Genomic DNA, 61,923 nt, shown 5'->3' on the forward strand with positions numbered 1-61,923 from the left:
TAGCTGCCCTTTTGACTCTGCTAGTCTCACATAGTACGTAGACTACTGTACAACGCAGAGCCACAGCATTCACCCAGAAAGTAATATTCCTATAGAGCAATCTTAGCAAAAAACATTCCAGCTTGAATTTTAAATTGTCTGTGATGGAGATCCACACCACCCTTGTAAATGTTCCATGCGTTAAATTACGCCTCTCTGTAAACATGTACGCCTTATTCCAGGATGAACTTGTCAGCTTTCGCTTCCACCACAGATCGGGTTAGACTTTCTCTGCAAGACTGAAGAGCCCAGTCTGAGAATATTGTTCCCCAGGTAGGTACTGATAGACTGTATCAAGGCTCACCCCTTAGCCTTCACTTTGTTAAGTAACAAGACAGAGCTCGTTGAGTCGTGCCATTGTCAGCCAGTTTCTAATGCGCTTTGAATCATATTTCCCGTGGTCTTTCTGTCATAAACTGATAGCTAAGGGTTAATGTTTCTTTTACCGGTAAAGGGTTAACAAGGGGAAACAAACACCTGACGAGACCAAATCAGGAACCGGATTGTTCAAAGTTGACGGGAGGAACTTACTGGTGTTGGTTTTGCTCTCGCTGTTTATTTCTCAGTCGGCTATGAGGAGAGAGTGCGGTGCGTGTCGTACGGCGAGGCTTCTTTCTACCCTTCTGTTCCCAAGTTGTGAATACAAAAGGAAAAACAATAGGGTTTATTGTATTTTGTATTTACTGTGGTAGCTGCTGGATGTTTCAAATTGATATCTTTTTTGAATCAGACTGTTTATTCATATTATTCTTATAAGCATAGCCCTGTGTTACGTCAGTCTTGATGCAGATGTTTATCTGTTTAATGTTCTTTGTTCTTTCTTCTTTTATATAAGCTTTCTTTTTAAAAACCTGTTGAGGTTTTCTCTTGGTTACGGCTAAGAATGAAAGGAGGGGGAAAATCTCTTTGTTTACCTTGACTAGGTTATTGATGCCATAGCCGGCAGGAGAAGGAGGGGGAAGGTAAATTGCCACTCTGTTTGCATTCAGGTGTTTAAAGTACAGTATCGCCCAGTGTAACGCCGGGAGGTGAGAGCTGGGGATGAGATAAAGAGGAGGCAAGGAGGAGGTTCCTTTCCCCTTTGTTGTCGAGACTCAGAGTCTCTGAGTCCTTGGGGGTCTCTCCAGAGAAGTTTGGGGGACTAGAAGGGGCCAAACCCTGGAATTTTGGATGGTGCCAGCGGAGATTACAGATCCAGCTGGTAATTACGCTTGGGGAGTTTCATGCTAAGCAGCCAGATTGGACGCTAAGGTTCATCAGATTTTGGGACAGAGGCTTATGTACTCGCTCAGGGGGGTGTTTTTTTCACACCCCTGAGCGCGAAAGTTGCAGTGCTGTAAAGTGCCAATGTAGCCAAGCCCTCAGTCTTCACTGCAAAGGTTGTGAGGGAGATTCCCAAACCTGAGCCATTCTTCTTAGGTGATAAATCTGAGGAACTGTCCCAGATTGAGATGTCAGTAGAGGAGGTTTTGGAACAAATTAATAAACTAAACAGCAATAAGTCACCAGGACCAGATGAAGGAACTCAAATATGAAATTGCAGAACAACTAACTGTGGTGTGTAACCTGTCACTGAAATTAGCGTCTGACCAAGTGACTGCACGAAAGCCAATGTGATGCTGATTTTTAAGAAAGGCTCCAGAGGTGATCGCAGCAATTACCGGCCGGTGAGCCTAGCTTCAATACCAGTCAAATTGGTTGAAACTGTACTAATGAACGGAATTATCAGACCCGGAGATGAACACAATATAGTGGGGAAGACTCAACATGTTTTTTGTAAATGGAAATTGCGCCTCACCGATCTACTAGAGTTCTTTGACGGGTCAACAAGCATGTGGAGAAAGGATATTGTGTACTTGGACTTTCAAAAAGCCTTTGACAAGGTCCCTCACCAAAGGCTCTTAAGCAAAGTGAGCTCTCATGGGATAAGAGGGAAGGTCGTCTCATGATCAGTGACTGGTTAAAAGACAGGAAACAAAAGGTAGGAATAAATGGTCAGTGTTCACAGTGGAGAAAGTAAGTAGCAGGGTTCCCCAGGGATCTGTACTGGGCCAGTCTCTTTCCATATATTCACAAATGATCTGGCAAAAGGGGTAAACAGGGAGGTGGCAAACTTTGCAGACAATATTAAATTACTCAAGATAGTTAAGTCCAAAGCTGACTGTGAAGAGTTACAAAGGAATCTCCCAAAACTGGGTGACTGGGCAACAAAATTAAATTAAATGTGGATAAATGCAAAGTAATGCACATTGGAAAACATAATCCCAACTATACATACACAACGATGGGGTCTAAATTAGCTGTTACCACTCAAGCAAGAGATCGTGGAGTCACTGTGGATAGTTCTGTGAAAACATCTGCTCAATGTGCAGCGGCCGTCAAAAAAACAAACAGAATGTTAGGAACCATTAGGAAAGGGACAGATAATAAGTCAGAAGATATCATATTGCCTCTATATGAACCTATGATACAACCACTGTCACGGAGTCCCTGGGCGATGCTCTGGAACTGCTCCTCACCAAGCCAGGCAGGACTTTGGGGAGCCTCCTCTCCCTTGAAGCAGACTGTCTTCAAGGCAAGAAGCTCACACAGCTTCACCTCCTGGGTCTCTCCTTGGAGCATTCAGCATCCTCTGCCCCTCCGTGCGCTTCCCACAGTGAGTCCGCCCAGGCAGGGTCCTGGGGAAGCCACAGGGTTCTGCACCCCCACTTTGCAGTCAGACGTGACTCTCAGCCAGCCAGCAAGACAGAGGTTTATTCGATGGCAGGAACAGGGTCTAAAACAGAGCTTGTAGATACAGCGAACTGGACTCCTCAGCCGGGGCCATTCTGGGGGACAGTGACCCCCACATCCGCCCTCACTCCTAGTCCCCAGCCAGCTCCAGACTAATCACCCCCTCCAGCCCCTCCTTTCTGCTCAGCCTCTTTCCCAGGCCAGGAGGTCACCTGATCTCTTTGTCTCCAACACCTTCTGCTGGCACCTTTGCAAAGGAGGGGCCCAGGCGATCAGTTGCCAGGGGACAGAGGGTCAGGCATTCAGGTGCACTGTCCCCTTCCTCTGCAACAATCACACACCCTTATCCCACCACCTAGATATTAAGAACTGCCTAGGGGACACTGAGGCACCACAACAAGTATTCAAGAGCAAAATTAGAACATTCCTAGTTCATCACATCTCTCCCCCTTCGAGACCGAAATGCAGCCAGGTCACTAACTCCAGCCAGTGACCTGGGAATTCGAAACCGCACCAACGTTCCCATGGATGCCCCAGCATCTTCTTCCATTCCTTGTGCTGCGTTACACCAGGAACGGTCCAATCTCACGCACTCACGTCCTTAGTCGGGTGTTCCTTGATGGGCACTGCGCAAGGCGCAGTGGGAAGAAAATTTATGCAAGCCCGTGCACCTTTTGCCAACCACCAATTACCCCTGGGGTTCAGATTGGGATGGGGTCTTCTCCAGCACCCTGGTCCACGATTTGGCCCCTCTTAGAGGGGCCCAGGCCATCAGTTGCTAGGAGACAGAGTGCCAGGCATTTAGGTGCACTGGCCCTTTGCTCTGCAGCAATCACACACCCTTATTCCACCACCTAGATACTTAAGAACTGCCTAGGGGACACTGAGGCACCAACACAGTATTCAGAGCGAACATTAAGAACATTCCCAGTTCGTCACACCCACATCTGGAATACTGCGTGCAGTTCTGGTCGCCCCATTTCTAAGAAGATATATTAGAATTGGAAAAGACAGAGAAGGGCAACAAAAATTATTCTGTGTCTGGAAGAGAAAAGGGGGAAGGAGCCCCACATTAAACTGAAAAAAAAATATGGCCGGAATGCCGTCCCTGGTGGCTAGAGCCGGTCCTGCCTGGGGAACTTTTTGCCATGGGGTGTTGTGAAGGCCAAAAGAGTAAGTAGGTTCAAAAAAGAATTAGCTAAGTTCATGGATGACAGGTCCACCAATGGCTATTAGTCAAGATGGGCAGGGATGCAGCCCCATTTTCTGGGTGTCCCTAGCCTCTGTTTGCCAGAAGCTGGGAATGGGCGACAGGATAGATCACTTGATGATTCCCTGTTCCGTTCATTCCCTCTGGGGCACCTGGCATTGGCCACTGTCAGTAGACAGGACACTGGGCTAGATGGACCTTTGGTTTGATCCAATGTGGCCGTTCTTATGTTCTTATGATCACAATGAACCCTTCTGGCCTTGGAATCTCTGAATCTTTGGGAAAAGAACTTGTCAGGTGGCCAGACATGACCCCACCAGCAAAGCTCATGGCCGAGTTTGTGCTGGGAATGTCTCACGCTATCTCTGGACCTGTCACCCTTACAAAGCAGAAGAGGGAGAGGGTCTGGGATGCAACCCAGGTGGTCAGCTGTGTCCTTAACATTTTCAGAGCCTCCCTGGTGCTGGGTGAGTGGCTGATCCATGTCTCGGATGGACACAGGCCAGAATATGCTTGCCTGATGGGACATATGAGCCTTGAAATCTGTATTTGAGGCTGGGTGGACGGGGAGCCAAGCTGAGTGGTGGTGCCAACCATATAGCGCCAGGGGGTGTGACGCAGTAGGGAGGGGGGTGGATTGACCGGGGAATGTCGTCTGGTTTTACTGGTACTGTCTGCATGGGGGAGGAGAGAGCAGGGGGTGACTTTAGGTGAGGGACGGGACCTGAGCCTGGAACCTGAGCCAGGAAGGGGGGTGAGGCGAGTTGCCCAGGGAGCTGGACAAAGGGGGAGGGGGAGAGAAGGGGAGGAGGGAGCTTGCTGGAGGGGTTTTTATTTTTCAGTTTGAGGCTGGCTGGGAAGAGGCAGGAATCCCAAGTCTGGGGTCTAAGCTCCTTGCCCTCGAGAGGGACCTGGCTGTGGGGTCCTGGCTGTTCCTACAAGCCCTGCTTGGGACTGTGTTCCTGTCGTCTAATAAACCTTCTGTGTTTAGGGCTGGCTGAGAGTCCCGGTGAATCACAGGAAGTGGGGGGTGCAGGGCCCTGACTCCAGGGCCACCCAGAGGATTCAGGGGGCCTGGGGCAAAACAATTTTGGGGCCCCTTCCATAAAAAACGTTGCAATACTATAGAATACTATATTCTCGTGGGGGGTCCCTGTGGGGCCCAGGGCAAATCGCCCCACTTGCCCCCTCCTCTGGGCAGCCCTGCCTGACTCCCCGACACTCCATGACAGGAGATGATTGGTGGGCACTGGAAGAACAGGGAGCTGGGCCAGGCAGTTAGCGCTGGGAGGCCAGAGGGGCAGAGCTGAGTGGTGGAAGCTGGAGGATGGGGGTATAGGTCCTAGTGGTGGGCACTGGGAGCCTGGTGGCTGGGCAGGCAGGGCCAGGTTGATGGTGCTGGGAGCCTGGTGGCTGGGCTGGGCAGTGGGCACTGGTAGCCAAGAGGCTGGGCAGGCAGGGCCTAGTTGATGGCACCGGGAGCCCGGTGGCTGGGCAGGCAGGGCCGGGTTGATGGTGCCAGGAGCCTGGTGGCTGGGCAGGCAGGGCCGGATTGATGGCGCTGGGAGCCCGGTGGCTGGGCAGGCAGGACCGGGCTGATGGCACTGGGAGCCCTGTGGCTGGGCTGGGCAATGGGCGCTGGGAGCCTGGTGGCTGGGCAGGCAGGACCGGGTTGATGGCACCGGGAGCCCAGTGGCTGGGCAGGCAGGACCGGGTTGATGGCACTGCGAGCCTGGTGGCTGGGCAGGCAGGGCCGGGTTGATGGCACTGGGAGCCCGGTGGCTGGGCTGGGCAGTGGCCACTGGGAGCCCGGTGGCTGGGCAGGCAGAGCTGGGTTGATGGTGCCAGGAGCCCGGTGGCTGGGCAGGCAGGGCCAGATTGATGGCGCTGGGAGCCCGGTGGCTGGGCAGGCAGGACCGGGCTGATGGCGCTGGGAGCCCTGTGGCTGGGCTGGGCAATGGGCGCTGGGAGCCTGGTGGCTGGGCAGGCAGGGCCGGGTTGATGGCACCGGGAGCCTGGTGGCTGGGCAGGCAGGGCTGGGTTGATGGCACTGGGAGCCCCGTGGCTGGGCTGGGCAGTGGGTGTTGGGAGCCCGGTGGCTGGGCAGGCAGGGCTGGGTTGATGGCACCGGGAGCCCAGTGGCTGGGCAGGCAGGACCGGGTTGATGGCACTGGGAGCCTGGTGGCTGGGGAGGCTGGGTTGATGGCACTGGTGTTGGTGTCACTAGGATAATCCTAAGTAACTTAAAAGGTAAAAAGGCAATAAGGATATACAGTCTCCTGTTTAGGCCTCAGATGAGCAGAAGTTCTTCCATGTTTAAACTCTAATTGACCTAACAGCCAATAAATAGAAAAGGCCAGGTGCAATGTCCTCTATCAGTTGCCATGCAGCTCAAACTAGTCTAAAGCAGAAATAATGAGGCCTGTGCACCTTTAGCAGAAGGACAAGATAACTTGCAGAAGGAAACTTACTAACGAGCTGCCGCAGCCAAGATCACTTAATGCACCTGCGCTTACGTAACTGCTACAGGGGAGGAAGGAGAAGAGGGAGGGGAGACAAAGAAGTGTGTGAGAAAAGAATGCTGCAGCCGGACAGAAGAGGAGGGGAAACGGGGGCTTGCTTGTCAGCGAGAAAGTTCTCATGGATATAAAGGAACAGACTGCTTGTTTTAGGGTGCTGGATTTGAGGCATGTCAAGTCTCCCAGCACCACTTTGAGATCTTCCAAATAAACTTGGTTTGCTTCTCTACCCTGGTGTGTTATTGCGTGGTGCACACCAGGCGACGGATCCCTCTGCTGTTGCCTTCCTTGGGCACTTTGTGCCGGCAACACTGGGAGCCGTGGCTGGGCAGGCAGGACCGGGTTGATGGCACGGGAGCCCGGTGGCTGGGCAGGCCAGGACCGGTTGATGGCACCGGAGCCCGGTGGCTGGGCAGGCAGGGCCGGGTTGACAGCGCTGGGAGCCCGGTGGCTGGGCTGGGGGCAGGGCTCCTGGCAGGGTCATGCTGGCCCTAGGCCCTGAATCAGCCCCATGCCAGATTTCTGGTGCATGCCACTGTGATATTCCCCTGGTGTTATCGTGGACCATGATCTGCAAGGTTGCTCCAACCCTCGACTCTGGGATACCCTGCTCTGCTGTGAGAACCCCACTCCCAGTCTGTTCACGCACAGCCTCTGACATGTGAGCTGCTCCCAGCTACGTGAGTGGGCACTCTGGCCAGCTGCTGCTTGGATTGTGCAACCAAATGACACTAAGCCATTATCTCCAGTCCAGACACAACTCTGGAACCTCTGTTTGCAGTGTCCAGTTGTGCCGCTGGATGCTGCAAGCCTATATGAGTTCATCAATTTAATAAAGAAATTGATGTGCCCAGGCTTGTTATCCCAAGGGGAGTCTCTGACACACTCAAACCAAACGCACTGCTCCAGGTAGAACAACGAACAAATGTACTAACTACAAAAGACAGATTTAGTGATTATAAGTCAAAGCACAAGTCGGATTTGGTCAAATAAATAAAACAAACACACTCTAAGCTGATCTTAACACTCTCCCTTTTATCACGTTCTATCTTCCCTCTGGCTTCCCCCAACCCTTTCAGGTCAGGTGAGCATCACCTCATCGTAGTCCCCAACTGACCAGGGGAAGGGGGGTGACTCACTCAAGAGTCCAACAGATCCTTTGTTGCTGCCTAGGCCAGTGTCCTTTGTTCCTGTGAGGCTGGGCTGGGTTTGTCCCATTCCTGCCTGATGAGGTGTTAACTGCCCCTCTGTTCTCGGAGAGTTTTTGCCTGGGTTTGTTTTAAGCCAGGAAGGCACATTTTCAGCCTCATAACTACGTACATAGCGACAAAGCTGCGTCTGCCGAAGTGGGTATTCACCCACAAAAGCTCATGCTCCAATACGTCTGTTAGTCTATAAGGTGCCACAGGCCTCTTTGTCGCTTTTTACAGATCCAGACAAACACGGCTACCCCTCTGATACATAACTATGTACATGAAATTACAACCTATAATATCACTATAACAACAATGCTCAGTGCACCATGAGCCTTCCGAAGACAACCAACATGACAAACTTTGCACTGGATACCACACAATCATATTATAAGGATGAACATGGGGGTGCAGGGTGTTCCCCCGAGATACAGAGTGTCACAGCCACGCCTTCCCAAGGGGGAGAATTGGGGGCCCTGCATCGTGTGCCTCGCACTCAGCCCTTGTACCGCCCATGCACAGGAGAGCTGGTGGCTGGGATTCAGTGGGAAGTGCCTGCTGTGTGTCCCCCCCACGGCCCTTTCCCTGGGGAGCTCTGGGGACACCTGCAATGGGTGGCTGGCAGCAGGAGGGATGGGCACCTGGCTGTAGTTTTAAGTTGGACAATGCCACTGACAGACGCCAAGTGTGATGGCCCAAGCTGCAGGGGGTCCCCAGGAGCAGGGCCCGAAAGCACCTGCCACAGGGATGCCTTGGGAGACCCCAAATGCCCGAGGCCTGGGGATGCTGCCCCCTTGGTGAATGTGCAGGCTGGGGTCTGCCAACCGACCCCCAGGACTCCAGGCCTTATTGGCAGGACTCCTCCATGGCTCTTCTCAAAGCTCCCAGGACAGGGCGGATTGAGAGGCTGAATCCAGGACACACTCGCTGTGATCTGTGAGCCGGTGGAGTCTCAGCGGGGATAGCCAGAGCCCTGTAGGGAGCCTCGCAGGCCTGGTCTCACCTGGGCCGGCTCCTTGGGCTTGGCATCTGCCCTGGTGTACAAGGGGCTGGGAAGCAGGAGGCTGGGCCAGGTGCTGGCTGGGGCCGTCCTCGTTTGCAGCCCAGCTCCTGGCAGAGCCCAGAGGGACTCCCGGCGAGAGTGGTTCTGCTGTTCCCAGGCACGAGCTGTGCTGCATCCCAATCAGTGGAAGGAGCAAGAGCAGGAAACCCACCCCGGCCCTGAGCACTTGCTTCGGGGGGCTGGGGCTCTCGGGAAGAGCTCTCGTTTCCCAGGAATGGCTGAGGCAGCGCTCTGGGTGCTGTGCAGGAGGCAGGTCAGAGAGATGCTCCTTCAGCCGGCACATCTACGAAACTCCCTCCGCTCTGCACACTGGAAAGTAGGGGATGGGGGCCAGAGCAACTGAGAGCTTCCGGCAGGGAGATGTGAGCAGCTCCCCGCACCCCCCGGCATAGGGTGACCCCACCACACTGGCCCAGGGGCTTAGCGACAGGCCTGGGGGGTGGAGCTGCTCCCACAGTGGCCTTGGCCCTGTCATGGCCCCTTTCTGCTGGGAGGCTGAGCGAGCACCAGGGAAGCAATCTGCACACAGGAGACACCGGCTAAGGGCTAAAGAGGAGTGATGTCCTGAAGCCGGCTAACTCTGACCCTGCCTGACAGGAAAGGGTTTGGGGTCCCCCCAGACACTCTGAGAATGGAGCCTTTCCTCTGGCTGCTCTCTGCCTCTTCCGCCCCTGCAGCACTCAGACCCCTTCCCCATCCCCCTCACCCCCGTTTGGATCAGGAACGCCTTTCTCCTTTCTGCAGCGCCCGGGCTCCCCTTGGCAGCCAGTCTGGCTCAGTGGGGAGTCCGGAGCCCAGGCCTGGCTTGTACCCGGGTGCAGTGCAAGTGGCAGTGATTGGAGCTGGCCTCCTGGAACCGCGGCCTCGCAGAGCAGGGAGGTGGCTGGCGGCCTAGGCAGCAGCAGGAACCAAAGCACCGTCCAGCCCCATGAGGCCTGCCAGAGCCAGTGGGACCTGCCCGTGGGCTGCGCTGCAGGTCCGAAGGGGCTGTGGAGACAGAAATGGAGCAATCGCCGCAGACTCTCAGGCTCCCCCACACCCAGGAGCTGTGGGATCGTCCAAACCTCCTTCGCCCAAAAGCCCTACAGAGCTGGGCAAGACATCTGCCAGAGTTGGTACCCCAGGGCAGCACCAGGCAGGTGAGGGACGGGGCTGGAGTTGCACTCTGAATTCTGACCCTTCAGGACCCCTGAGAACATGGCTCAGGCCCCCTCAGCCCTTTCACTCCAAGTGGGGAAATGAGTTTAACCCTAACGCAGGTCTATGGGGGCAAATCAAGGAGCCAAGGGCGGACAGGAAGCAGCCGAGTGTGTCTGGTTACCAGACCCTTCCTGGAGAGAGCATCCACTCCGAACCCCGACAGCAGGTCTCGTGTGCCATGGCCTGTCTAGGGGTGACGATCGCTGGGCCCTCTCCACCCCACGGGGGCTCTCGTGTGCCACGGGCTTTCTGACAGACCAGGCCAGCCTGTCTAGGGGGTGAGGATGGCTGGGTGCTTGTGTGCCATTGGGCTTTCAGGCCTGTGTTCTCAGAGCAGCGTCATTATCGTGAATCGAGACACCTAGATCTCCAGTTTCTGGGTGCCCCTGAGAGCCCTTGGGTGGGGGCTGGCAGGCCCAGGTGAGGCAAGCCCCTGCTGCCTGTGGGGCTGGCAGCTGTTGCTGATGCAGAGTGAGGTGCCTGAGTCCAGTCCTCTGCCCTGGGTGCTCCTGGGGGTCGAGATTGGGCCCTGCCCCCCTGCCCAGTGCTGGCACCTGCTGCGCACTGAGTGCTGCCGGGGGACGAACGCAGGGAGAGTCGCAAATCAAAGAGAGCGGCAGGGGCCGCCCCTCGTGTCAGGGGGTGGCAGAGGGGCAGGGGCACCCCAAGTCTCAGGGTGTGGGGGAGGGGCAGGGGCACCCCAAGTCTCAGGGTGTGGGGTAGTGCAGGTGCCGCGATGCAATGTGGGGGGCAGGTCCCCCAGCAGGTAGAGGAGGGCAGGGGTGACCCAGTCAGGACGGGGGAGGCAGGTGCCCCCCCGTAGGAGAGGGGGAGCCCCCCCCAGAGGCGGCAGACAACACAACCCCGCGCGTGGCGGGCCGGTGGCGAAAAGTTGGCCGGGGCACACGCGACCGATCTGGCGCCCGCTCATCCGGTAACGGCCCGCCCGCGCGTGACAGGACCGCCCGGCCCGCCCCCGCTCCCGCTCCCTGGCCCGGACCCTGACCAGGGAGTCCCCCCCGCCCCCCAGGCTCGCCCCCCCCCCCCACCCGGCCCCAACTCCGCCCCAACGCTCCCCCTCCCCCAGCTCCCCCGCCCCCGGCCAGTGACCCTGGCGCGCTGGCGCCCCCAGCTTCCGCCCCCGGCCCTGCCCCCACCGTCCCCAACCGCTGCTTCCCTGCGCCCTCCCTCTTCCCCCGCCCCCGGCAGTGGACCCTGCGCCCCCAGCCTCCCGCCCTCCCGCCCCACCCCCCCCCAACCGCTGCTCCCTGCGCCCCCCAGCTCCCCCGCCCTCTGCCCAAACCAGTGCTCCCTGCGCCCACCTCAGTTACCCCTTCCCCCGGGTGCCTTTCTTGCCCCCAGTTCCTCGAGGTCAGAGCCCCAGCTTGCCCCTTCTCCCTGCCCATTGTCTCAGCTCTTCCCCGTGCTGGCCCCTCTCCATCCCGCCTGGTTGGATCGTGGCGGTGTTGGCACTAAGGGGCCGGGGGGTCGTGGTCTCAGATGCGGGGAGAGGGTTTGACGCTCCCCAGGCGTTATCAGGGGTATAGCTCCGAGCTGTGCTCCCTTACTCTGGATTGGGCAAGAGGGGTAGGTGCTCTGCTCTGTGGCGCTCTGTCTGGGGTGGGGGGTGGGCAGCTGACCCTTGGCTACGCCCCTTTGGCATAGTGAGCCAGGAGCAATGCCCTGTGCCCATCTGATCCTGTGGCTGTCCCCGGGTTCGGGATTCCTTTCCCTTGGGCTGGTGCTGAGAGTGCCCCTTGCAGGGGGTTGTCATGCCTGGCCCTGTCCCCAGGCCGTTGGGCAGGAGAGGTGGTGTGAGCAGCAACTGGAGTGGCTGTTATGGGCGCAGGATGGATGAAGCCCTTTTAGACTCCTGAGAAGCTTATTTGATACAGGAGAGATTCCAGTTTGTCAGAGCGCTCGACAGAGGTTATATGTTGTCCCTCCGCAGCGCGGAGCGCCTCCCTTTCCACACAGACAAGCTCCAGCTTCCTCTCCCTGTAAACATGTGCCCGTCTTCCTGTCCGCCAGGTCTGGTTTTCACTGTCTACTGCCAGCCCTTGGTGTTATCTCCATTCTTACACCCGGCCTGGTTCTCTTGTAGTCTTTTGCCCCTCCCTGCTGCCTTTCCTCACTATATACAGCTTAAGCAGATACAATGTCTTTCCTGAGCCTTGGGCGGTGATGCTACTTTGAATGCTGAGTCCAGGATAGTCCTGCGGAAAGTAGGCAGAGCCAGCAACCCCAGTAGTCTGGAGGGGGGTGAGGCAGAGTGGGGCCTAATGCATGGCAGTCCCCATCGTGTGGAATGGGGGTGATCAGTGAAGTGGGGGTGAAGCAGTGCAGGACAGACCCCCAGTCAGCTGTGCAGCGCAATGAGGTTGGGATAAATCATTCTGGCTAGCGGAGCGACAAGTGCAGGTAGCCCTGGAGTGAGGGGGTGGGTCGGTGCAACGGCAGCCCTGGGCGGGGTGAGCGTGAGGGTAGGTGGTGTCAGGCAGCCGCAGCTCCTCGGTCTGGAAACTGGGGGCGGGCTCGAGGTGCCAGCAGCCTGTGTGAAGTCTGTTCGTGCGTCACAAGGGCTGTGTCGCTGGGCAGGTGCACCTTGGTGGTGGGTTGCCCTCTGCCCTCTTCTCCTAGCCGCTCCCAGTACCAGAGCTGGAAGGCTTTGCGTGTGTTTTTGAAGACTCTGTGCCCTGGGGCTGTGGTGGGGATCACTTCACCCCACATGAGCCCTGTACCCTCCCAGGAGGGGCCGGCAGCTGTTCGCACTGCATGCACCGCCACCCCCATGAGTGAGGCAGGGAAGCAAGCGGCGCAGGATCAGTTGGCAGAAGGGATTGCCCAGCTGGGATGTGGCAAAACCCAATGAGGGTGACAGGCCTGCACCTGGGATGCTTGCATGGGCTCTTTGATACAAGCTGGTGACGAATCGGATGCACGAACTGGGATGTTCTTAATGTTTTGCTCTGACACTGTGTTGGTGCCTCATGGCCCCTAGGCAGTTCGTTAAGTATTCTAGGTGCCGGGAATAAGGTTGGTGTGTGATTGCGTACAGCAAGGAAGTGGGCCAGTGCACCTAAATGCGGGCACCTGTTCTTCCTAGCAACTGATGGCCTGGGCCCTTTTCTGTGCTGCAAAGGTGCCAGTCTGAAGGCGTTGGTAAGACAAGGGATCAGGTGAACCTCCTGGCCAGTGAAAGGGAGCTGTGAGCAGATGAGGAGGGCCTCTTGGGAGGGGGGTGAAGTCTGGAGACTGCTGGGGGACCGAGGAGTGAAGGGCAACCTAGGGTCATGGTCACGACGCCCCAAGAATGGACCAGCCGAGGCCGTCCGGTTCGCTGTCTACAACCTCTGTTTATTAGGAACCCCGTTCGTTGCCGTGTGCATCGAAAATAACTCTTTTGCTGGCTTAAGGTCACGTCTGCTGCGGAAGTGGGGTGCATGGACCCTGTGGGCTTCCCAGAACCCTGCTGGGGCGGCTCGCTGTTAGGAAGCGCATGGAGGGGCAGAGGATGCTGGATGCTCCAAGGAGAGACCCAGGAGGTGAAGCCGTGTGAGCTTCTTGCCCTGAAGAAGTCTGCTCCAAGGGAGAGGAGGCTCCCCAAAGTCCTGACTGGCTTAGTGGGGAGCAGTTCCAGAGCATCGCCTGGGGACTCCGTGATGCAAGCAGACAACCTCTGCTCCACATCTTCTATGAAGGAAGTGGCGGGGCGTGGACTCAGTCCTAACCCCGAGGGACCAGCGTCACCTCCTGCAACATCTTAGAGCTCGTCCTGGCTGGCGGTGAGATCTGGCAGGGCCCCAGGCGGCAGGCAGGGCAAGCGGCTGGCTGCTGTTGTCCTGTCTGAGTTGTCAAGTTATTGACAGATTTTGCTCGTTTAATCTGCTCATTCTTCCAGCACCCAAGCCTGTGCCTGGGGCCTCCCAGACCACATGCTGCCTGGGTCCATGCCCAAAGCACTTCCAGCCTTAGCCTGGTGTGCCGTGGGCAGCGAGGGGCAACCGGGTGGAGCAGGCACAAGGTCTCCCAGCAAAGGCCAGTGGTGTTGGGTGCTAAGCTCCCACTGGCTCTAAGGCAGGGGTGCCTCCTGGTGGCTGTCTAGGTCTTGGTTAATTGCCCCCTCGTGACATGGGGGAGTTGGGGCCTCCAGTTGTATGCAGCCCTGGGATATTACTGTTGCTTTCGGACTCCCTCCTTTCCCCTGTTTGTCGTGCTCATGGGGTCCTGTTCTCAGTGAGGTTGCTGGCTCTTTGGGGCTGGGACCAGATCCTCCCCTCTGCGTTGCTCCAGCACAGGGGTGATCAGGGCCTTCTGCATGCAGCAAACAGGAATGGAGCATTAGCAGGACTCTGGGTGAGGTGAGGCGAGGCAGGTGCTTTGGTCCGCAGGATCTAGGAACCTGGTGCAGGCTGCATGGAAGCCTTTTTGCAGGGAGGAGGTGGAGGTCTGGAGCTGGTGCCGAGGGGATGGGTGGAGGGAACAGATCCGAAAAGTGACCCAGTCAGAGATGCAGGCAGGGGCTGTGTGGGGCATTACCTGGGACCCGAGAGCCAGAAGTCTGAGCTTGATGCTCAGTGCCTTGGGGAGCACAGATTCTAAGGCCAGAGGAACCATAGTGATTGTCTGCTCTGACCCCCTGTGCAGCACAGGCCGGAGAGCTGCCCTGGATTCACTCCTGATGGAACTAGAGCAAAACATCCCATCTTGACTGAAAAATGGCCAGTGATGGAGAATCCACCATGGCCGAGGGTAAGTTATTCCAATGGTTAGTTACCCTGTGTTTCACTGAATTTGTCTAGCTTCAGCTTCCAGCCCTGGATCTCGTTCGACCTTTGTCTGCTGGGTGAGGAGCTCTCTCTGATCAAATTCAAGGTGTTGGGGGATGCCATGGCTGAGGCACTGTGTGCCAGTGAGGAGGAGTTTGGAGGGGAGGTTGTCTTCCTGATCACGCAGCCTCTCCTTGGGCATCCTCCCTCCAGCCTCTTTCATCATTCCTGGTGCTTTTCTATGAATTCCCCCATTTGCCAGAACCGGTTGGTACTGAAGGGCCTGGCTGGATCACAGCATTCAGGATGTGGGGCTTGAGCTGCTTCTGCAGCCTGAAATAACACAGATGCTTTCAGCATCACCCTGTGTATCTGTCGGCTGTCCCAGTGAATGGCTGCGTTGGGCTGTTTTCCCCGGCTGTATTCACTGCACTTTTCCAGGCTGAATTCTCCTGTATCTCCAACCTTGCTTGGTTCCTTTGAATTATTGATCTGCCCTGGCCAGTGTTTGCAACACCTCTCTGCTCCAGCCTATCTGCATATTTAATTATAATTCATTATTCAAGTCAAATATTGTGAGTCAGTGTCAAACGATACCCTGGTGGTCAGTTAAATTGTCTACTGTGCTTGTCCAAAAGTTCTGGCCAGTAATGCTAGTGAAATAACTCGTGTTCTGGATAAGCCCCGTGGCTGTCATTCAACGTTTGCAGAGTGGCTGTTTGGTTTTTGTTCCATTTTTTCACTAGGGATTGTGGTTGGATTTGCTGTACTGTGGGGGCCGGGGTTACTGTTCTTTCTCTGATAGAAAATCAGTACCCCCTTTACGTTTTTCACTCCTCTGCAGAGCTCCATGATGTTTTACCAATAATGTCTGTAGTTCGGTAGGTTAATTAGCTGACTCTTTGATACCCTACAGTGCCTGGCACCCTGACAAGCTGATTTTATCGAGAGCGATCTTCGGTTTTTGGTTTTCTTTTACCAGCAGCTGTTTTCACAAGCCCTTATTTGGATGGTTAAAGACATTTAAATAGTCTCAGCCTTTTCTGAGTCCTGCTTAATTTTATCTCTCTCCTTATTTATTACTAAACCTCCTTTTTCTTGTGCTGATCCTGTCCCTGATATATTTGTAAAACCCCTCGTGTGCCCCTTGGCCCTTCGTATCATTAACTCATTCTGCTTCTTGTTGCCTTTTCTTTTCCCTGCAGCTTTGAAGGGACAGTATCGACTTACAAATCACAGCCCTGTCTGAAAATGGTTCCCTTTTATTGTTGCAGGTATCTCTTAAGAGCATCAGGGAAAGGCTTGATTGAAAACTCTGTTTTCCAGTGAGATTCCTGTGTGCCTTTGACAGCACTCCAGCTTTCACTATCTTTCCTTTACACTTTATTTCCCCTGCTATTGGAGTGGATCTTCCACACAGCACCAGGGAACAGAGGTATTTTAAAAGCTCACCAGCGGGCAGGGGTCACAGGGCAGGAATAGCCTGCGGAGCTACTCTCGGGGCACTTTGAGAACTGACCAGCTTTGTGCTTTGCTCTGTGTCTGGGGGTTCAGTCTCTCACCCCATTTTCCATTGCCAGGGCAGCTTCCTGTATCCTCAGCTCTGCCTCTCCCTGGCAGTTGTCTAGGTACATGTCAGAGCCAGTCCCTTGTGGAGCGGGTTGCTGAAGAGTGTGTTACCTCTGCTTGCCTCTGAGCTGGTCTGGGTCACGTGAGTGCCAGGAGCTGTGTTCTGAAAGGCAGCCCTGTGGAGAGGTGTTGGACCTTCCCTGGCCATGGCTCTGCCGGCAAAAGGTACTGCTATTCTCTGGTTCCTAATCCCTTTAGGATCCTTGACAAGGCGGCAGGGCTGGCTCCTACGTGAGCAGAGGAGCTAGCAGATGGGAGTTTTGCATGGGAGAGTGACACCCAGATACACTTAACAAACTTCCTCTACACTTAGGCCAATAATCCCCCCAAAGACCGAACAAACAAATTAAACCCCTGCAAGAGTAAACATAAGGCAAAGATCGCAGGCAGCCATCCAGCAGCGGAGTGGGGGCTGTCCAGTGTATTGCACTGAATGCAACATGTACGATTTGCATGTGGGCATTCGCTGCAAGCAGCTCATGGCCCTCAGAGAGCAAGTGCAGGCTCTGCCGACCACAGTGGCTGAAGTGCAGGAGCTAAGGGAGACCGAGATGTGCATAGAGGAGACCTTCCGGAAAACAGCAGAGTGGTTCCACCCCCCCGTCTGACAGCACTGTGCTTCTGAGGAGGATGAAAGGCAGGGAAAGAGAACATCAGGCTGGAGTGGAGGGAAATGATGTCATAGTTGAGACCGTTCTTCCAGGTGATGTCATGGTGCATCTGAAGAAGTGAGGTTTTTTACCCACAAAAGCTTATACCCAAATAAATCTGTTAGTCTTTAAGGTGCCACCAGACTCCTTACGTATTCTCTGGCACTGAGGTCCCCAGTTATTAGGAAGACAATAGTAATGCGAGATTTGATTATTACAAATATAGATAGCTGGCTTTGTGATGACTAGGAGAACCGCATGGTGACTTGCCTGCTGGGTGTGACCACTTGAAGCATCTACACAGGAGCTGGTGGTCATGGTACATATACATACCAATGATATAGAGAAAAGCAGGTGAGAAGTCCTGGAGGCCAAATATAGGCTGTTCGGTAAGAGATCAAAGTCCAGCACCTCCGTGGTAGCATTCTCTGAAATGCTTTCAGTTCCATGCTCAGGGCAGGCAGAACTGCAGGGTCTCAGTGCATGGATAAGATGGTTTTGGGAGGAGGGATCTAGATTTATTAGGAACGGGGGAATATTTTGGGAAAGGAGGATATCCTGGTAAAGAGGAGACCATAGAAGTTGATAAAATACAAGTAGGAACTGAAGAGAAACAGTCAAATGAGAGTCCTGGTCAGTTCCATCACATGAAGGCAGACAACCAAATAGTGACAAATTTTGTAAGTACTTGTGTACAAATGCTAGAAGTCTAAATACTAAGATGGGTGGACTTGAGTGCCTGGTAGTACACGAGGATATTGCTATAATAGGCATCACAGAAACTTGGCGGAATAATGATACTTGATGGGACACTGTAATGCTAGAGTACGAAATACGTAGACATGACAGAGTAGGTCATACTGATGAGCTGGTGGCCCTCACTAGATGTGAAAGAAAACAGTCAAATATAGTAAAAATGTTGAATGAATGACACTGTACCATAGAATCTCTATGGATAGAAATTCCGTTCTTGAATAGTAAGTGTGTAGCAGTAGGAATATACTGCCTACCACCTGACCAGGATGGTGACAGTGACTGTGAAATGCTCAGCGAGATTAGCGAAGCGACAAAAACAGAAAACCCAATAGTAATAGTGGATTTCAGCTACTGTATTGACTGGGTACATATCACTTCAGCCCAGGATACAGAGATAAAATTTCTAGACACCATTAATGACCACTTCTCGGAGCAGCTTGTTTTGGATTCTCCAAAGGGGGAGAGAGTTCTTGATTTAGTCCTCTGTGGAGCACAGGATCTGGTCCACCATGTGAATAGTGCTGAACCACTTGGTAACAGCATCACAGATCCACAGGGCTGGTGCTCTGACCCCTAAGGGTCTCGCTTTTCTCCAGAGTAAGCCACATGGCTTCACCACCTCCTTAAGTTGAACCTCCGGTCCTTTAGCACCTGTGCTTCACACTGAGCTCTGGCCAGTGAGTGCAACTGAGGCAGACCCCAAAGGAGACGTGTGGAGGCTTAGGGAGCCAGGCAGCTCCTCCGCCAGTGGCTGCAGAGACACTCAGCTGGCGCGGCCAATGGGTGGGTTTATTAGTTGACTGGACATGGCACAGGAAGTCCTTGATTAGCCCAGAGAAAAGGAAGTGACAGCCTAGTCCATCCTGCTCAGGACAGAGCCCAACCCCTGTCCCTCTGACCTCTCTTTGTCCCAGTTCAGGTGCCCTGACTGCTTCCCATAGTCACCACTTAACTCCCACCTCACCCCCAGGCCTTTGTTCCCCAGCTGGGCAAACACGGCTTGGCCTTCTGCTGAGAGTTGGGGCCATCCATGTGGCTAGTCACTAGGGATCAAAGTCCCAGTGATTGGGGTTGCCATTATCTTCTCACAAACTCCCTGGATATGGGGCCCAAGCCCCAGACAGCTGGGAGCCATCCACACCTGAGTCTCTGAGCTGCTGCAGACAGCAAACAGCCCTTTCTACCCTTGGGGTAACCCTTCAGCACGTAGGGGAAACTGAGGCACAGATAGGCTTCAGAAAAATATTTGAAAAACTTTCCACTCTGTCATAAATAGTGACCATAATGTAGTTAAATTTTATATCCTTTAAGGTTGGAAAATACTAAAGAAACCCACTACAGCAGCTTTTAACGTCAAAAAGGGGGAATTATACAAAAATGTGGAAGCTAGTTAAATGGAGATTAACGCTCACAAGAGGGAAATGCCTGCAAGCTGCATGGAAACAGAATCATAGAATACCAGGGTTGGAACGGATCTCAGGAGGTATCTAGTCCAACCCCCTGCTCAAAGCAGGACCAATTCCCAGGCAGATTTTTGCCCCGGATATCTAAATGGCCCCCTCAAGGATTGAACTCACAACCCTGGGTTTAGCAGGCCAATGCTAAATGACTTAAAAACGCCACAATAGACACTCAGACGAAATGTATAACCCACATATAAGCGGGCCACAAAATACCACCCTAGCTAAACAATGGAATAAAAGAGATGGTTAGATGCAAAAAGGCTCCTTTAAAAATTGGAACTCAGATCCCAATGAGGAAGAGCATAAGCTCTGACAAGTCAAGTGTAAAAGTATAATGAGGCAGCCAAGAAAGACTTTGAAAAGCAACTAGCCAAAGACACAAAAACTAACAGCAAAATGTTTTTAAGTACATCTGAGGCAGGAAGCTGCCAAAGCGACAGTGGGGGACACTGGCCAATGGACGTGCTAAAGGAGCACTCCAGGCAGACAGGGCTGTTGTGGAGAAGCTAAATTAATTCTTTGCTTTGGTCTTCGCCGCACAGGATGTGAGGGAGATTCACACACCTGAACAAGACTTTTTCAGTACAGATCTGAGGAATTGTCCCAAATGGAGGTGTCAGTAGAGAAGGTCTTGGAATAAACTGTGTAAATTAAGAGTAATAAGTCACTAAGACCAGGTGTTAGCCACCCAAGAGTTCTGAAGGAACTCAAATGAAATTGCAGAACTAGTAACTGGAGTTGTCAAGATATGTTTCCCACTTTGAACTTTAGCGTCCAAAAAATGGGAACCTGCATGTACCCTTCTAAGCTTAATTCCTAGCTTAGATCTGATAGCACTGCCACCAACCAGAAATTCCAGTGTCTCGTACACTCCCTGTCCTCCAAAACCTTCCCTGGGGGACCCAAGACCCAAACCCCTTGGGTCTTAAAACAGAGAGAAATAAACCATTCTCCCTCCTTCCCCCTCCGAGACTTTCCCCTCCCTGGGTTACCCTGAGAGATACACTGATCCAAACTCCTTGGATCTTAAAACAGAGAGAAATTAACCTTCCCCCCACTCCTTTCCCCCCACCAATCCCCTGGTGAGTTCAGACCCAATCCCCTTGGGTCTTAAACAAGGAAAAAAATCAATCAGGTTCTTAAAAAAGAAAGCTTTTAATTAAAGAAAGAAAAAGTAAAAATTATCTCTGTAAACCCAGGATGGAAAATGTTTACAGGATTTCCAGCTTGTATAGACTAGAGGGACTCCCTCCCCGCTAGCCTAAGATACAAGTTACAGCAAACAGAGGTAAAAATATCCTTCCAGCAAAATACACATTCACAAGTTAAGAAAACAAACATAAGACTGATCCGCCTTTTCTAGCTAGTACTTACTATTTTGAATATGAGAGACTGTTTTAGAAAGACTGGAGAAAGATCTGGTTGCACGTCTGGTCCCTCTTAGCCCCAAGAGCGAACAAAGAACAAAACCAAGAGCACAAACAAAGACTTCCCTCCACCAAGATTTGAAAGTATCTTGTCCCCCTCTTGGCCCTCTGGTCAGGTGTCAGCCAGGTTCACTGAACTTCTTAACCCTTTACCGGTAAAAGAGACATTAACCCTTAACTATCTGCTTATGACAGGAGTACATAACCTGTTGCTTAAATCAGCCCCCAGATGACTGTAGGGTAGCTAATGTAACACTGATTTTTACAAAAGGCTTCGGAGGTGATCCTGGCAATTACAGGCTGGTAAGCCTGCCTTCTGTGCCAGGGCAATTGGTTGAAACTAAAGAACAAAATTACCACACACACAGTACAATATGTTGGGAAAGAGTCAACGTAGCTTTTGTGAGGGGAAATCACGCCTCATCAATCTATTAGAATTCTTTGAGGGGGTCGAGAAGCATGCAGAGAAAGGAGATCCAGTGGATATAGTGTACTTGGACTTTCAGAAGCCCTTTGACAGGATCCCACACCAAAGACTTCTAAGCAAACTCCGCATTCATGGGATAAGAGGGAAGGTTCTCTCATAGATCAGTAACTGGTTAAAAGACAGGAAACAAGGGTAGGGGTAAGTGGTCAGTTTTCAGAATGAAGAGCAGTAAATAGTGGTGTCCGCCAGGGATCAGTGCCCAGACCAGTGCTGTTCAACATATTCATAAATGATCTGGCAAAGGGTATGAACAGACAGAGGGCAAAATTTGCAGACGATACAAAACTACTCAAGATAGTTAAGTTCAAAGCTGACTGTGAAGAGTTACAAAGGGATCTCCTAAAACTGGGTGACTGGGCAACAAAATGGCAGTTGAAATTCAAATTGATAAGTGCCAAGTAATGCACATTGGAAAACATCATCCCAACTATACATACAACATGATGGGGTCTAAATTAACTGTTATCACTCAAGAAAAATATCTTGAAGACATCGTGGATAGTTCTGCGAAAACATGCACTCAGTGTGCCGCAGCACTCAGAAAAGCTAACAGAATGGTAGGAACCATTGGAAAAGGACAGACAATAAGATTGAGAATTTCATAATGCTTCTTTATAAATCCATGGTACGCCCACACCTTGAATATTGCGTGTGATTCTGGTTGCCCCGTCTCAAAAAAGATAAATCAGAACTGGAAACGGCGCAGAGAAAGGCAGCAAAAATGATCAGGGGGATGGAACAACTTCCATACTAGGAGAGATTAAAAAGCCTGGGACTGTTCTGCTTGGAAAAGAGATGTCAAGAGGCTGGGGGTTATGACAGAGGTCTAAAATCATGACTGGTGTGGAGAAAGTGACTAGGGAAGTGTTATTTACCTCTTCACATATCAGACAAACCAGGGGTCACCCAATGAAACTAGTAGGCAGCAGGTTTACAATGGAAATACTTCACACAGTGCACAGTCAGTCTGTGTTACTGGTTGCCAGGGGATGTTGTGAAGGCCAAAAGTATAAGTGGGTTCAAAAAAAGAATTAGGTAAGTTTCTGGAGGACAGGTCCATCAACAGCTATTAGCCAAGACAGGGATTTCACCTCATGCTCCGGGTGTCCTTAAGCCTCTGACTGCCAGAAACAGACTAGTCAATGGGATGGCTCACTCGATAATTGCCCTGTTCTGTTCATTCCCTCTGAAGCTCCTGGCCCTGGCCGTTGTCAGAAGACAGGACACTGAGCTAGGTGGACCATTGCTCTGTCCTGGCCTGGCCATTTGTACTGAATGGCTGTGTGACTGTTCCCTGATGTGCCTGCTAGGATGTGTTTAGTCCGGCCTGGTGCAGATCATAACACTTGGATTTATGTGTCGTGGTGGCATTGGATGCTGCTGGGAGTGCAATGCTTGAGGTGCTTGGGGCACCTGCCTTCCCTGTACAGTACCTGCTTTGGCCCCCGCATTTGCAGTCCTCCTTCCCTGTGCATGTGAAACAGTGCACTTCCCAGACCAGATGGTCCATGAACATATTCAGTCTGGTGTCCCACCCCCAGTGCCTAGTTAGCAACCTGTTTGCTGGTGCTAGCGCAGTTAGAGATCCCCTGGCTTTGGGAAGCAGATGGGAGTGTGTGTGTGTACTTTAGGATGTGTCTGGGCGGACCCCTGCCAGCACCAGTACGGTAGGTGGCTCTGACTGGCTGGGAATGAGTGCCCAGATGGGTCTGAAGCCTCTGAGAAACTCTAAAGAAATCTAGGTCAAAAGGGCTGTGAGCTCCCGAGGAATGGGACGTGCAGGCAGCTGACACGCTCCCCATGGCAGCCCCTTGTCTGCTAGGGTTCAGGGCCAGTTCTCAGCTCTGCAGTTGCGGGCGGGGGGGAGGGGGGAGGGCTCTGCTCCAGGTGCGAGCGCTGTTGGGATGAACCAGGAGGTAGGATGAGCTCTGCAGTCCAAAGGGGTTCGTAATCTGGGCTGGCTAGAGTCTCCTTGTCCCTGCAGTGTGAGAAGAGCCTAGTCTGCAGCAAGCTATGAAGAGTGACATTGTGTGCGTGGAAGTGCTGCACTGACACATTGTGTGGTCCTACAATGGCACTTCACAACTCCCTGAGTGCTGTTGCCAGCCTGCAGCAGCCCATGAATCCTGGAGGGGAGACTGGGCAGGCATGTCCCAGTCATGGGGGAAGGAGATAGGGCAGGTGCGTTCTGACACCAGGTTCGGCTGGCTCACTGCTGCAGCCCAGCCACCACGAGCGCACCAGTTGGGGGGGAGAACGGCACATGCATCCCCGCTCGTGCCCAAGGTGTTGCTGCTGCATTTTGTTGTCAAGGCTTTAAGGTTAACTATTCTATTGATGGAACTATGGATTGAGTGGAACTAGAAACCTCGAAGGCTAAAAATACAGCTCCCTGCCAGGAAATGAGGCAGCCTACTGGGAGCATGGCACTTTCACTTTTTCCAGGAACTGGCACACTGAGTGTGGATCCAGCAACCTGGGATCTATGCCCTGCGATGCCCCGCACGCTACCTAGCATCATTTATCTCCTGCTGCACCTCCGGTAGGAAGGAGTACATGTTCCTATTGCATCAGAGGGCATGACAGGCCAGGTCCTGCTCCACCTGGGGCTGGGATAGGCGGCCTCACGACTGTTCCACGCAGCGACAGGTGTCAGGGTGGTGAGCCTAGCCCTCGCTGTAGGTCGGTGTGGGGCAGGATACAAGGCCCCCTGCTGCTGGGATGTTGAGGTGAAAAGGGCCCAACAAACCCCCATGTTAACAGGTTGAAGTTGTTGCAGGCTATCGCTGGCTTACTGGTATTGTAACCAGCATGTATCAGCTTTATAGTCGCTTACTGAAGAGACAAAACAAGAAGGCAGAACTGTTAAAGCATCTGACATTGAAAGAATCAGTCTGGCTTTGATGTCATGATATTCCTTGTTCCCTTTCACTGCAGAGTCTTATCTCCTAGATAGTATTCGCTGCTCTTCTGGGGGAGTGGGACAAAGCTGAGCAGCTGCTGGTGCTGGAGTCCAGTCCCCTCTTGTCTAAGAGGAAGACACAAAAAGGAGAGAAAACAATAGCTGAGATGAAGAGGGCAGCTTCGTTTCTTGGGCTGACTCCCTTCCGCCCTTGCTGCTGGAGGGGCAGGGCCCAGGCCCAGGCCCGGACACAGTGCGGTCCCTCACGCTGACACCTGACACAGGCTGTTTCAGGCATTGCTTTTAGCTGCCTTTGTGGTCACAGGCTCACGGCAGTGTTGCAAAGATGGAGTCAGATTCTTGACACAGAAGTGAAAGAAAGATGAGAGCGGAGAGCAAAGGATGTGGGGTGGGGTGACAGCAGGCAGCCAAGGCTCCTGTGCCAGGTGCTGGTCAGAAAGTAGCTGGTGCTGTTGGAGGTGGGATGGCATTGGTTCCCTCTCTGGCAGGGATGCCGAAGGTGGTGTCCTGTGGCCACAGGGCCCCAGGAGATGGTGGTAAAGCTTGCTCCTTCCAGTCCATGTCTCCTCTCCCATGTGAGCAGCGTCCTGCACAGGGGCAGCCTCGTCCATTGACATTAACCAGGTGAAACCCAGTTTGATTATTTTACCTATAAATGTTTCCTCCCACATCTGGAATTCTCCTGCTTGTTGTCATGGCAGCCATGCCGTACCCAGAGCCCTGCAACCACCTGGCCCAGTTCTTTTAACCGAACCAGCCCAGTCTGTCCCAGGCTCGGCTCTGGCTTTTGCTGATTTGATGACTCATTTCCAGGGGCAGTTCTAGCTTTTTTGCTGCCCCAAGCACGGCAGGCAGGCTGCCTTCGTCAGCTTGCCTGCGGGAGGTCCCTGGTCCTGCGGATTCGACAGTTTGCCTGCGGGAGGTCCACCGTTCCCGCGGCTTCAGCGTACCTGCCGCCGAATTGCCACCGAATCCGCGGGACTGGCAGACCTCCTGCAGGCATGTCGCCAAAGGCTGCCTGACTGCTGCCCTCGCAGGGACTGGCCGGGTGCCCCCCCACAGCTTGCCGCCTCAGCCATGGGCTTGCTGCGCTAGTTTCTGAAGCCGCCGCTACTCATTTCGCACCCCAGGCGGAGCTGGACTTTTGCTAAAGGCCAGGCTCTGCACAACAGGCCTTCACTGGTGCCACCTCTGGCTCTATATGTGACTGGGCTTTGGCTGCTGCGGGGCTAATCTACCTTCCCTGGCCCTAGGTGGTGGTCCTGGATCATCTAGTGTGGCTGGCTGGAGCACACTAGCAAGGCATGTCCCTGCAGAAATGTACAGACATGGTCTCAGCCCGTGCCTGGTGCTTAGCTGGGGGGCAGAGCCAGAGCCTGCAGAGCGAGTACATGCTGGTGCTGCCCTCAGAGGCTGGAGCCCCACAGCTCTGCTGCGCACCTGCCCCTGGCGTTTGTGTGCACGGCTTCTTCAGGCTCCTCTGGGTGGTAGCTTGCTCAGCAGGAGGGAGCCTCCATGCTGTGTGCTGGGCACCGACGGTGCAAAGAGAGTCAGCTGTGAGGTTACCTGCTCTGTGCAGTGTGAATGAGACGGAGCCAAGGGCCATTGCCCTGCCCCTGGAGCATGAAATGGGTTGGTGGTGACGCGTGGCCAGGCCGTGTGGTGGAGCGTGTAATGGGCTTGGGGTATGAGCTGCGTTACCCTGTGAAATAAACCTCTGCATACAGCAGCATGTTCCCTGCATGGGCAAGCTCTGGGGTCTCCATTGGCCGCCCGGAGCAGTGACCCGACTGGCCCTGAAATGAGCGGCCCTGAAATGAGCAGCCCTGCTCCTGGCATACGTTGCGCCAGAGATTGATGCCAAAGCTGTGGTGTGGTCCACCTGCCCCCAGCTGCCAGTGTGTGACCCATGCTTGCTGGGCTGGCCATGTCCCTGCTGGGAATCTGCAGGGAGGAGAGTGCCTTGTGGCCGGCCTGCCTTGGCTCGGCTGGTAACTCTCCGTGTGCCCGTATGCAGGTGGACGTGTGGCTAGCTGTGGTGCTGGTGGAGTGCGAGGCTGTGCCCAAATGGAGAGGTGGCTGGCGGGGATAGGTGGGGGGAGGCTCCGCCCAGCACCAGGCACTTGCTAATTGATCCCATCTGGCTGGGAGGGGAGGCAAGCTGAATGGGCATCAGCTCTTCTGCGAATAGGGCGGTTCTCCTGGGAGGTGACTGGGACTGTGTGTAGCTGCTCCAGCCGAGTGCCGCTGCTGATGGGGGCATGGGGGAGGCTTCGGGCCTGTCCTAGCAGCTCTCCTCTGCGTCCTAGCTCTCAGGAAGGGTGGCTGTGTGCAGCACTGGGTCTAGAGAGAGGCGGATGGGCTCAGCCAGTGATCTGGAGCTGGAAGCTGAGTGGCTTGAGCCTAGCCAGCTGCTGGGACTGGCCCCACCGCATGCAGCTGAAGGCCCTGCTGGACTGGGGGGAAGGCTGGTCCAGAGGATGCTGGCGCTGGAGTGTATGGCAGCAGCAAAGAGGGAGCTGATGTTGGTGCCCCGGGTGGGGTGTGGGGTCCCCAGGGTGGAATCTCCAAGCAGCTGACTGCCCCATAGGAGAGCTGCAGCTAGGTGCAGTGGCTTTCGTTCTCCTTGTGGGGGAGCCCTTCTGGCCCGCAGGGAGTTTCTCAAGGCTGGTTGGGGACCAACACTTTTCCCACTAGATAGAAAAACTCTGGCGCTGAAGCTGCTGGGCTGGTGGGGAGAAGCCCTGGCGGAGAGGTGGCTGTGGGTGTCCTGCTGAAAGCTGACCTGGGTGTGAGCGAGCTTGGCGCCGTCAGGAGTTCTTTGCTGGGCCTTGACTTTGCCCTTGTTTCTTGCTGAGCGTGTCTCGTTCCTGGGAAGGGCAGCCTAGGCTGTGCTAGCCCTGCTGCCTGTGGCAGATCTGTCGCTGCACTGTTGGGTGAGAAGCAGAGCGGGGATAGGGAGCCCTGCCCCATTGCCCCTTGGCAGTGATGGGGCAGGGTGTGCCGGGGGGTCCTAGCTTTCCCCAGAGCTAACAGAGCTTCACAATCCTTCGGAGGAGCTGCTGCTGTTTGAGCTGGACCATTCATGTTGCTCATTGACATGCTGTAGATTGGCCAATGCCACAGTGAAGATTTCCTGCTTGACCGTATCCCTGTCCATTTTGGGCAGGGGCATTTTTCAGATACCGCCGTAGTGAAATGAGTGCAGGTCATTGCTGGCCAACGCTGTCAGGTCTCATGCTGCTGGTTCTGCAGGCCTCGGTGTGCAGCTGTGCACTGCTCTGCGTGGGGTGGGCAGACGGGTCCAGTGAGAGTACCCATGAAATACACTGTTCGTCCCCTGTAAACGCTGCAGAGTGAAAACTCACTGGCTTAGAAAGGCCCCCCGAGCCCATGGCAAAGCCCAGCACTACCCCCTCACCTGAGCTGCCCTTCAGGAAGCCCGCTTTGCCCCTTGGAAAGAAAACGGATCCTGCCTTGGTGCTGGAAAATGACCTATCTAGACTGCGGGCGGCTTCTAGACTGTGTTCTCTTCATGCAGTCAGTATAAAGAAAGGGACCATTCTGCCAGTGGAATGACGTGGTCTGCATGTGTATCTCTGGCTAGACAAAGGGGCCGGCTTCTAGTCCTCTGCTTCAGGCCCATCCTGCATGGGCCAGCTGCCTTCATTCTGTGCAGCGACAAAGTGGGACCTGGAGCCTTCCTGTTGCGTAGCTAGCTGCGGTCTGGTCCCCTGGGCGATGCCTTGTGGTCTCTGCTCACCGACAGAGTCTCCGGCTGCTGCAGGGATGGTGGAATGTGGGCCCACTGCCCAAACCCCCGGAGAGCCGGCACTAACGGCCCCCTTGCTGGCACTCCTGGATGAAAGTTCAAACGGAGTGGGTGGAGGCCAGAAACAGAGCTCCCTTCCCTTGCTCCAGCTCAGCGCTGGGCACGGTGGGTCACGTGGGCTTCCACCCACAGGGCTGGGCCCTGGTACCTTTCAGGAGCACGACAGTCGCAGAGCCATGTGCAGAGTCATTTGGTGGTCACTGCACTGCGTGGGGATGCAGGTCCCTCTGGGCATGGCACGAGGGGAGCCCTGGCATGGGCTGGGGAGGGCAAGACTGTGCCGGGGGCTGGGCTGGCCATTGGCGTGAGCAAAGGGGACTGGGTGTTTGTGCCTGAGTGTGTCTCCATGTCCTGGGGCCTGGAGTGCTGGCAGGTTGAGGAGAGCCATGAGAGACTCATCCATCACACAGGCTGCACAGGAGGTGCCTGCAAGCACTGCTTTCCTCGGGCGGCTGTCTGTCCATCCATCCATCAGCAGGGTGGAGTGAGATTTGGTGGAACAGGCAGCCCTGCAGCTGGGACACTTTCTAACCGACAATTGGGCCGTGGCTGAGGCCTGACCACAAAGTGCACCCGGGGTTTGGCCTGCTGTGGGTGTGCGCCTGCCTTCCTGGCACTGCCAACCAAGGAGTGCAGCCGAGCTGCCTTTCCCCTCCAGCCCTGGGGCGCTGGTGCCCTGCGTTCTGCTCTGTTCTCGCTGTGAGAGGTGAGCAGAGGACAGTCTATGCTGCATGTAAAGCAGGACAGGGACCCCGCCAGGAGCCCTTGGGTGCTCTCCCCTATCCAGCACCGGAGCCTGGTGGGAGCTGCTCCGGGGCCCTACTCGGAGCTGTCAGCTGCACGCTTCTGCCCCTCGTCAGCCAGCCCCCGGCGCCTGCTGTTGGTTCTGGAGGGATCCGTTGGGGCGGGGGGGGGGGGGGGGCAGGGGAAGGAGCCTAATGCACCGGAGGTGCCTCGGAAATGAGAACCTTGGATGGATTCCTGGCCCTATTGATCCGCCGGCAGTTTCTGCATCCTGACGTTCATAATTTCGGGCAGCTCTGAGGTTCCAGATTAACGGGCCTGGGAGCTGTCCATCCATCACTTCACATTAATTACTGGAGAGGTGTTTTTCCAGTGATTTACCTGACAGCGGCCTGTGATGAATACTCCTAAGCAGAGTGGGCAGTGATTAATCACAAGGCCACGCCCTTCCCCCACGCTCCCTTCCCCCGAACCACAGGACAGACCCTGAGCCATCCGTCTCCATAAACACTGCCTGATGCATATTGATAGGGGACTGGGGCCTGGCAGATAGCAAGGTGCTTCTTGGTGCCAAAGATTATGAAAAATAAATCTCTGCCAGGAAGGTGCGGCGGGCGAGCAGGGCTCCCCCACCTTGCATGGCCAAGCAGCAGGCAGGGTGGGCTAGGGGTTGGAGCACAGGATAGGGAGTCAGGACTCCTGGGTTTGCTCCCAGCTCTGCCACAGCATCACTCTGTGACCTTGGGTTGGTTGCATGTGGCTGCCTCAGTTTCCCCATCAGTATAATAGGGTAGTGACCCTTCCTGGCTGGGAAATGGCTCCTCTGCAGCACTCTGTGCTCCTCGCATGGAATCGCCATGTGTGATTATTGGTCTGTCACAGCTGCTTACCAGAGAATGTGCCAGTTTGACAGGGGAGGGCTGTGTGTCCTTGGTGTGCGTGCGTCAACCCTATGTGTGCCCCAGATCTCAGAGCCTGCCTGTGGTGTGGGGCACTGTGCCCTGGCTAAGGGGCAGGGCAGAGACTGAGCGTGCCTGGGTGCTGCCTCTGCAGATGGCAGAGAGCAGGGAAGGTGCTGCCAGAGAGGAGCTTTTAGGCGCAGATGTTCAGGAGAGAATTGATTCTTGGGCTGATGAATGTAACTTCATTACAGCCCAGCTAATTACTCACTGACCCCTCTAATGGATGGCTCTGTAGGCCAGGGATTGGCTGTGGAAGGGGGCGGGGGGCACTGCTGGAGGCTCCTGAGAGGGAAAGTTGCAGTAACATGTTCCCCTGAGTTTCTCTCACCTGCCCCTAAGCTAAGGCAACCCCAAGCTGTGTTGGTGAGAGCTCTGTGCGCCCGCTGGAGAGCCAATGGCTCCATCCCTCTGGCTCTGTTTGGGGAGCGGAGGGTCTGGGGGCGCTCCGTTACCCCTCTGTGATTCTAATTCCACTTGTCTCCCAGGAGAAGGTTCGTTCCTTCTGCCTGACGGCTACCGTGGCGCGGTGCAGTCCCCACCTGCTGCCTCAGAGCCCGGTGTGAGAGGCCTGGTGTCTGTTACCTGTTGAATGCCCCGCCCCTGAGCATCCCCATTACACGGCCGCTCCTTCGCTGAGCCACCCGGCCCTGGGGTACCTGGTGGCACGGAGGTCCTCTGGCTAGGCGTGTGTTTCCAGAGGAGCGTTTCTTTGTATCCGCCACAAAAGTCTCAATGTTCAGTTCCACTGAATCTCTTGTTCTTGAAAGGCAAATCTTGGTGCTTGAGCTCCCTGCTCCATGCCAGGCTTCATCCACATCTGTCTCTTCCTGCCTCTTATTCCTCTCCTGTCTCAGCTCAACGGCCTCTGTCTTTCCTTGGGACTCTTCCCAGGCCTCCCGTAACTACACAGGGTGGTAAATGGTGTTTATGGTGTGGGTGGGGGTGAGAGAGAGAGAGATTTGCTAGCTGAGGTAGATGGCAGATGGCATTGCACACAGGACAGCTTGACTGGCCTGCACTTGTTATCGCGCCAAATGCCCTCGAAAGGTCAGTAAAACGGAGCGAACGTGTAACCCAGGCAAGAGGTTAATCCTCAGTGAGGAATGGCTCCAGGCCAGGCCAGCAAATACAAACCTCGAATGATAAGCTATTAGAATGCACTTCCACAAGCGCACGTTCCAATGGCCCGGGGGTGTTTGGCTCTGCAAGACCATCTGCGGGGGCCATGTTAGCAGCAGAGCTGATGTCTACAGGAGACTCTCCAGGTAGATGTTGTCAGTAGGACAGCTGTGTCCTTAGCTGGTCCTGCCGTGGACAGTGACTAAAAGCCAGCCACCTCCTAACAGTTTCCTGCCTTTTGCTCCTTAGCCTAGCCAACCTCTCCCTCCTTGGCCTGCGCCCCAGTGCTGGGATCTGGCTGTGCTTGCTGAAGGCAGTGGGGCTGCACAGGCGTTGGGGGACAGAGGCAGAGCGTCTGTCACTGGGGCCAAGGCATGAGAAGGAAATTTGGCTCACGACGGGGTAGTGGGGCTGGCAGGTCAGAAACCACCCTCGTACTTGGTTGAACACGTGCCGTGGAGCTGCTGAGCCACGGGGAGCCCAGCACACCGTTCTCCTGCCACTGTCCGGGCGTGGCTGCGTTCCCGGCCCCTCGCTGCAGAGCTCACTGCTGATTGTCTCAGTACTGTTGGTGTCCTGAGCCTCTGTTTGCCAGGAGCTGGGAATGGGCCACGAGATGGATCATTTGATGATTCCCTGTTCTGTTCATTCCCTCTGGGGCACCTGGCACTGGCCACTGTTGGAAAACAGGATCCTAGGCTAGGTGGGCTTTTGGTCTGACCCAGTGTGGCCATTTTTATGTTCTTATGATTGTTTTCGGGTGGCTCTGCAAACACAGGCCCATAACCCAGCTGGCATGGGCAGCGTGGAGCCCCGGGCGCCGTTCTCCTGCTGCTGTCCAGGCGCAGCTGCATGCCTGGCCCCTCATGAGCCTGTTCTGCAGGCAGGTGAGCTTTCCCGGCAGAGCTCAGTACTGATTGTCTTCAGGTGGCTCTGCAAATGCAGGCCTGTAACCAGTAGGATGGGCAGTGAGGAAGGCAACCTTGTGCTGCTTAAAACCCTCCAGGAAAGTCGTGGGTGCTGAGCAGCGGGGCCTGTGGGTCTGAGCTCCTCGTGTTGGCTGTCACAGTGAGCTGCAGGCTGTGGTGTTATCGAGTCGGGAGCTGGGCTGGGAAGGGCTCACTGGGGTGCTGGCCCCATCTTGGCGCAGTGTCATGTTCCCTGTGGGGCAGTACGTTGTAGCTGGTCTGTGCTTACGGGGGGCGTATTAACTAGCCTTGCTTGGGGCACCCCAGTCCTTCCTTTCCTGAGGTCAGAGTCACCTTAGCACTGCGGGGAGTGTCTGGCACTGTGCTCTGTGCGCTGTGTGTCCCCTGTGGACACTGGCCTGGGCACCATGCTGAGTGATCCAAGGCTTCCAGGGCTCAGGCCATTTGTTCACTTTGTAACTCCGGGGCCTGGGAGGGGAGGGATAGCTTGTTGGAGGCCCTGGAGCCCTGGGGGTTGAGTGAGCTGTGTAGAGACCTGGCTTGTGGGGTTGCAGCACTGCTCACTCCAATTCAGCCTGGCCACCCTTGTGGGGAGGGAAGGGCAGCAGGGCCCAGCCCATGGGACAGGAGCTGCTGCTGCAGGGCGAGTGTGGGGCAGGCTGGCTCTCCAGCCCCCTCCCTAGGGCCCCGTTTGTCTCCATGGGTTGGAAGGGAGGGGGCCTTAGTTTTGGATTTTGTCCCAGGTCCCCAACTGCCTGGCCGGCCAGGGGGTCCCGTCAGCCCGGCCCAGCAGTCTTGCTGCGGTGGCAGTGAATCAATGCTCTCTCTCCCTTGCAGGCGGAGGTGGCACCATGCAGCAGGAGGGGGAGAAGAGCCGGGCCCGGCCCAGGAAGCCCGACGTGGCCCTCTACGTACCCAAAGCCCGACGGGAGATGGCAGCCCCAGGAGTGGGCGTGACCAGCGCTGCATGGGGGATGGGGAGCCAGAGGGAGGAGGAAAACCACCGCGTGCCGCAGAAGGAAGGCGCCAAAGGCCACGGCGAGAGGCAGAGGCCCAGCGTTGGAGCCCGCAAGCATGTGGCCAGAGAGGGGAGGAGGTCAGAGGGGAAAACAAGGAAGCGCCTACCCCTGGGGGACAACAAACGGGACAGCGCTCCAGGGCGGCCCGAAGGAGCCACTGCCGAGGGCTGGGATCAGCGTCGCACACACCACCAAAACCATCTGGCCCCAGAGGATCAGCCATGTGGGCAGCTGGAAACAAACCTCCACAGTGAACAGCTCAGCCCTCAGGAGCCCTGCCTGGGTCAGGCTCCTGCTCGGCCAGGGGGTAGTGAGGAGCAGGTGCCCAGCAAGCCAGGGCTCAGGGAGCTAAGCTGCAGGTGCTGGGATTCAAGGACAGGTACTGGAACTTGTTCCCATCTGTCAGTGGAAACATCTAGTCCCCTGCTTGTGCTACCACATGGAGGGGAAGAGCACACACAGGAGCAGAGGCCTGGGGGCCCACGGGCCCAGCTAGGCACTTCCTCTCAACCTAGGAATGAGACCAGTGATGAAACATCAGAGCAGGCAGGGGGGAGCACAGGTAGCACATCTGAATGTGTAGACAAGAGCATTCCAGCTCTGAGCGGGGAGAGGGCAGGAAGCATGTGTGAGCTCAGAGGGGAGGGCGCCGCAGATCTGAGCGGGGAGAGCGCAGGCAGCGTGTGTGAGCTCAGAGGGGAGGGTGCCGCAGATGAGAGTGGGGAGAGCACAGGAAGCATGTGCGAGCTCAGAGGGGAGGGTGCTGTAGATGAGAGCGCAGGCAGCGTGAGCAAGCTCAGAGGGGAGGGTGCCGCAGATGAGAATGCAGGAAGCGTGTGCATGCTTACAGGGGAGGTTGCCGCAGATGAGAGTGGGACGAGTGCAGGCAGCGTGTGCAAGCTCAGAGGGGAGGGTGCTGCAGATGAGAGGGGGGAGAGCGCAGGCAGCGTGAGCGAGCTCAGAGGGGAGGGTGCCGCAGATGAGAATGCAGGAAGCACGTGCGTGCTTACAGGGGAGGTTGCCGCAGATGAGAGTGGGGCGAGTGCAGGCAGCGCGTGCGAGCTCAGAGGGGAGGGTGCTGCAGATGAGAGTGCAGGCAGTGCGTGCGAACTCAGAGGGGACGGTGCCACAGATGAGAGCGGGGAGAGCGCAGGCAGCGTAAGCGAGCTCAGAGGGGAGGGTGCCGCAGATGAGAATGCAGGAAGCGCGTGCGTGCTTACAGGGGAGGTTGCCGCAGATGAGAGCGGGGCGAGTGCAGGCAGCGCGTGTGAGCTCAGAGGGGAGGGTGCCGCAGATGCAAGCAGGGAGAGTGCAGGCAGTGCAGGTGAGCTCAGAGAGGAGAGTGCCGCAGATGAGAACGCAGGGAGCGCATGCAAGCTTACAGGGGAGGGTGCCGTAGATCCGCCGTGCAGGAGAGCAGGGAGCGCTGCTGCTGGTTTAGAGGGAGGCCTGCGTGAGCATGCCAGGGCGAGAGTGCACAGCACATCCCATAGGACAGACTCTGGCACCGGGGCCCCGCCGGAGCATGTGGACGAGGCCAGAGGCAGCGCAGCAATGTGTGGGACGGAGATGCCCTGTGACTCGGGCAGCTATGCTGAAGAGGGTGCTCCCTGTGCACTTGGAGCTCCTGGGAGGACTGAGGGCAGCCAGTCTCTGGAGATCCCAGGCAGCCGCTCGGCCGGGAGCTTGGCTGAGGAGGTGGACTGTCCAGGTGGGGTGGCGAGGCCATCGCATGGTTTGCGAGCGGATGGAGAGCCGGGGATGGAGGACGGTGGTGTGACCGAAGGCGGCACGTCAGAAGTGCCTGGGCAGCCAAGTAACGGAGCTCCGAGCGATAGCAGTGCTGCGGCAGAGGGGAGCTGGGACGTGCTTTTTAATGCCGATGGAGACTGCCTGGACCAACGTCTGCTGCAAGAGGTATGTTGCCTCAGCTGCCCTCGTCGCTAGTGCTTGGACATACGGGGTGGGGAGCAGCTCCTGCTGGGCCCGGTCAGACAGGATGTGCAGTGGGATGCCTTGCTGCAGGAACGGTCTGTACCTCAGCCGGTGCCTTAGGTCTCAAGTGATACCATAGACCGTGCTGTGAGCGCTGTTCCCTGCAGCCCCTTGCGCCCAGGTGGCCACGTCCTAGTGCATGGTGGTGAAACTAAACAACAGGTACGTGTCACCCCGATGGATCAGCACTTGGTTATGCAGGGCGTAGCTGGCCTGTGGAATGCGCGGCTGCTGGCTGTCACTGCCGGCACGATTGGCTGAGGGATCAGGAAAGGGTTATTGTTTTCATGGCTGAGGAGAACATCCAGAGATACAGGGGAAAATAGAAGGGCCCAAACCTGTCTGATGCAGGGCCAGAGCCAGAGGCTGGAGGGAAACTTCTGGTGGCTGGATTCTGTTGTGGTCGCCCCACCTGCATCTGCAGTGTCTGGGCCTGGTTACTGGGAGGCGGGCCCGATTGGCAGTCCTGGGTGATCCTGAGTGTGGGGGGAAGCGAGGGAAATGTGTTTCATTTATAGCACTTAAAGCGTGCCAGGAAAAGGTGCATGAATGCCATATGCTGCAACTGCACCCTTGTGAAACAGACTTGTAATAAAGAAATAGCTGAGACATATGGCTTCCCATTGAACGAGCAACATGAAGTTTCAGGGAAACGACAGCTTCTTAAGCAGTTCTGGTTCATTACCATATCTTCCTGTAAGCACAGGGCTAAATTTACTACAATGAGCTGTTTAGCACTAGGAAGCAGTTTTCCTGTTGGCTGAGGAGGAAAGTTCAGCTTTCGCTGTGAAGCTGGAAATCCATTATTACATTTTAAAGCGATAGTTTGAAACTGGTAATCTGCAGAATGACATTAATGTCCCTAAAGTAACAAACAGTCCTAATCTTGTTCAAATGAATGTCCACCCTGGTTCGCAAGCACTGTCTGAGCTGTGAAGAGCTGGAATTAACTAAACAGCTTCATTACCAAGGGGTTAACTAATAAACCTTCCAAACCGTAGGATAACTTCAGCTGTTACAGCTCTGCAGAGAGCGTCTGCAGGAAGCAGCTTCAGCTTTAACACAGTTTAATTATGTGCGTATCTGTGCAGAAGTAAAACCCCTCTCAGAACGGCAGCGCCTGGCAGGCCAGCCCCAGCCCTGAGGGAGGCACTTGTGACTCCTCCCGAAGTGATGGGCTAAATTCAGGGGGATGGGAATAGGGATGCAAGCTGTATGTCTGGGGGTCAGTGGAATTTCCGTGCCACTGGGTGGCTGTTCAGCCATGTGTAACTCACACTGGTGAGGGAGTTTCACAAGCGTGTGCAGCTGTCATCCTTGCTTCCTTAAGCTCTGCTTTTAGTCGCTGGTCTTGGCCCCTTGGTTTGTCATCAGAGCGAGTCCCACCGCGTTGCCACGTATGCCACTGTTCATGTCGCCACTGAACTTTTTCTGGTGATTTTATACGGAGAAACGAATCTAATCTGGGCTAGGAAAGACTTTGGTGCTGCTGAAGAAGCAGACATCTGTAAATTGCAGCTCACCTAACTGTCTGCCTGACATACCACGTGTGGGGATAACACAGATACAGTACTGTGTGCCCACGTAACCATCGACTGCATTGCAGTGTGTTTGGGCAAGGGGCAGAGTTAAGGTGAAGCAAGAGATCAGCTTAACCTCTGCATTCCTAGCTTCACCACCCTAGCATTGCTGCTGCATGGTAATAGAAAGCATCTGGAACTTCCTTCTTCTGCTGTTTAAAATAAAGAACAAACTTAGAAATCAGAAAATAATCTGCCTGCGTATATGGGCAGAGCTGCATGCGGTGGTTATGCTATACAGGCCCCTGTTGTGGGTTTGGTTACCCTGCTGTAACTGTGTTCATATCTGTGCAGTGGATTCCTGTCAATGTACAAACTAAGCTAGTGCAGTCCAAGCACCTTCCTAGCAATATTCTGATGATTGTTAATCTGCATTAGTGTAGTGCCGAGGAGCCCAGTCACAGCCTGGGACCCTGCTCTGCTGGGCACTGCACAGAAAGAACAAAGCCGGTGCCGTCCCCAGCAAGCGTCCAGTCGGGTATGAGACAAGCCAGCAGCTGGAGACAGACAGAGGAAGGCATCCAGGGAACAGTGAGACAGGATTGGGCAGGGCAGTCAGCAAACCCTAACCTTGTGAAGTGTTTTGAAGGCGTCTGTGATGCAGTAGGGAGCGGGGTGGACTGACCGGGGAATGTCGTCTGGTTTTACTGGCACTGTCTGCATGGGGGAGGGGAGAGCAGGGGGTGACTTTAGGTGAGGGATGGTACCTGAGCCAGGAAGGGGGTGGGGAGGTGACACCTTTGCCCAGGAAACTGGACAAAGGGGGAGGGGGAGAGAAGGAGGGGGGAGCCGGCTGGAGGGGGTTTTGGTGTCAGTTTGGGGCTGGCTGGGAAGAGGCAGGAACCCCAAGTCTGGGGTCTAAGCTCCTTGCCCCCCAGAGGGACCTGGCTGAGGGGTCCTGGTTGTACCTACAAGCCCTGCTTGGGCCTGTGTCCTGTCGTCTAATAAACTTTCTGTGTTACTGGCTGGCTGAGAGTCCTGGTGAATCGCAGGAGGTGGGGTGCAGGGCCCGGACTCCCCCACTCTCCGTGACAGCGTCATGGCAAAGGAGGGTTGTGAGAGGCTTCGCAGACGTGCACAGCTTGGGAGAAACACAGAGGGGCTTGTTTGAAAATGTAACAAGTGAGCGATGAGGCTGGTCACAGAAGGAGTCAGCCTCTGATGCAGAATCACTGCCCCGCCGACAGCTAAATCAGCATACAGACGGAGTAGACCAGGCCTCCATGTGCACTAGTGTGGGCTCGGGGGGTGGGACGGCCTGCTGGGGAAAAGTGCAGAGCTTGCACTGAGCTGTCTCCTGAGGGTTGTGCTCACCCTGGCAGTTGGACCTGCGGGTGGGTGGGAGGTAAGTTGTGTGTGTCTGGGTGGGGTTGGGGGAGGCGTGGTGAGGGTGCACAGGCACTGTGTGCATCTGGGGCAGGCTGCGGGGTGAAACTGTCCCCAGGTTGCTGGAATCGAAATCTCCATGACTTGGTCCGGTGTTAATGGATGGCTGCAGCGCAGCAGGGAAGGTCCCTGGCAGATCCGTTAGCTGCAGCCCTGTGGAGATGGGCCAGTGGGGACCTGGTTGTGCTGCTGTCTGCGTTCCTGCTGTCCTCCGGGACAGTCAGCAGAGCAATGGGGTTTTAACCTTGGTCCCAGGATGGCATCCCACAATGCCCTGTGCTGGGACATCCCTGAGAGCGGCTGGGTGGCATTTGCAGTGACTCTGGGGTTTCCCTGCACCATGCGGAGGTGGCGTTGCAGGGCAGGAGGGAAATAGGATGCCTTAAAGATTTGGAAGCCTCTCATTCTTTTTGCTGAAGAGCCTGTTAGTGGGGACACCTGAGCTTCCTCTATTATCTGGCCCCTTTGGCCGAGACATCGTTAAGGTTCCATCCTACTTAAAGTCAGGGCCGGCTCCAGCATTTGTGCCACCCCAAGCGGCGGGAGGGGGCCGTGATTGGCGGCACTTTCGTAGTACTTCACCGCCGCCGCTTCTTTCTTCAGTGGCAGGTTCTTCCTTCTGAGAGTGACTGAGGGACCCGCTGCCGAAGAGCCGGACATGCCGCCCCTTCCCGTTGGCCTCCCCAAGCACGTGCTTGCTGCGCTGGTGCCTGGAGCTGGCCCTGCTTAAAGGGATAATTCAGCCTTTTTTCTTTTTTATGCAAAACATTCATGTATCTGCCCCCAGATTTCCAGCACAAGTTCTCAGGGCAGCGCTAACTTCATTAGTTTTCTGGGCTCTCAAAAATTCCCATTCTTCACGTGCTGGCCCCTAGCTATGTTGCACCCATGGGATACGCGCGTGCACCATGCACCTGAGTCTGGGATTTTTTGCAAGCCGTGTCTGTTGGCTGCACGTGTGCCGCAGCTCTCCTCATGCTCCATACCAAGGGCATAAAAGACGGTGCTGGCCGATGCCTCTCCAGTTCCTTCTTACCGCCGCATGGTCTGAGTCAGAATCTTCTGGGTCCTCGGCTCCTTTTTGCCTGTGGCCTGGCTGTAGACGTTGTGTATAGTTATACTGAGTTAATTTTTGTAGTGTAATTTACAGAATATAGTTAGAAAGGGTTTTCTCCCCCTTTTCTTCACCACCCAGGGGCGTTTTCCCCTCAAGAAGGCTTGGATTACGCCCAGGGTCCCTGGGTTCAAAAACTGTTTCCTGCCCTCACTCCTTCTCGGTGAGTGACAGACATCAACGCTGCCTCTAGTGTCTGGGTGAGACTCCTGGTTCTGCCAAGCACAGGACCTGCCGCTCTCCCCCCAGAACTCAAGGGGGTTGGGAAGTGAGACTGGAAAACATCTCCTGGAGGAGGCGATGAAGCCCCAGTCAGATCTGGGCTCGGGACCCCTCCGCATACATCAGTCACAACAACCGGCAGCGCCCTTCTGAGCACAGGCTGCAACGCCTGAGAAGGCGGCTTCACATGCAAGATGCGGATGTAGGCTCAAGTTTATCTTCTTGACAGGAGGATGCGGCGCACAAAGAGAGGCTCTGGTGGGTCCAACATCAGCTTCAGTGGTGAAGGCTCAGGATAAACAGCTCCTGATGCTCTCCTCCACTTCTAGGGCCAATGTGGTGTCCCAGGGCAACCAGAGACCTACAACTCTCTGGAGGACACCTGCTCTTCCCTGACCGTGTTCGGCCCTCCTATGGAGACGGTCCCTATCCCGGGATGCTGATATACCCAAGGAAGAGACTCTCCCGTCCCAGCTACCAGCCTCGAGGCACAACCATTGGTACCGTCAGTGCTGCCATAGCTAAGGGATCTGGTTTTCTCATCGAGTGAGTCTGAGGCCCTGCATGAGTCTGTGCAGCATCAGGCAGAGGTGGCACAAGAAAGCCCCATAAGATCAGTCTTCGGGCCTCTGACTGGATATGATTGGCGAGGAGACAGGTGGCACCCTGCGCTATGGGGTCTGTCTTCCCCAGTTGATCCATCCTACTGGGAATATTGGGGACTGTGAAAGCCCAACCCTGTACACCCAGGAGTGGTTCAGGATCCTGTTTTCCATCACCTGGCCACCCAGAATTGGCCTCGTCAGAATATGTGGAAGGGAGCCAGTTCTAAAGGTCCATGGAGCAATCTCGTCGTCTTCGCTGGAGGAGGTGGTTACTCCATCGTCTCTGACTCTGCGAGGTGCAATACCCAGAGCTCATACTCAGGGGGCTGGAGAGCTACAGGTTGAGCCTGAGGAAGTCCAGGAGCTGCAGCACAGCTTCCTAAGCATTCTTCAGCCTTCCGGTCCCAATGGAGTGGCTTTGGCCATTGTGGGCACACTCTTGTTTCTTATGCTCCTACCCCTAAGAGGGCCAAGGAGCACTGCTTTGTTCTGCTGCGGGGGCGGGAGGGGGGAGGCTTTTGTCCGTCACCCCTCACCTAGCTCTTTGGTAGTGCAGGGGGCTACAGAGTGGTCCAAGCAACAGCAGTCAAAGGCTACTCCCTCTGAGAAGGGACACAAGTGTCTCGACCTCCTAGGGAGAAAGGTCATCTCTTCCACCTTCCACCTGTTCAGGATCTCCACATCAGGTGACCATCACTCAGGACATCAATCAGAACTCGCCTTCTCTGCCTCGGCCACATGGCCTGATGCACACCCATGATCCTGTTCACCGGCCTTCCTCTTTGCCTGCCTACAAGGCTGGCTTCTCTTCCTGAGCTCCCCAGAGAAGGGCAACACAAACAGCAAGGCAGGTTTTAGACTCTGTCGTCTGGTGGATTCAGCTGGATTCCTTTCCTCACCCCAGTTCCCAAGACAACCATTGTTCTCGACACACAGTTCAGTTCTCAACAACGTCTTCGCCCAGTGGGAAGTGCTGGTGTGGAACATTTTAACCTCACGGGAGAACAGGAAACTTCCTTGGTGCTTCTCCAGAGCAACCCTAGGCAAGGGCTCCATGGGAGATGCCCTTCTGGTGTCACGGAAGAGTCGTCTGGCGTGTGTCTTCCCTCTCATCCCACTGATACTACAACTTCTGTGAAGATCTGCCAAGACCGAGCTCAAGTCATCCTGATTGCGCCCAACTGGCTGAGACGGTTCTGGTTTGTGGACTTCTGAAGCTCTCAGTTCACCCATCCATGAACATCCCCACGTTGCTGGAGCTTCTAACAGAACACTAGGGCACGTTCCAGCACCCCAGACCAGGACTGCTGGAACTTGGGGCCTGGTACTTGGATGGGCATTGGGACTAGAGGGCTCTTGTTCTGAGAGGGTGCCATCCATCTTCAGCCAAAGCAGAAAGGACTCTGTGGGGAGCAGTCACTCAGCAAAATGGAAGTGTTTCTCCTCTTGGGCCCACCAACGCAAGTTATCTCCAGAATCCTCTGGGATCCCTGCTATCTTAGACTTACCCCTAAATCTCTGGATTTTGTGCTCTGTTCTCTGCGAGTCGCTTAGTTTAGCAGCCATCGGCGCCTTCCATCCTTGGGTGGATAACAGTTCGCTCGTCACACACTTGTCACAACTAGATTTCCAAAGGGGACTCTCAGATCCTTCCCACCATTGGTCAAGTTCGCACCGCAGTGGGACCTCAGTTTAGTTCTATGGGCACTCACTAAATCCCTCCTTTGAGCCCCTCACCATGTGTCCTGTGGCCCTTCTGTCCGTGAAGGTGGCCTTTCTAATAGCCATCATGTTGGCCAGAAGAGTCAGTGAGCTGGGAGCGCTCATGCGGACCTACCATACACTACCTTCCACAAAGAAAAGGTCTTGTGACCACCCCACCCTGGGTTCACTCTTAAAGGAGTTATCAAGTTTCCTGGGAGTCAGGTAATCCACTGAACAGTATTTTTTTTCAAAACCACATGCCTCAGATGAAGAGGGATGGCTGCGTTCTCTGGACACCGATCCCAGGGCTTTGACCTTTTATCTGCAAAGAACAAGGACATTAGAAAGACACCTAAACTATTTGTTTCCATAGCAGAGCAATCAAGGGGTCAAGCTATATCAGAGCAGAGACTTTCAAAATGGATCTCTGCTTGGGTTACCCGTTGTTACCAACTAGCCCATAGTCCCTCTCCAGAGAGGTGAGGGCTCCTTCTGCTAGAGGGCAAGTCACTTCAGTTGCGTTGCTGAGAGCCGTACCCCTCCTCGAGATGGAGGGCAGCTACTTGGAGCTCTTTGTAGGCCTTCGTGAGACATTGCGCTCTGGTGCAGCCATCAGCTGTGGGAACAGCACTATTCACTCGGCTAGCGTTTCGGCATCCTGCCCCCCGCCCGTCTGACTGCTGTTTGTGAATCTCCCAGGTGTGGAATACACCTAGGGACCAGCAGTCGAAGAAGAAGAGGTTACGTATCTGTAACTGGACGTTTTTTGAGACGTGGGGTCCCTGTCTGTATCCCACTCCCCGACTGCCCTCCCTTCTGCTGCAGATCGCTTGAACTGTGGTAAGAATAGGAAACTGGAGAGTACTGAACCTGCGCCCCCCCCCCCCCACTGCACGCGCTCAGTTCGGAGCATGCAAAGAGCTGTGGTGCGTGTGCAGGCCAACGGAACATCTGGATTCAGGTGCCCGGTGCGCATGCGAATCCCATGTGTGCAATACAGACTGGGACCTTGCATTGCGAAGAACCTCCACTTGCCAGGAAGCGCCCTCCGTTTCTGAGCCCTTGGTTCTTAAACTCCAAGCTGCAGAAAGCCAGCAGTATGTGCTGAGAGGCTGCGGGGCTCTGGAGTGATGGAACTAGTGTCAGTTAACAAAAAGGACAAACCTATTACTAGTGTTCTTCGTCATACGCAAATGGTGTGCGCTGCAGAAAGCCCCAGAGCACGCGAGTTATGGTGCTCTCCATGGAGAAGAGAGGCTTTGAGCTGGGAAGAAAAGGCCGAATGAGAGCTAATGGTTGGACACTGAAGCCAGACGAGTCACACTAGAAATGTTTCACCGTGGGGGCTGGTACCCATTGGAACAGCTCACCTGGCACTGGTGGAGTCTCCATCCCTTGGAGACTGGGCGTCTCTTTCTAAAGCTCTGCTGGAGCTGACCCTGGAGCTCTGGGCTAGAGCCAGGAATTCTGGGCGAGGGTCTCTGAGCTGTGCCCTGCAGGAGGGCAGGCTGGATGAGTGGAGTGGGCCCTGTGTGAATCTGAGAGCATGAGGGTGTGATGCGGGAGTGCATGGGGAGCTTTTGCTGCCACAGCAGTCGTGTTTGGAAAAGAGGAAGTGTTGAGGGATTGCTGTGGGGCCTGGAGGCTTGGAGATGGGAGGTTCGAGCGCTGGGAACATGGGGCAGGGGAAGGTGCTGAGAAGCAGAACCTGGACCCAAGTGAGTATTTGGGGTGGAGTAAGGGTTGGGGGAGATTTTGGCTCTCCCCTAATTTCAGTGCTCTTGAAAGTGCTGTTATTGCCTGTAGGACCGGGTCTTTCCCCCAGTTGGCTGATTTCTCCGCCTGGTGTCTTGGTGAGTGGTCGGGAGAGTAAGCGAGCTGCCACGGGCGCCCCTAACATGCTACCGCTAGGGTAACCCTTTAGAGAGCACTGAGCCGTGACAGACTGATTCCTACATCCCCCCCCCTCCCAGCTGTCGGGACGTCCATCCATTGAACCCAGACTTTAGCAACCACTGCGGAATGGGTTCTACATTAAAGGCAAAAAGCGATGTTAATGCAGCATTACAATGGCACGTGTACCGTAAGTTCTGACACCCAGGCAGTGCCAGCATCAAAGAGCACCGTGTTTGCCTCATGGATACCCTCTTTACTTCCATGATCTCATACTGCGGGGCATTCTTTCTGCAGCCTTACCCGCTGGCGTGTCTTACGAGAACCGGCGGCTGTGCTGCTGGGAGTAAAGCTAGGCCACTCACCCATATCCCTTGTGCTTCCTGGCTGTGGGGGCTTCGCTGCGCAGCACTAACTTGACAGGCCTGCAGCATTTTGATATTTGTAACAGGAGAAAGGAGGGGAAAGTAACACCTGCTGCCATGTAGCTTGCAGCTCCTGGAGCAGGGGTGGCCCGGAGCTGGAGGGGTTGTTAGCAGAGTGCACACGTTCAGATTTACCAGGGGCCGCTTGGGATTCTCTAGTGCAGGAGCAATGCCAACCCGAGCATTCTGCTCTGATATGTGGAAAAAGGAGCAGCCTGAGCACCTAACATAGAGGTGTGGCCTGTGGAGACTAGAGATCCCAGCATGCACCATGGCCTGGCTGAACATTGCATCTTGGAAGCCCTCCTCTTTCTCAGCTCCTCCCTGGCTTGAGTTGAGCGTTGCTGTGGCTGCATGGCAGGTCCTGCTTAGCTGCCTGGGGTATTTATTTAGCTGGGATCTCTGGGCCCAGAGGCCAAAGGTGTTACCATGAGCCTGCCACTGGCCAGCGTTAAACAGCTTTAAATCAGATTTGAGGTTTGGTGTCTCGAGCTCTCAGCCTGCCTAGCGCCATGGTCAGAACACCCTTCAGCAGCCTGTTGTTACAGGTACAGCCTGCGTAGCGCCAGGGCCAGAGCCCTTCTTCAGCAGCCTGTTGGTACAGATACAGCCTGCCTAGCGCCATGCCCCACGCACCCTTTAGCAGCCTGTTATAGGTACAGCCTGCCTAGCACGATGGCCAGAACCCCTCTTCAACAGCCTGTTGGTACAGATACAGCCTGCCTAGCGCCAGGGCCAGAACACCCTTCAGCAGCCTGTTGTTACAGGTACAGCCTGCCTAGCGCCAGGCCCAGAACACCCTTCAGCAGCCTGTTGTTACAGGTACAGCCTGCCTAGCGCCAGGCCCAGAACACCCTTCAGCAGCCTGTTGTTACAGATACAGCCTGCCTAGCGCCAGGCCCAGAACACCCTTCAGCAGCTTTGTAAACTTTTGTTACTAGTAGAGAAAAGAATGAAAAACATCGGTGCATTTGAAGTGTGAAGGATGAAGCATCCCTTGTTCTCTCCCCCAGTAGCTGCCAAGAGTTTGTGGAAGGAAATCCCCTTGTGTGACAGGCTCCCAAATGGTAATCACAGAAGTGTAGGAATGGAAGGGACCTCACTGGGTTGTCTAGTCCAGCCCCTTGCACTGAGGAAGGACTCAATATTTCCTAGTCCAGCAGTTCTCAAACGATGGGTCGGGACCACAAAGTGGGTCGCCACCCCATTTTAATGGGGTCTCCGGGGCTGGCTTAGACTTGCTGGGGCTTGGGGCTGAGTGGTGGGACTGTAACAATGCTGGTTCTGGTGGGACTCAACTGAGAGTATCAATTCAGGACAAATTGCTTAAAACAGGGCAGTCACAGCCCTAGGCTGGGGTTTTTCCACCTCTAAGGTAAACCAAACCAGCCAGACCAAGAGGACTTTGGCTTCACCCCACTGGCTAACCACAAGTCACACAAGCAATTCCCTTAGATACTCCAGTTTCCCATTATCACCATCAGTGCTGCTCGTTATGGGGACAAATGGTTATGAAAACCAACACCCCAGTAAAAGCAAAAAGGTTCTCCTGATCCCAAAGGACAAAGCCCCAGTCGCAGGTCAATTCAATATGTTTATTAGAGAATATTTAAATAAGGATGATACACAGAGTTTGGCATGTCAGTCATTAGTCATCGGGGGCAACATACAGAGTATGGGGGGACGCTGGTATTTGGTTATGGGTTAGCATATAGTACATACAGTCTGTAATGTCCCCAATGCGGGGTGTACAGTGGTGGGTCAAAGTATAGTAGGGAGCAGGGAGGTACATCGCTCATCTAATGGGTTACACATAGTCATGATTAGAGCAAGCAGGCCGGGTAATGGGAACAGGTGACCCTCACGAGGTGGAATCCAGATCGGTGGGTCCAGGACTCAGGGATGGTAGTTAGTAGGGGTTGTAAGGTTTTCCCCTCCCCCATGGGTGCGTGGAGCCACATGGCTCACTCCAGTACTGGCGGGGTCGGTGGGTTTCGGAGTAGATGTCCCTGGAACCACCGGATAGTGTCCGAGACCATCAAACATCTCATGAGTCGTGCATAGCGACGGCCCACCCCACAGGCCCTAAGTACACTTTCGTTACAGGGGTCCCAGCCTAGCGCCCCGAGTCAGGGCGTCGGTGTAAACCTCGTAGCCCTTTGCCGCAAGGTGTCAGTCAAGGGGCATATTTTTCGAGTTTACGGGCTCGGGCTCGCGGAACGCCGGGTCCTGTTCTCGAATGGGATCGTCGCGTCGACGAGGATGATCTCTTCCGCTCCGTGTCCGTGACGACGATGTCTGGGCGCAGCGGGCTCGGTGCCAGGATGATGCGGTGACTGCAATCTCACCGAGGTGTGGGCGATGGTTCACAGGCGGTCCTGGACGGCGTTGTGGCGCAGCTGCCAGGCTCTGGCGTGGGGTTTGCAGCTGCACAGGACGTGGGGCAGGGTCTCCAGGGTGTACCCACACTCTGCAGCGCTTGTCCCGGTTCCGTGACGGATGCTCCATAGAGCGGGACGCAGTTTAGTCAGGCGTGTGTATGAACCGCCAGTCGGCGAAGCGGGGTGAACTGCCCGCGGGGAGGAAGTGGTTGCGGAGTCCCACTTGCGTCACCTCAAAGGCCTTGCTCTGGTCAGGTTTTTTCCGCAGGTGTCCACGTAGAGCGCGTGGACGGCGGCCTTCAGGACTTCTCTAGCACGCCTCTGGCTCCGGGGCTGATGGTGATGCTGCCCTCCGTCCGATCTGCGGCACCAGAACTCCCAGCTCCTGCCGCTCCTCGCTCCATACCCAGCGGCAGCCCAGACGCTTCCCTAGTCGGCACGTGGCTTGCGGGCGCGGACCAACAGCGAGCGATGTCCCACCTGTCTCGCCGAATTCGCCATCCAGGAGCCGCTCAGGAAAGTGGTACATCCTGGCCGGAGGAGCCTGCCGATTCGCTTCTCGGTGGCAGTGTGCAGGGCGGTTGCCGCGATGCTCTTTACTGTGGTGTCCGGGCACGTCGGAGGCGGAAGGCATGCGTGATGACTGCAATGTCACAGAGGTCCATGCGGGGGACGTGGCGCCACCGTGCTGTGACAATGTATATGAGCCTCGTTGTTGCTGTCTGGGCAGGGACAGCCACTTTTTGACCAGCTGCCGGATGGTGTTGTCGCCTTGTTGAGGGGCACCTTTTCCACGGCGGAACCTCTCAGGACGAGCGATGCGGGGGATCAGGAAGTGTTGAGGGCGTTGATCTTTTGCCATGGGGCCAGCAGCGATGCGTCGATCTTGGCAGCGTCCTGCAGGATCTCCCGGATGGTGTCCTCGGGGTCTGCCGGACGCGGACGCCCGTTGCATGCCGAGATGTTGGTACGCTACCCCTCGGCCAAGGGACGACGGGCTCGCCCTGGATCTGGAGCTCCGTCCGCAGTACTGAGTCTCTTTGCTCCTGTCGACGTGGAGGGATGTGCACTTTTTGGCATTGAAGCGGAGACCCGTCCAGTCAGCGGCTCTCCCGATGGTGTTGAGCATGCCCTGGAGCCTCCCGGGTCACATCACATCTACCACAAATCACGCTGTTGCCAGTCCTTTAGAATCTAAAATCTAAAGTTTATTCGTAAAGGAAAAAGATAAGAGATGAGAGCTAGATAGATGGTTAAATGGAATCAGTTACATACAGTAATGGCAAAGTTCTTAGCTCAGGTTTGTAGCAGTGATGAGTAAACTGCAGGTTAAATCAGTCTCTGGAACATCCCTGCTGGGATGGGTCATCAGTCCTTTGTTCAGAGCCTCAGTTTGTAGCAAAGTCCCTCCAGAGGTAAGAAGCAGGACTGAAGACAAGATGGAGATGAGGCATCAGCCTTATATAGGCTTTTCCAGGTGTAAGAACCTCTTTGTTCTTACTGTGGAAAATTACAGCAACATGGAGTCTGGAGTCACATGTGTAAGTCCCTGCATACTTTGCTGAGTCACAAGGCGTATCTGCCTCCTCTCAATGGTTCTATTGTGTAGCTGATGGTCCTTAATGGGCCATCAAGCAGGCTAGGCAGAGCTAACACCAGTTTGTCTGGGATGTCACCCAGCAGCACAGCGTAAGTTTGAAGTACATACAGTATAGAGCCAATATTCATAACTTCAACTACAAAATGACACAGACATACAGACAGCATAATCCTAACCAGCAACCCATAACCTGGTCTTAGACACCTTATATGACCCCCCTTTACATAAGATTTGGTGCCACTGCAGGACCTTGGTTGCAACCATGTTCTGTATGGTCCCAGATTATGTCAAGAACGTCACAGGGGCTCAGGTTACAGGTGTTACAGGCGTGGTGAGGCTCAGGCTTTGGTTCCCCCAGCCGGGGCGGTGGGACTCAGGCGGACTCAGGCTCCTGGGGTTGTGCAGTAATTTTTGTTGTCAGAAGGGGGTCGCAGTGCAGTAATGTTTGAGAAGCCCTGATGTAACCCAGCCCTGACAGGTGTATGTCTAACTGCTCTTAAAAACCTCCAGCAATGGAGATTCCACACTCTCCCTGGGCAATTTGTTCCAGTGCTTAACCACCCTGACAGGAAGATTTTCCTCATGTCCTAACATCCAGCTGTCCTAGGGGAAGGAGGGAGTTGAGCGGGGCCGGAGCTGTTGCTGCTGTTAATCTGATCCCGTTTCCTGACGGACACACAAGAGGGGAAGAAAAGGACTGCAAAGAGAGAAAAATGCAGCTTCTCTCTCTGCTCTTGACCTTCACTTGCAAGCTCAGTGCTAGAAGCGCAGGCCCAGCACACGATCTTATCAGCCCCTCTGAGACTGGCAAACTTGTCCCAGCACCGAGTGTCCTGGGCATTGCATGGAGCTGCCTTTCTGAGCAGTGCTGTAAAATGCAGGCTGCGGCTTGGCTGGCTCAGCCAGCCAATTGTTAGACAGCAGGAAAGAGCGAGGGAAGGAAAGGACCCGGGAGCGGAGGCTGACCCAGTCACATCCCAGCCGATGGTCCCTGCCCAGTGGGGTCCCAGGAGAGGGTGGGGGTGAGAGCCCCAATGGAGGAGCGTGCTCCTTCTCGTTCTTTGTCAGCCTGCATTTCAGAAGCCAGTCTTCCCCCCAGGGCTCTATCAGAGGACCCCAAAATGGGGGTGGGGTGGAATAGCCCCACCCCTCAATCTTTTGTCCACCACTTTCTGGCTCTCCTGGGAGTTCTGTCAGCCTCTGCTGTGGGAACACGCTGGGGACCAGGCCGCCCTGGGGGTGTGGGGCTGGAGTCCGCCTCGGGGCAGCCCCACCCGTGCCCTTGGGAGCGCTCCCCTGCCTGCTTTGCCCAGCAGCTGGTGTGGTGACGAACGGGGGCTGCGTGTGTCCCGGGTCGGGGGTTGGCAGCTCTGGCTCTAGCCTGCCCTCCTGGTGCTGTGTCGCTGGCTGGCACTAGCTGGTGAGCCAGGGGAGGGGCAGCTCAGTCACTCCAGCACTGACTGAGTGGCTGCCCAAGGAGCAGGGCAGGGAGCCTTGCCGTGGGGCAGGCCTCCAGCATTCCCAGCAGGCACTGTCAGGTGCAAGCGGGTAGGTTCATCTCTGGAGGCAGAGGGGCTGCAGTTGGCAGGCTGGGGGGCTTGCAGAGCGCTGGCCTGACCTGTGCCGTTAGACCTGGAGGCAGCCGCTTGGTAGCCCATCTCTCTAATCCCTCTTCCCCTCTCCTGCACTCAGTGGTTCGTGAAGGTCGGGGATGGTGCAGGCTGAGCAGTTGGCACTCCATGATGTCTGATCATCGGAGTTACCCGAGTGCTCTGCTTCCTGGAGCGTCTCTGCGGGGCTGATCCTGCCTGAGCTGTGCAGCACAATTCCCGCTGAAGCCAGTGGCAGCAGAGGGCTCTCAGCCTGTTGGATTGAGCCCTGACAGCGCTCCGAGTGAATGCAGGGCTGGCCTGGCCCAGCGGTGCTGCCAGCACGCTTGCCGATAGCTGGAGTGTCCCCCATGTGCTTCAGAACTCAGCCGTCACTTCCGCCAGCACCCAGCCTCTTTGCCTGTCCCCTCGCCTGCCTCGCAGCACTCCTTACTGGCAAAGGGTTAGAGTTAACACTGCGTACTGACCGAGCTGCCTGGGATTCACAGCTTCCAGCCTTGCAGTCCTGCTGCATCCTGCTATGGGACTGGGACTGGGCGCAGATGCTGGAACTGGGGAGGCTGCTGCATCCCCTGGCTTTCAGTGGTTTCTGTCATATCCAGGGTTTACAGTTTGGTCCACAGCTCTCCGCACCCCCACTATAAATAGTCCCAGCATCTCTGGGGCTGGGTTAGAGACACCCCCTGCCCGGTACCTGCCCTTCGCATGCAAGCCTTGTGTGATGGGGACAGGAAGGGAGGCACGCGTCACACTAATAAATGGCTGCTTTGTGTTTGGGCGGGAGCCGGCCTGACAGGAGCTGTAAATCCACTGGTCGGCTGAGGGAGCGGCTCTGCCTGGGACTCAGCACTGCCATGGGGCCTGCGACAGCCAGAATGGCCCCTTCCAGCCTACAAGGGGACCAGTGAGCGGGTGCCGATGGCGGGGAGGGGGCAGCTCCTGGGCTGCAGGAGGGTGAGGCATGCTGCAGCTGAGCCCTGGTGCAGCAGGGTGGAGGCTCAGTGGGACCTCGCCATCTCCAGTGCCCATGCAGCAGCTGGCGGTGCCTAGCGTGGCCCTTTGCCTGCCTGGTGCAGGCCCGGGGAGGTGCGGCCGTGACACTGGGCTTAAGCTGGGCGTGTGGTGTGCTGGCTTTGTTTTGGGGAGGTGCCATGTAACTGTCCCCGTGTGGGGCAGCGTGCCCTGGCAGTGAGCATGACAAGCACGTGACAGCCGTGGCTGTGCCCTGCCTCCGGCTCGGGACCCCAGAGGCACAGCAAAGCCAAGGGAGGGTAGGAATGGGAGAGGCCCAGGCACAGCGCGGAGGCCTGATTGATAGCTCCCCACATCCCTAGGGCCGTTAATCCATCTACTGGGCCGATGGCTGGCACGTGGGCCTGGGGACTTGCCCCATTAATCAGCCTGCTCGCTTGCTCTGCACAGAGACTGCAGCCAGCCAGGCTGCCAAGCTGCAGAGCATGCAATGGGGCAGCCAGTGCCTGCGAGCTGTCACACTGAGTAGGATGGGGGGGGCCCATCCTGGGCACCGGGGGGTAGCTCACAGCCCTGTGTGTCCTTCCCCAGCTGTCAGGCGGCGAGAAGCCCAGGAGCAGGCTGCAGGAGCCCCGTTTCGACTACTCCGGCTGGCAGCCCGAGCTGGACCTCAGCGACTCGGAGCTGCCCCATGTCATTGAGATCTATGACTTCCCGCAGGACTTTGGCACCGCCGACCTGCTGCGCGTCTTCTGCAGCTATCAGTGAGTGCCCCCGGCCTGGGCCCATCCCATCCTGCCCTGGAGCCAGCCTGCACGCTCGCTCTCCACAGCTTGGCCTTTGCTCTGTGCCAGAGGCCAGGACTCCTTGTCCCCGGTAGCCCCCAGCTCTGCCAGCTCCTTTGCCAGATTCACATGCCCTGAGATGGCCACGGGGCTCCGGATCGGGGCCTTCCCCAGCCAGTTCCCACTCCCGCCCACTGAGCCTCTGGACTCTGCCCGTTTCCTCCCACCCCCGATCTTTGGCCTCACGTCCGAAATGGTGCTGTGGAAACAGCTCCGGCCTTGTCCAGCCCCTCCCCCTGGCCGATCCCCTCGGGCCCACCTCCTTGGCAGCCCCCATCCCTCGCCCCTACTGTGCTGATGTCATCGGTGCCTGCGATCTCAGCTGCTCGCTGTCCCTGGCAGGAAGAAAGGCTTTGACATCAAATGGGTGGACGACACGCACGCACTGGGCATCTTCTCCAGCCCCGTTGCAGGTACGTGCACCTCCAGCACTGGGCATAACGGCAAGATTTCTGCAGGGAGTGCTGGCCCTGGCAGTGCCTGGGGCCAGGGCCGGGTGGGGCTGGAGGGGGCGACGCTGGCCATGGCAGCGTCCGGGGGCGGGGGCGGGGGCGGCCCTGGCGGTGCCTGGGGGTAGTGCAGCTGTGGGGCTGGAGGGGGCGGCTGTGGCTGTGGCTGGAGGGGGCGGCGCCGGCCCTGGCAGGGGCAGGGGCAGGGGCAGCTGTGGATGGGGCTATAGAGAGCTGCGCTGGCCCTGGCGGTGCGCGGGGGCAGCAGTGGCAGTGTGGCTGTAGGGGGCGGCACTTGTGGCAGTGGGGCAGGAGGGGGCAGCGCTGGCCGTGGCAGGGCCCAGGGGCGGGGGGCAGCTGGGAGGTTGAAGGAGGCGGCGCCATTGCTGGTGCCCAGGCTGGAGTCTCGGCTGAAGGAGCAGTCTGGGTGAGATGGGTGGCAGTATCTGTCCTGTGGGGCAGTGCCCCTGGGCTGCTGGCCATGGGGTTCCATGTGCTGGCCATGGGGGTGGCTGACCTGCCTGGGCTCCGCCTCGGGCAGGCAGGACTGTGGATCAGTGACTGGCTGATAGCCAAGCGATGTGTCCCCTGCCCGCCGGATGCTGAGCCTGCCAGCTGTGCCTGCTGGGGCGTTCTCGGGCGTGCCCTCCCCCTGCGTGGCAGAGCTAGGGCTGGTTCCGTTTCTCTGCTTTTGCCTGTGAGGGGTGGGGAGGCCGGGTGGTAACCACCATGGGCTGCTGGCTCCAGGGGCACTGGTCTCTGGGTGGGCATGGGCTGCTCGGCCATGGCCATGGCACAGAAATGGGTACGTTGCCCGGTGTGCTCTGCACCACCAGCAGCCAGTGCCCAGGAGCACTGCTTGTCCCTCACCATGAGGGCTGCTGAGCCGGGGGCCTGTCTCAGGGCTTGGCTGGCAGGCTCCCGGCACTCGTTGCGGCTCCCTGATTCTGGCCCCCGGCCTCTTCCCGCAGCACGCGACGCTCTGAGCAACAGGCACGTGATGGTGAAGACCCGGCCCCTGGCGCAGGGCACGAGAGCGGCAAAGGCCAAAGCCAGGGCTTGTGCTGGTGAGTGCGGAGCCATAGCCCCCGCTGTGCCCTTAGGGGCGATCCCCATCCCAGCTGCTGGGCTCCAGGAGCGGAGTCAGCACGTGGGAATGATGCCCCTAGTTCACCCAGGCAAGGGCCTGGGGCTGGGCAGCGCCGGTGGGCGAGAGAGGCCCGGATCGCGGCTCGACTGGCCCACGGGCGCTCACTGCCCCTCTCGCAGGCTGTGCTCAGAGTGCCCTGCGGGGTCAGGGGGCATGGGACTGGCCCTGCATGCCAGCCTCAGGTTCAAGTCTGCCACAATCCTCTGGGAACAGGTGGCTGCTTGCTCCAGGCCTGGCACGGGGAGGACAGCTGCCAGCATGGCCCAGAGCAGGGAGATGCCCCTTGGGGTGGCACCGGAAAGGGAGCAGGGCTAGAGCTCCTCCGGCCCCAGTGCAGATAGGGCCAAGCCTGGGATGGTCGTGTCCCCGCTAGCTCCATGCTGCAGGCCCTGGGGTGAATTGTACAGTGATGGCTGCCCCCTCTCTCCAGACCTCCTGCAGCCAGCGAAAGAGCGTCCAGAGACGTCTGCGGCATTGGCCCGGAGGCTGGTGATCGGAGCCCTCGGAGTGCGGAGCAACCAGAGCCGAGCCGAGCGCGAGGCCGAGCGCAAGAAGCTGCAGGAGGCCCGAGGTTGGCTCCCAGCCGCTGCTTCCTGCTGCGGGGCGTGGAGCTGCCCCTCCATCCCTGCGCCTGGGGCTGCTCGCTTGCAGGCGCTGGGGGCGGCATGGTGGGCACGCAGGGGTTTCTCAGCTGTCTGCTCCACGCTGGCCACTCGCTGCTGCTGCTGTTCGGGGAGAGCCTGGCCCAGGCCTCGCTCTCCACTTGTGCAGAGCCGACAGGCGGGCTGGGTCCATCTGCAGCCACGCTGGGCTCTGTGTTTGCCTGGGAGAACCGGGGAACTGCAGGAAGCAATGCTGGTGTTCAGTGCTCTTCACTAGGGGGCGCTCTGCTGCTGGACAGGATCCGTGGATGAGCTCTGACCCCTGTGGCCGTACCCCCAATTTGGGCGCTATCCCTGGCATCCTGACCAAACTCCCTCTTTGGAAAGTAAATCCCCCTGCTGTTTGTGTGGGGGGTTAGGCATTGGCCACAACCCACCCCAGAGGTGGCTGCAGCTCCATGGGTGGGGAAGTGCAGGCGGTGCGGCTGGTGAAAGGCTGCGTTGGTTGGATGGCAGTTTGCTCTCACCTGCCACTTGCTGGCGCTTGCAGCCCTCCCCCCATTTAGTGCCAGCTGCAGATCTCGATGGCTGCCTTGTCTAGCTCTGGAACGATGGTGGGGCCCGGGCCCGGGCCCTGCAGTGCCCACGAGGCCCTGCCCAGCCCAGCCCAGCCCTTTGTTGATGGCGGTGGTGGAAGCGGGGGCTCTGCCTGGTGGTGTGCAGGCAGCTCTGGGAAGGGGGATCGGGTTCTCCACACCAGGACCTGCCTTCGGCTCCATGGTTTGCAGCCACGCCTGGGGCAGCACCTGGCTTTTGGCGGGGCAGCTGGGCAGAGCCTGCTTCAGCCACTGCAGGCTGTCAGTGCGCCCGGCCCCCTCTGGCAGGCATGGCAACTGGCTCGCGGCCTGCCGGCTGCAACGGCCAGATAACCGGTGATGGAGCGAGCTGGGCGGGCCAGAAAACCGGAGTGAGTGTAACAGTTCATGAACGGTGAATGTCCAGAGCAGGCTCATGACTGACAGACATGGAGAATAACCCTTCCCTGTCTGCCCGCCAAGAGAGCGCTTTGCCCACATGCACCTCCCTCCCCGGGCAGGCCCTCGCACCCTGCCCATCTGTGGTGGTGTCAGTGCTCTTACCAGGGTGTGATGGTGCTGCTGGCGGGGAGGCACAGTGGCAGGAAAAGCCTGGAGTGGAGGCGAGTCCTCCCGTTCTTGTGGGTCCACCCCACTGCCCCCACTCGGAATAGCGGAGTGAGGGGCCCCCTCAGGCCAGGGGCGCTGGGCAGGGCCCCCAGCTCGCTGCCCTGCCGGCACCAAGGGCATCTGCCCTCCCCACCTGCCTCTGGGCTGCAGGGATCCACTTTTGCCACTAGGTGGAGCCCAAGCAGCGCTCTTGGGGTGGGGCACCTGAGCCAGCTCCCAGGTGGGGGTGACAGACGGGCTCCCTGGGGCCCCCTTTCCAGCCCTCAGCCCCGAGAGCTGCTGCCCGGCTAGCAGACAGCCTGGCAGGGTGCTGCAGTGGGGTAGCAGGAATGGGGGGCATGGGACGCTGCGTGGCTGGGACAGCCAGGGCTGGGGGGGCCCTTGCTCAATCCCCAGGGGCCTGGAGCCAGGCTTCATCCTTCCGCCGTTGTCTTTGCAGAGAGAAAGCGCCTGGAGAACAAGCAGCGGGAGGACATCTGGGAAGGCCGGGACTGAGCCAGGGCTGCAGCGGAGGAGACCGGAGCACCCAGCGCTGCTGGCAGGCGCTTGGCGGGGGTCACTGTGGTGCCGTGGGCTTCAGACACCAGCACAGCCCAGTGCCAGCTGCACCCACACAGGCTGGCCGGGCTGTGTTGGTGAGGGGAAGGGGAGAGGCCCATCTGGAGCCTGGCAGGGGGAGAGGGGTCTGGCTGACAAATGCAGCAGCTGTTTGTATTGGGACTCTTAGTGGGTGGGAGCCTGGCAGGCCCTGCCACCGGTGTGTGCGCCCCTGGGGAGAGGGCTTGGCGGGCTCTGCTGTTGGTGTGTGCGCCCCTGGGGGGGCCTGGCGGGCCCTGCCGCCGGTGCATGCGCCCTTGGGGGGGGCTGGTGGGCCCTGCTGCCGGTGTGTGGCCCTGGAGGGGGCCTGGTGGGCCCTGCTGCCGGTGTGTGTGCGCCCCTGGGGGAGCCTGGCGGGCCCTGCCACCGGTGTGTGTGCGCCCCTGGGGGGGCCTGGCAGGCCCTGCCGCCGGTGTGTGTGTGCCCCTGTGGGGGGGGGCTGGCGGGCCCTGCCTCCGGTGCATGCGCCCTTGGGGGGGGCTGGTGGGCCCTGCTGCTGGTGTGTGTGTGCCCCTGTGGGGGGGGGCTGGCGGGCCCTGCCACCGATGTGTGCGCCCCGGAAGGGGACATTGGCCTCCTCTGGACCTGTCTCTTGCCCTTTGAGATGCTGGAGCACAGGGAGTCAGTGCTCTGGAGCTCTGGGCTGGGGCAGCCCAGCTAAGTCTGGTGACTGTGCCCTGCGCACGGCACTGCACGGGCTGCGCTTGTGCTCGTAACGCTGCCCTGACGCACTGGCTGCAGCTGCTCGGTCGCTGCTGGGAACGTGGCCTCCAGGCTGTCCAGCTCGTGTTCAAGGCGGTAACCCCCTTGCTCCCTGCAGCAGCCTGGGTCATGCAAACAGCCCTGGGCAGCGGGAGGGGATTTCGCAGGACTCTGCGTGAGCTATGCCATGCTGAGCAGTGCTGTGCCGAGCCAAACCAATGCAGCTAGGGGTGTGCCAAGTGTGAGCGAGTGAGAAGCCATGTGAGATGGAGATTCCCTGTCCTTTATTTTGCTATTAAATTGCCTGGTTTTTATACTGCTCAGAGGCTCTGTAGTTTCCCCTTGTAACCCTGGTGTTGGAGTAATGTGGGGTGCAGAGGTAGCTCCCCGTCTCAGCGCCTGGGGAGGCTGTTTGGGACAGTGGCAGAAGTGCAGGAGCAGGATATTCCTGGTGAAATGGTCAGCAGTGAAATGGTTAATGTATGGGCACTTAATGTGTTACCATTAGGTTACAGAGTGAACAGCTTCAGTGTGATGGGCTCAGGCTGGCATCATGGGGTTAGGTTCTCAGAGGGGAGGGCTTGGTGCCGTAAGGGTGGGAGGCCCCCGTGCTGGGCACTGGGAGTCAGGAATATTGTTCTACCTGCAGCGCACACGGCAGGTGTGAACTGGATAGCTGCGCTGCCTGGGCGTCTCTCCTGCCCTGCGGCCTGGCTCGGCTCTGGGATGGGGCCTAGGCAGCACGGGGTTAGGTGTCAGCCAGAATGAGAGGTGAGACAGGCAGGCGTTGGGAAACCCTCTCTCCCTAGGCCCTTTGAGCGGCCCTGGCCTGCCTGGGCTGCTGCACCAGCGCAGGTCCCACAGGCTGCTTTTCAACGTGTTTATAGAAAACCCAAACCCTTTCTGCTCCGAAAGTCACGCTGAGAAGGAGCCCAAGGGCCATGGTCCATGCACAGGCTCCAGCGGGCTGTGGGGCGAGTGAGATGCCTCCTGGGTCCTTGGTGTAACAATGTGGTTCTGGCGGGGCCCAGCTGAGAGTGCCAGTTCAGGACAAATCGCTTAAACAGGGCAGTCACAGCCTAAGGCTGAGGTTTTTCCACCTCTAAGGCAAACCAAACCAGCCAGACCAAGAGGACTTTGGTCTCACCCCACTGGCTAACGGCAAGTTACACACGCAATTTCCTTAGATACTCCAGTTTCCCAGTGTCAGCACCAGAGCCACTCGTCCTGGGGACAAATGGTTATGAAAACCAATAGCCCAGTGTGATGAACTGGGAATGTTCTTAATGTTTGCTCTGAATACTGTGTTGGTGCCTCAGTGTCCCCTAGGCAGTTCTTAAGTATCTAGGTGGTGGGATAAGGGTGTGTGATTGCTGCAGAGGAAGGGGCCAGTGCACCTAAATGCCTGGCACTCTGTCTCCTAGCAACTGATGGCCTGGGCCCCTCCGTAGGAGGGCTCAGGAAGATAGGGAAGGCAAGCGAATGTGGGGGAGGGAGACTTGCCTGCCTGAGGAGAGAGCCCTGAGCTGGAACCCCAGAGCAAGAGCGTGGGCCCTGAATGAGCTCCCCTAACCAAGCCCTGGGGAGTGTGCCAGAGCCAAGACAGCGAGGCTGCCAGCCGAGGCAGTTTTCCTGAAGACTTGGATACCCCAGAAAAGGCTGGGAAATTAGTGACCTGTCGGGAGGCGGGGGGCAAGTCACATAACAGGAAGTGGCCAGCTTCGGAGTGAGAAGCGGTCCTCAAGGGACGTGCAGGACAATGGGGGAGACATGCCAAGGGATGGTGCATTCACCTGGAAAGTCTAATTTCCCCAGCGCCAGGAAGGCCCCAAGGGTAAGTGGATACCGCATGATAGGGTACTCTCCTATTCACCACCTGTGGCAACCGTCACGTCTAACGTCTCTCCCGAGGGTCTCATCTTGCTTGGGCATTTTGGCTTGGTGTATCACGGGATCTGGTGGGGCTGGTGCGTGACAGACAGGAATCAGGAGACACTGGATGATCTGGTCCTGCTGGCCTTGAACTCCTCTGACTCTACACTGTCTGGATTAGATCCCTGCCCCCCGCTCCCCCGCCGGGAAATGTGTCGATTGCAACACAACGTCAACAGGCTTCAGGCAAGATTCAGATGGGAACCTCCTTAATCTTCTGCGCAGACCAGTCGCCTTGGGCTCCCAGCTCTTCCGTGGCTGCCGACCACTGAGGCAGGGCCTCCTAGCAGGGTGGATGCCACCTCCCTGGTCTCCCTGGGACCGAAAACAAACCGAGCAATTCAGCTCTCGCAGCCCCCCAGGCTGCCCGAGGAGCAGCCAACTTACTGGATCCTCTCGCAGGCAAGATTTTCTGCTCTCTCTATTCCTTCCTTGAAATTTACAACCACTTACCCTTTGTGTCCCAAATCAAAGGATGCATTATTTTTTTGTTGCCGGCGGCGAGAGCGAGGCTGGTTTTTGGCTGGCCTTCTTTTGCTCTACACACACAGGCAAGAGTTCCCGACTGCCTAGTGAACAGTGCAAGACTGCGCCAGCAGAAGGATCCGGGCCCATTTGCCCCACACTACAAACGGACGGAGCTGCCAGCGGTCTCTCCTGGGTCACCTGAGGCCACATGAGCCCCCATTACCACGAACAGTAGGGATAAGCCCTGCGCCGGGAAATCCATCACAGACGCTTGATCCCTGCAAGTGCTGACACTGTGACTACTCAGTGACGTCCCAACGGAGCAGCCCGCTGCGAACTGCCCCGAGGGAAGGGAGGATGAGGGCTGCAAGGAGACACAGCTCCGGGACAGAAAGCTCCTCTTCAGCAAAGCAGCATGACACGCGATGGCCAGATGGGTCCGCACAGATTTAATTTCCCGGGATGTGCTCTGCCTGGAATACGCCGTGACACCCCAAGCCTGGGAACCCTGCTCCTCCCACTGTGGACAAAGAAGCCCCACTCTGGTGCTCCAAGCAAGGCAGCTGGGTTTTGATTTTCTATGGCTGTTCCCTAGGGCAAGTTCTAACTCCTCCCAAGGACAGGTCCCGGCCCTGCCTGGGCTGCGGTACACACCCACTGCGAAAGTCTGGTGGAGTTATTCTTCCGAGACAGCATGAAAGGCAGCAGCTAGGGGATGGTCTCTCTGCTTCAGTGGGAAGAGATGAGATAGATGGAGGCAGAGTGGTAGACCCTATTTTCGAGAGACCCTATTTAGATGCAAGAAGGGGCAACGCTCTCGCAGCGGCACGGCAGGAGAGCCCGGACATACCGCAACCTGCCAAGCCTGTTCTGCTTGATTGCAGCCCGAAATGTTGCGTAGCTTAGGTCAGCAGGCTGTTTTGCATGGGGCAATCACTCCTAACCACCACTGACAGCACTTGTATCTTCAAAGGTGAAGCATGATCTCAACCCGGCATGGGTGGAAAACTGAGGCACAGACTCTAAAAGTTGACTTGTCCCACTGTCGACACAGGGACCAGTGGCTAAAAGGAGAGGATGAAAACCAGGACATCCTGCTCTCAAAAAGCGCACAGCTGGCTGCAGAACGAGCTCCCGGCGAGAGTGAGAGTAAATAGAAAGCTAAAAGGCCTAGGAAAGCAAGGAAGGATTTAACCTTTGTTGAGATTTAGAGCTTGGATCTGAAAGAGACCCTGGGTCCCAAAGATAAGAAATAACCACTCAAGTCACCAAGCGTCACCGTCTCGTTAAGGTGTGGGGAGCCAGTCCAGTCACTCCAACCTTGCTCGCACCACCCAAAGGCCTTCCACACAAGCTCCCCCCAGCCCTGTCCAACTAAGCGCTGAAAGATGTAGCTTGTGAAGAAAACCCAAGGCACGACGGAGACCAATTCTCTCTAACGACAGGGATGGTTTTAGCGCACGTTTGAGAATATGTGGGTGTTATTTTGTGGTTTATGGTCGGGGTCCTTATGGTGCAGAAGTTCATCATAGGCGATTAGGGAGGTTGACGGAGATAGATTAATAAGGAGGGTGTAGGGTAGCGGTTGTCGCCCGTTTCGGGCGGCTCTTGCACTCCGCGGGTGCGCCCCCCCAGACGTTGCACCACTGTGTAGGGGGGGAAATTTGCGCGCTGGAAACTTAGTCCAGCGTAAACAACCCCCCACCCTTCAAGATATGGACAACGTGTCAGCCTATAACATGCCACCGCGGAGCGGCCCAGCAGGCGGCTACCCGGGTCCAAGCAAACCGCACAGCAAGGCAGAGGGACTAGACAAAGCTTGCGGCGTTTGCTAAGGGATACCTTAGGCACCCTGGCTCGGAACGCTTACTGTTCACGCCCGTGATTGTGGAGCCGGGTACCGTCTGGGTGTCTGGGTTTGACGTCTTCCTGACTAGCATCTGTACCGCCTCCTGTTGCGGTTCTTACGGGACCCGGTAGCCTCTGCTGGGGACCAGCGGTCGGCAGTGTATAAGGACGCTTGGACCACGTTCTTAGTCCATAGTTAAGGGTGGAGAGGTTTTTGTCTCACACCTGGGACTAAGTCCCCGCGCGCAAAATCCGCACCTGACACCACGTGTGGCAAGATTGCCGTACTGTTTCTGCAGTTTCTCACGCTTTCTCTTCTCTGGGGTCGGATTCGAGCGCGCTATTTGGCTATTGCCTCTGAACCGTTGATTCTTAATTACTCCACCTACGTGTCCTTGGAGGAGGGGAGTGCGAAGGAGGGACCTGGGCCCGCCCTCACTCCAGTCCAACACCACAGGGGCCCTGAGCGTTTGGTAACACACTTGACACTAGCGGTTCCTTCCACCTGGGTTATCTTCCTCTCCTACCCTTCAGCTTGTGAAGGGCTTGCTGCCTCCGTCTCTACAGCAAGCCTGGTGCCCCTTACCTAGGGTTTCTCCTGGACTTCACAATCCACGCCAGCACTCCTCCAAACTTTCTATTCTCTCTTATCAAACTCTTCTCTCTCCAACTTCTGCAACCTGCACGATCTGCCCAATCCAACCTTCCTCCTCAGCTCCCACCCTGTCTGACTGACGAGCAGGGTTTTTATCACATGACTGAGAGTCAGGTGCTCATGATGTGGAGACGTGCTCTAATTGGGAGTCAGGTGTTCTAGTGAATCTAACAGTTCTAGTTATTCTAGTTAATTCCCTTGGACAGGGAATAAGGCCCCCTGCTAAACACTCTCATGCTGCCCTCTGGCCATGCTGTATCACAGGCAGTTTATACCCTATTTTTTGTGCCAGCATTGTCATTTTATTAAAAAGCTCTTCACTCTCGTAGTGTTTACTCCCATGATGTATTTATGGTACAGTAATAATATCCTGTCTCACCTTCGTTTTTGTTAGGCTAAACACGCCATTCCTCTTTAGTCTCCTTGGTAAGATAGGCTCTGTAGCCCCTCATGTTGCTCGTACCTCTCCTTTGCATCTGTTCCAGTTTTGAATTCTTATCATCCTTGAACATGAGTGATCAGAATTGTACACAGTAATCGCTGAGGTCTTGAAGAGCCGTGTACAGAGCTATTATATCTATCAACTGGGATCACGTATCCTTGCATACATGTGCCTAATCCATTGAGTGGCTCATAGTTTCCTGTGAATGAGCAACAGACCCAGGTCTCTCTCTTTCTCTGTTGCTCCCAACTGATAAGCCTCCAGTTTGTAGCACTATTTCTCGTATTAGACACCAAGCTCTGAGCTTTGCACTTTGTACTATTAAATTCATCGCATTTCTGTTACCACAGGTCTCAAGGCATCCAGATCTTCCGTATAGTATTCTGGATCCTTCTCTGTTCATGATAGTAGTTGATCTCCTCTGAGCTTCGTATCCTGAATACATTTATTAGCACACCCTACTTTTGTGCCAAGATATTGTGATACAGGCATGGCCAGAGGGCAGCATGAGACTGTTAGCAGGGGCTTGTTCCCTGCCAAGGGAGGAGGTTTGCTTTAGATTAACTAGAACACCTGACTCCAATTAGAGCACCTGATTCAGTCATGTGATAAAAACCCCTGCTTCAGTCAGGACAGGGTGGGAGTTGAAGGAGAGTTGGATTGGAGCAGAGTGCAGGTTGCAGAGTTGGAGAAAGAAAGAGTTTGATAAGAGAAAATAGAAAGTTTGGAGAGTGCTGCGGTGGATTGTGAAGTCCAGAAGAAACCCTAGGTAAGGGCACCAGGCTTGTTGTAGAAGGGAGCAAAGAAGCCCTTCACAAGCTGGAAGGGTAGGAGATGGAAGTAACCCAGGGGAAGGAACCGCTAGTTTAAGTGGT

General features: G+C 56.2%; 1 protein-coding gene across 3 annotated transcripts; it reads left to right on the top strand.

Annotated features, from left to right (window-relative positions):
• Positions 1-14,537: 14,537 nt before the first annotated feature.
• On the top strand, positions 14,538-56,022 carry R3HCC1L (R3H domain and coiled-coil containing 1 like). 3 transcript variants are annotated; one of them, XM_075073000.1, is made up of 8 exons: positions 14,538-14,709; positions 16,001-16,161; positions 32,485-34,583; positions 50,745-50,917; positions 51,341-51,411; positions 52,419-52,514; positions 53,028-53,168; positions 54,844-56,022. In XM_075073000.1, the coding sequence occupies exons 3-8, from the start codon at positions 32,499-32,501 to the stop codon at positions 54,897-54,899; spliced, it is 2,622 nt and encodes an 873-aa protein (XP_074929101.1). In that variant the 5' UTR covers positions 14,538-14,709; positions 16,001-16,161; positions 32,485-32,498; the 3' UTR covers positions 54,900-56,022. The 3 variants fall into 3 exon arrangements, with proteins under 3 accessions (XP_074929101.1, XP_074929102.1, XP_074929100.1); XM_075073001.1 differs by lacking the exon at positions 16,001-16,161 and having other exon boundaries at positions 32,485-33,893; positions 33,951-34,583; XM_075072999.1 differs by lacking the exon at positions 16,001-16,161 and having other exon boundaries at positions 14,539-14,709.
• The last annotated feature ends 5,901 nt before the right edge of the window (positions 56,023-61,923 follow it).

This window comes from Chelonoidis abingdonii, chromosome 16 (genome assembly GCF_003597395.2).
Source record: "Chelonoidis abingdonii isolate Lonesome George chromosome 16, CheloAbing_2.0, whole genome shotgun sequence".
NCBI classification, from domain to species: domain Eukaryota; kingdom Metazoa; phylum Chordata; order Testudines; family Testudinidae; genus Chelonoidis; species Chelonoidis abingdonii.

Bases quoted from the DNA above. Each gene is read 5' to 3' on its own strand.
- R3HCC1L (XM_075072999.1), top strand. From the start codon at position 14,676: ATGGCCAGTGATGGAGAATCCACCATGGCCGAGG. The intron at 14,710-32,484 runs GTAAGTTATTCC...TCTCCCTTGCAG, and splicing joins AGAATCCACCATGGCCGAGG to GCGGAGGTGGCACCATGCAG. The intron at 50,918-51,340 runs GTGAGTGCCCCC...TGTCCCTGGCAG, and splicing joins CGCGTCTTCTGCAGCTATCA to GAAGAAAGGCTTTGACATCA.